Source organism: Ceratotherium simum, chromosome 33 (assembly GCF_057802395.1).
Source record: "Ceratotherium simum simum isolate JZ-2026a chromosome 33, ASM5780239v1, whole genome shotgun sequence".
Lineage (NCBI taxonomy): Eukaryota > Metazoa > Chordata > Mammalia > Perissodactyla > Rhinocerotidae > Ceratotherium > Ceratotherium simum.
In genome coordinates, this window is record NC_141932.1 from 15,593,246 (window position 1) to 15,664,034 (window position 70,789).

At 46.3% G+C, this 70,789-nt stretch overlaps 2 protein-coding genes and 1 non-coding gene across 9 annotated transcripts in view; 2 read left to right on the forward strand and 1 right to left on the reverse strand.

Moving 5' to 3' along the window:
- Window positions 1–12,037: 12,037 nt before the first annotated feature.
- Window positions 12,038–38,990, forward strand: LOC147912843 (MHC class I-like protein MILL1). Of its 4 annotated transcripts, none has more exons than XM_087421492.1 (6): window positions 12,038–12,295; window positions 34,120–34,383; window positions 34,628–34,909; window positions 36,263–36,541; window positions 36,660–36,796; window positions 37,762–38,990. In XM_087421492.1, exons 1-5 carry the CDS (start codon window positions 12,202–12,204, stop codon window positions 36,761–36,763), a joined length of 1,023 nt encoding a protein of 340 aa, XP_087277618.1. In that variant the 5' UTR covers window positions 12,038–12,201; the 3' UTR covers window positions 36,764–36,796; window positions 37,762–38,990. The 4 variants fall into 4 exon arrangements, with proteins under 4 accessions (XP_087277618.1, XP_087277619.1, XP_087277617.1 ...); XM_087421493.1 differs by lacking the exon at window positions 12,038–12,295 and adding an exon at window positions 24,070–24,535; XM_087421491.1 differs by lacking the exon at window positions 12,038–12,295 and adding an exon at window positions 30,530–31,043.
- On the forward strand, window positions 33,798–33,904 carry LOC147912844 (U6 spliceosomal RNA). The gene has a single exon (XR_015549657.1). It is a non-coding gene; the product is annotated as a U6 spliceosomal RNA (small nuclear RNA).
- A 26,110-nt stretch (window positions 38,991–65,100) lies between the features above and the next one.
- The window catches only part of LOC147912845 (MHC class I-like protein MILL1), an 8,958-nt gene continuing 3,269 nt past the window's right edge, over window positions 65,101–70,789 (reverse strand). For 2 of the 4 annotated variants that reach the window (XM_087421495.1, XM_087421496.1), the window contains 5 exons: window positions 68,689–68,952; window positions 68,175–68,447; window positions 66,776–67,054; window positions 66,521–66,657; window positions 65,101–66,040 (listed from right to left, as the gene is read on the reverse strand). In XM_087421495.1, coding sequence (XP_087277621.1) covers window positions 66,554–66,657; window positions 66,776–67,054; window positions 68,175–68,447; window positions 68,689–68,952 — 920 coding nt within the window. In that variant the 3' untranslated portion in view covers window positions 65,101–66,040; window positions 66,521–66,553. The remainder of the gene's footprint in view (window positions 66,041–66,520; window positions 66,658–66,775; window positions 67,055–68,174; window positions 68,448–68,688; window positions 68,953–70,789) is intronic. The other 2 variants (XM_087421497.1, XM_087421498.1) reach the window with 2 other exon arrangements.

The window sequence follows — 70,789 nt, forward strand, 5'->3', positions numbered from 1 at the left end:
TGCTGGAGAGTTTCCACTTGTATTTTTACTAAAAAATTTAAAGTTTCCAGTTCAGAGGTATTGTTACAGGTCTTTTCAGGGGCCCTGGCATGGATTCATCAATGCAGCCCTGCCAGGGAGTTGGTCAGACCCCAGTCACTGTACCTAATTTCCTTTTATTTATAGTAGTTCTTATGCTTTCTTTGATCTGAAGCTCTTGCTGCTGCTGCTGCAGAGCATGTGAAGCAGGAAGGGATTTGGCCTGACCATCCAGGGGTTGGCATGCACTGGCCTGTTGCTTGGAGCAGGAACCAGCCTGCAAACTTGAAGTCCACAGGTGGAGCAAAGAGCCCTACCCCACCCACTCAGATATTGGAGGAAGGCCCTCTGGCACTGGAGAGGCCCAGCCCCTCCTCCTCAGGGACACCCCACATACCTGACATTCTTTCTGAAAATGGGGGTTCCACCAAATTCCTGCCTGTTTCCTGGGAGGGGCTCCCGGAGGCTAGAGGGAAGTAACATCCCATGAACCCGGAGGAAGCTCAGCCTCTTTAGTAGCTGGTGCAAAGGGGAAGCCTGCGACATTCCACACTAGTGGTGTTTGTCTGCTTCACATTCCAGAAGCACAGACCTCCCCTCTGGAAGCTGTGGCAATGTCTTACTTGGGGTTTGTTCAGGGGCCTGAAATCAGGACCTACATGCCCTTTCCAGAGGGCCTGGGCCTGGGATTGATGGAGGCTCCCTGGCTGGGATTTGGGGAGTGTTGGTCCAGTCTAGACTGTGTCTGTGACCTGCAGAGGGGCCTGTGCCAGGGTCTTCCTTCATCCACGGAACTCAGCACACAGAATCCAACCCGTGGGGCTCCCAGTACACTCTTTTTACCAAGGAACCCTGAGAATCCTTTGCAGTGGGAGACAGAATCCTGAACAACCAGGAACATGGTGGTGACCAAGGCAGCCCTGGTCCCCGTCCTCATGGGGCTCTAGGTCCAGTAGAGATGCCAGACTCACCCCAGACAGAGACAACCCAGAATGGGCAACGCAGGATGGGGGATGGAGAGACAGCTTGTCTGGGGACTGTTTATATGCGCCTTCAGGGCCCTCTGCTGCCTACTGTGCAGATGCCCCCAGGAATTGTGACGGATGACAGAATGACACTCAACACCACTGTATATGAACTAATGCTTGTCTTTCACCCAGGCAACAGCAACAGGATTCCCCCAAGGAGAAGGGCTCAGGTTCAGTCCTGTGTGAAGCAAGTATTGACACTGAGCAATGGGCTCACTCTGGTCTCTGCGATCTGAGCCAATTAATAACAACGAGTTAGAGATCGACAAACGAAATTTACTTAGATTAGCCAGCAAATCGGAAGACAGGTGACCCATCTTCAAAGATTACAGAATCTTGAGGGAGTTATATAGGGAAGATGGGCAGTAAGGAGGGGGTCCAGGGATGTTGGGCTCCAGGCATGACGGGCTCCAGGCATCAAATTGTTCTGTTCTTCTGTCAGCTGTGATGGATACCTTGTAGGTGTGTTCCCTGCCTGTGGTCAGTCTGTTCCTGGATAGAAACTCACAGAACAACGTTTTAATTGATCAAGCTATTGGGGAGTACATACATAAGCAGAGGCCATAAATCAGGAGAGCATGTGAATTTTTCTGGAGTATGTGCAGAGCAGTGAGTAGTCACAGAGACGATGGGCTGGGGCCATTTGGGGTAATAAGACGGCCTCACTTATGCTCACTTACAGTTTGAAGTGGGAATGTTGACTTGGCTATCATTTTTTGTTTAGGACCTGAGACCAGGGTGAGGTTCCTGCATGTGGGCTGGGGTGGAGGATTTGAACCTCCTTTTGCTGCCAAGGGAGGGAGTGTGCAGTCTGTCCAGATGTGCAGTGGAAGTGAGTGAGGTGGGGCTTAAAAGCTGTCAGAGTCAAACATGAAAAATCAGATCTTCCTCTTATACAGAGAGGTGAATGGTGTTACCTGTAAATGGCCTATTTGGGTTTTGAGAAAGTATAAATATTTGAACTGTGGGAGATCAAGATTTGGCCACCCTGAAATATATCTCTTTACCTTGATTGTTTTCTCTGAGGGACATTTGACCTCCCCCACTAACTGCCTAAAGAATTTGACATGGTGGCTCCTTCCTGGAACAGATCTTCTATCATGATGGCTATAAAGATAATGTAGGAGAGAGGTTACAATAGCAAAGGCACCAAGCCTCTTTTATCAAAAACTCTGTCTCTCCCTGACCACATTATCTATAGATGACCCCGAAAAGAATTGTCCTCCTGCCCTCTGAAGTCCCAGGCCACTACCCACCCCCAACACGTTCCTCTCCTTTAGCTGCAATACTTAAGCAAGCAGCTTAGACAGAGGGACGAGTTGCTCATTTCTGAGTTTCTCCCATGTATACATGTTATTAAACTTGGTATTATTTTCTCCTGCTAACCTGTCTTGTTAATTATTTGGCCAGCCATAAGAACCTTAAGGAAAAGGGCAGAGGGAGATTCTTCCTCTTGCCCCGACAGAACCCAGGGCTGTTGGACCCCAAATCGTCATCACTGTCGGGTCAGAGGCTCTCAGTGTCCATGGAGCCCTGGCCTGGCCTTCAATGCCCTCCCACTAGCGCAGCCTCCGAGACCCCCTGCCCTGATCTCCCTCCACCTTTCCACCCGGGTCCTGACTCAGCCCCTGGAGAGACCAGGCTCCAGGCCCAGGATGGTGGGCTGGGCCCCTCCCTCCTCAGAGACACCAACACCAACCCTACCCCCAGGGGAAATGTGCTTTTCTCTGGAACTGGCTGGTGTCCAGGCCAACCTCATTCTCCTTTTGGCAGGGATGCTGGGCTGGGGGCTGAGACCACCTTCAGCCTCCTGGAAGCACCTGGGACAGAGGATGTGAGAGCTGAACCCATTTTTTGGAGGACGTGACAGGCCAGCTAAGTCAGCGGCTCTTAGGAGAGGAGAAGGCGAGCCTGTGCCTGGAGCCTTTCCAGTCCCCTGCTTATTAACCATTTGTATGTGACTCACTAGGAAAAATAGATATGACACCATCATGGGGCTTCCACACGGTCCAAAACAAAGTTTAATTACCCAGGAATGGTGGAGGTTCTATGCTGTGCACACTGTTCTCTTTTCAATCAATTCTCTTTGAATTTTAAAGTACCCATAATACAAACTTGTTGGTTTTACAACCTGAAAGAGCACTGATCCAGAGTTTGGAGAACATTTCTCTACCCTGCAGCTGAGGAGAGGGGAGGCCTGAGGAGCAGGGGAGGGATGGTTCTGGGAGGGAGCGTGCATCCTCCACCCCCTTGGGAGAGAGCAGACAGTCAGGACCCTGGTGATCCCACGATTATTTCTGCATGAGAAGCCTCCTCCCTGGTGTCCTGCCTCCCGTCTCAACCCTCCTGTGCAGCTCACAGCAGACAGACGCTGGGATCTTCCACAGACTCACATCTCCCCACGTCCATCCCCTGCTTAGGAGCCGTCCATGGCTCACAGGGCCCTCAGGTGAGTCCAGAATCCTCCCCGAGGCCCCCAGCATGACTGGCCCTGCCCTGCCCTCTGCCCTCTGCCCTCTGCCCTCTGCCCTCCCAGGACTGAGCTCTACTGAAATACTCCCAGTTCTTGCTCATTCTTAAAATCACAGCTCAGATGCCCCTCCTCCAGGAAGCCATCCCTGATGCCCTTGGCCCTCCTTCCCAGCCCTACTCACTCTGAGTCATGACTGTCTGGGATGGTCAGTGTCCCTCACTGGACATGAGAACAAGAAGCACAGAGCCTTGGACTAAGTCAGCACTGTGTCCCGAGCACCGACTAGCACAGGATTGGTGACAGAGCGGGTGCTCAGGGAATGTTGAATGAGTGAATGAATAAAATAATCAATGGGTGACTGCATGGCGGATGAATGAATGAAAGCACTGTGCTCAGGGTGTATCTAGTCAACATGACTGTCCTGAAAGAGTGACTTTCTGAGAATTGGTGCCTGAAGTTCAGACCTCTCCCTCTCCAGCAGCCCCCCATCCTCCCTGTCATGCTGTTGCTCAGCTGGGCCCTGTGGGGTGCCACGCCCTGGGGAAGGCCTAAGAACGTCCCTCCAGCCACCTCTACCCTGCCCCTCACCCCACACACATGGGACCCAACCTTGTGTCGGGGGTGGAAACCAGGCTGCAACAGCATCCGGGCCCTGCCAGGAGTGAGCAGGTTGGGCCGGGGCTCAGAGCCTGCCCTGTTCCTGATTTACTAATCCCTTGGCTGCATCTAGTAGGAAACATAGATGTTACATCATTGTGCACTTACACACAGCCTCAAAAGAAAGTGCAAAGACAAACAGGCAGTAAGTGCTCTGTCAGCCTCCCTCAGGGGAGTGGCTCCTTCTCCTTCTGACCCCAAGTGGCTTCTCTCAGAGGAGAAACTGCCCCCTCTCCCTCAGAGCGAGCGTATTCAAGCCCAAGGAGGATTAATTCCTGTGAAGGAGACAAGTGAAAACCTTTCATGGTCCTGTCGTCTTAACTCTGATGGGGTCGTGTTCTACTTGAGGGTCTCAAGACGGTTGTGGACATTTTCGCTCAGAACATCAATGAAACGAATAAGTGTGATAATGACATGGGTCACATCAGTCACCTCTAAGATCATCAATTGTTTACCCAGCACCAGGCACAGCCGCTGCATTCTCTCATTCATAATCTCCTCTCCTCTCCCCTCCCTTCCCCTCCTCCCCTCTCCTCTCGTCCCCTCTCCTCCTCCTTGAACCAAATGAAAACAGTGGCTTTTGCAGAGCAGCCTCAGCACTGACTCTCAGAGCCTGCCACAGTGCCTGGGATGTGCAAGTCATGTGTCCTTGAGTAAGTGACAACTATAAAGAAGAACAGAAATAGACACGTGTCCTTGTGACATTGGAGTTCCTGTCTTGGTTCCATGAGTGACCCCAGAAACCTGGGAAATCTCCCATTTTGCCTACTTATTCTAATTAGAGTTTCCAAATCCGTAAATAAAAGGTCACTGCCCATCACAGTCGCTGTCACCTGAATGACATGAGCCTTGGTTAGGTGAGTGGGTACTAGGCTCTGGTGTGAGGTCAGGGTGTTGAGGAGCCCCCTAAGGAGGGATCGAAATGTAGAAAAGAGCATGGGGTAAGTAGAAGACTTGTAGGGTCACGTGGATCAGATATTATTGGCTGTTTCAATTTGAGACAGTGGGGACGGCTCCAAGGTGTATCCTATGCCTTCCTTTTTGCTAAAGTGGCCTTGTTACTGGAGGATGAGAGGGATGCATGTGAGGGAAGGAAGGGGGATGGAGCATCTGTCCTCTCCTGGCTCTTAAAGGATCTGACATGAGGTTCCAAGGTGACAGATACTCTGTGTGATGCCTCCCCTGCTCCAGGACCAAGTAACTCCCCAGAGACCAGGGAAGACGACCTGAGATCCTCTGACATCCCCCGCTCCTCTCTAGAGGTAAGAAGACCTCGGAATCTGCTGCTTTCCCATCGACTGAACCAAAGCCAAATCCAGAGACATGATCCCCAATGTGGCCTCCAGAGAAAGGAGGACGGAACCCCATCTCCAGTCAAGCTGCAGCCCCACCCCCAAGGGAACCTCGCCTCCATCCCATCCCTTTCCTCTCCTGCCCTCCTCTCCTTCCATAGCAATGTCCCAACCACATCCCCAGATCAGTTCCATTTACATTGTTAAGATGATTACTTCCCAAAGCAATCTGCAGATTCAATGCAATCACTAGAAAAAACTCAATGGCCTTTTTTTTCTTCTTCTTCCAGAAATGTAAAACTTCAGTGTCAAGTTCATATGGAATTGCAAGGGACTCTGAATAGTGAAAAGAATCTTGAAAAAGAAGGACAAAGTTGGAAGTCTCACCCTTCCTGATTTTATTTATTTTTTTATTTTATTGTTTTTGTGTGTAGGGAGATCAGCCCTGAGCTAACATCTGATGCCAATCCTCCTCTTTTTTGCTGAGGAAGATTGGCCCTGGGCTAACATCCGTGCCCATCTTCCTCTACTTTATATGGGACGCCGCCACGGCGTGGCTTGACAAGCGGTGCATCAGTGCGCACCTGGGATCTAAATCCCGGGCCACCAGCATCGGAGCACATGCACTTACCCGCTACACCACCCAGCTGGCCCGTCACACTTCCTGATTTTAAACTTACTACAAAGTTGCAGTAATCAAAACAGTGTGGTACTGGCATAAGGATGGACATACAGATCAATGTGATGGAATTGAGGTTCCAGAAATAAGTCCACAGATTTATAGCCCATTGATTTTTTGATGAGGATGCCAAGAGCATTCAATGTGGAAAGAAGTTTTCTGCGTGTGGCACTGGGTCGAATGGACATCCACAGGCAGAAGAACGAAGCTGGATCTCTGCCTCACAACATATACAAAAACTAACTCAAGTGGATGAAAGGCCTAAATGTAGGAGGTAAAGCCATAAAAGTCTTAGAAGAAAACATAGGAGTAATTCTTCATGACCTTGGATTTGAAAATGTTTTCTTAGATATGACACCAAAAGCACAGAGAAAAAAGAAGAAATAAAGGATAAATTGGAATTAATCAAAATTTAAAAGTTTTGTGTATCAAAGAACACTATCAAGATAGTGAAAATACAACCCACTATTGGGAATGGGAGAAAATATTTGCAAATCGTATATCTAACAATGATCTAGAATATAGTGTTCAGAATATATAAAGAATTCTTACAACTCAATAAGAAAAAGACAAACGATGCAATTTAAAGCAAAGGATTTGAATAGATATTTCTCCAGAGTAGATATCCAAATGTCCAACAAGTGCATGAAAAGATGCTCAAAGTCATTTTTTAAGGGAAATTCAAATCAAAACTACTAAGAATGACCACTTCACATCCACTAGAATGGTGATAATTTTTTAAAATGGAAAAAATTACTGTTAGCGAGGGTGTGGGGGAAACTGCAACCCTCACACTTTGCTAATGAGAATGTAAAATGGTGCAACCACTGTGGAAAACTGTTCGTCTCTTCCTCAATAAGTGAAACATAAGATTACCATGTGCTACAGCAACTAGAAGGATGTGCAGCTACGACACACAACTATCCACTGGGGCTTTGGGGGGAAAAAATAAAAATAAATAAAATCTTTAAAAAAAAAGATTACCATGTGCACAAGCAATTCTACTCCTGGTATATTCTCAAAAGAATTGAAAGAGTTGTTCAATAACTTGTATATAAACATTCATTGCAGCATTATTCACAAGAGTCAAAAGGTGGAGACATCACAAAAGTCCATCCATTGATTCATGGCTGAACTAAATGTGGTATATCCATATAATGAAACACTATTTCTTATGAGAAATGAAGTACAGATACATTACAACATGGATGAAGGTTGAGAACATTGTGACATGCGAAAGAAGCCAGACACAAAGAACGCATACTGTATCATTCTATTCATATGAAAGACCCAAATCGGTAAATGCATTGAGACAAAGCAGATTAGTGGTTTCTAGGGGCTGGGAGGAGGGTGGAATGGTCAGGGATTGCTTAATGAGTATGGAGTTGTCTTTAGGGGTGATGAAAATATTCTGGTGATAGTTATACAACATCTTGAATGTACTAAACGCCACTGAACCTTACAATTTACAATGGCTAAAATGATAAATTTTATGTTATGTGTATTTAACCACAAACATATAAAAGAAAAGTAAAAACATCTGAATGGGGGGCAGTGGTGTCCAGAGAGCAAAAGGAACTATCCACACCACTGGTGCTGACCCACTCGGTCTGTTTCTTTACTTCTGTTGCCGGAATGACACTTTCCCTGAGCATCTTCACTTTCTAGTGGGATTCTGACTCCCATCTGCTTGTACAGAGTGGAGGCTGGTCTGGTTCAAGTAAATCTGAAACCCTTGATCTATTCAGTCCTGAAACAACTCGTTCCCTTCTCATCGGTGATCAAAAACCACACTGAACTTGATTCTCAAGTGTCTTTCTTGACACTTGTGCTCAGCAGAAGACGTCTAAGGTGCTGTCAGAATGTAAAGGGGGAACTGACCTCAGCCTCGGGGGTCAGAGACATTCCAGAGAGGGTGATATTTAAACTGAAAGCTGGAGAGTGAATAGAATGCACGTAAAGAGAGTGGGGAGAGAGTCAGACAAGAACCGTCATGCGTGAACCCTGGAACATGTGGCTGTGGGGGGACCACAGACCCTGAAGTTGAGGTGCAGAAAGTGAGGGGAGTGTGGGGCCTGCAGCTGGGGGACATGGGGGTTGAGCCATGGGAGACATCTTGGGTTGTAATAAGGAGTTGCAATAAGTTGAGGGTGATGGGGAGCCATGAAGGGTATACAGGACACTTGGCAGCCATCCCACCCACTCAGGGCCTGCCTGTCTGTAGAGGCTGGGCAGCGTCAGACGGCCTTTCCCAGAAGGCCTTGCAGCTGGGGTTCCAGAGGCCTTTGAAGCTCTGAGCAGCACAGCCATGGAGTCACCAGGTGTTTCCCCAGCAGCAACCACATGTCGAGGCAATAGCTTTGAGGTGTAAAGAGGCTGCTTGGGTTGCAGCAGTGATGTTCAGATCCCTGAGTCACACAGCGGTGCTGTCTGGGCATCATCCCTGGAGGCCAAGTCTAGAGCCTGCTCCTCCAGCGCCTCCTCTGACAAGTTGGCTCTTAACTTATTGCCAAATTGACCTCACTCCGGTGGGACTCCAATGCACACTCAGAGGAGCTCCAAGAAGGAACCCACAGGTGGGCCTCATACCCACAATCTGTCCCCTCCCTTAGGGTTCTATTCTGTTCAGAGTCATGCATTTGAAATGAAATCAAAGCTGAGCGGTCAATGGCACAAGCTTTTATTCAATGGCCAAGGGATGGAGAAGTGGCTACTAGGTTCACAAATCAACTTCTCAGCTCATGGGGTGCGTAAGCAGCTGTTATAAGGGGTCCAGTTAATGAAGGGGAGGAAAATTCATAGCTTTCAGAGAAATGGGTAAACTTTTCTGGGGATCAAGGGTGCCACCTCTTTTATTTCTGTGTTTGGTCATATTCTGCCATTGCCATGGCAATTGTAAACTGTCATGGCGCTGGTGGGTGTGTGATGTAGTACGGTAATGCATTACAATAAGCATATAATGACCTGCAGGGTCTATGTCAGGTGAAGTCAGATGGCCATGTTGCCTTCAACTGGTGTTAACTGGTTTAGACTATATGTCTCGGTCATCTCCTCCTTTCTCTCATTGTGCTTTCCTGTCAACTAACGAGAACATGTCAGGTGTGGTCTGAGCAGGGCTGCGGTTACTGGCTTATGGGGTTGGTGGGCTGGGTAACAAACTCACTGTTTTACTTGGGGGATCCAATCAGAGCTGGGATCAGGCCAGACCACCTATCCTTTGGTCACCGGAAGTCCATTTACAGGGAGCAGGGGTCAGTTCCTGAAACTCTGATAATGTGATTGGAGAAGAAGGGTGACATGTCCTCCTCCTCAGCTAGTGGAGGAGGACCTTCTGGCTCTGGGGAGCCCCAGCCCCTCCTCCTGCATACCTGACATTCTCTCTGTACACCTGAAAGTCCACTGCATTCCTGCCTGTCTCCTGGGAGGGGCTCCCTGAGGCCAGAAGGAAGCAACACCCAGATGCTGACAGGAGGGATATTCAGCCAATTTATTCCTGGGGAAAAGGGGAATCCAGTGGGGAATCTGGCAAGAGCAGGAAATGCCAGCGTCCTCAGGGGTTCACATCCAGGAGCCCAGCTCTGCCAGCCCTGACCAGGAGGCATGGGAACATCGACCCAGCTCTTGTCAAGGAGAGTCTGAGAGCAGAGCCTGCCTGTCCTTCCTGGAGGGGCTGGGCAGGGGGTTGGAGGCCCCTGGACTGGGATTCAGGAGTCCTGGGCTCTGCTCCAGCCTGTGTCACTGACCCACAGGAGAACGTTGGGTCAGTGTCCTGCTTGGATCCAGGGAACAAGATGAGAGAATAAAACAAATGGCTGTTGGGGATCTTACACTTACTGCCAAGAGAGCCAGAACCTTCTTTAGCCATCAAGAGAAGCAGAGTCCCAACACCGAATGACGGCTTCAACCCGAACAGGACAGGTCCTGCCTCACAGACCCAGGCTCTCATGTAGAAGACAGAGCTGTCCCCAGACAGTGAGGTCCCACGGTGGACACAACAGGGTGGGGGTCTCTGAGGGAGCTGGTGGGGGGATTAGACGGCACTGTGTGCAAAGGCTTTCGTGACATCTTGAGAAGGGGCAGAAGCAGGATGCAAACCCAAAAGGCTTTGTCTGACCCCAAGGCCTCAGTGCTGTTGAGCAGTGGCTCTCAGTGTCCACACATCTCAGGACCAGCCACTGCCCTCCAGCACAGCCTCTGAGCCCCTGCCCTGTCCTGTCTCCCTCCACATTGCTGCCTCACAGCCTGACTCAGCCACCCTGAGACCAGGCTCCAGGCTCCAGCTGGGCTCCTCCTTCCCCAGAGACACCAACCCCAACCCTGCCCTGGGCAGTGTGCTCCTCTCTCTCACCCTGGCTCCAGGCTCCACCTCACCCTCTTCAGGGCAGAGACAACCAGGCTGGGTGCCGAGCCCGCCTGCAGCCTCCCCAGGAAACACCTGGAACCCAGGAAATGACAGCTGGACCCCTTCCTGGATGACGTGACGGGTAGTTTAAGGCAGCGGCTTTTGGGAAAGGAGGAGGTGAGCTCGTACCGGAGCCGTCTCCATCCCTCTGCTTGCTAACTGTTTGGCCTCCAGTCCCCAGGAAGAACTGATGTCACAGCATTCTGTGGGGCACACAGTCCAAAAGAAAGTTTCCTGAAACAATAATCGATAAGCTTCTCTCTAGTGCACGCTCTTCTATTTTCTAATCTGTTTTTGTTTCAAATTATGAAAACCTAACAGCTATGAACTATTCAATTTTTTTTACAACCTAACAGAGGTCTGGAAACCACTGCTCTACCTGCAGCTGTAGGGACAGGAGGCTAAAAGAGCAGAGAGAGATGGGGCTGGGCGGGGCGAGTGCTGCCCCCACTCCCCATGGAGAGAACTCAGACATTCAGGACTCTGGCAATTGCACAATTATTTCTGCTACAGCAGCCTCCTGCCTGGTCCCCTGTCTCCTGTCCCCACCCTCCCGTCAACCCTCCTCCCAGCAGACAGACACGGGGACGTTCCACAAATCCGACCACTTCCATCTCCTGCTTATGACCCATCCGTGGCTCCCGGTGCACTGAGGATAAAATCCACAGTCCTCACGGAGGCCTGCAAGGTGACCACCCCTGCCGCCCCTCTCCCTGCCCGCCCTCTGCCCTCCCAGTGCTCACCCTCTCTGAAATAGTCACAGTTCTCTCCCATTCTTAAAATCTGACCTCACAAGTCCCCTCCTCCAGCTAGACACCCCTGACCCCTGTGCATCCCATCCAGCCCTGCTCACTCTAGGTCATCAGTGTCTGTGGTGGCCTGTGCTCTCCACTGTACGGTAAGACTCAAAAGGACAGGTTCTGGGCCTAAGTCACCATGTGACCCCAGCATCATCTAGCTCAGGGCTAGGCACAGAGCAGGTGCTCAGGGAATACTGAATGAATAAATGGATGGACGGATGGAAGGATGGATGGATGGATGGATGGATGGATGGAAGGATGGATGGAAGGAACATACTTGGGGTCCTGGGCAGAGCTGATGGAGAGTTTGGGTCCTTGGGAGGCTCTGGGGCCTGCCAGACCCGCAGAGTAAGGTGGGCTGGGCCTTAGGCTTCAATATGCAAAATGAAAGTAGACGCTGGAAATGACGGGCATGCAATTTGTGCATCCAGACTGTGACAGACCAGGCCCCAAGGGGCTCTAGGGTGGGTTTGGAAGCGTTTGACTGTTTTTATGTTAATTAGACACAACCAGCAACCACCCTGAAGCTAACCAAGCCTCCCTACACCAGCTCCATCCATGATCTTGCCTTAATTTTCATAGCAAGATCTCTTCAGGAGGAGATTAAGCCTCATTAGGGTAATCTGCAGTGTATGCGGAAGCACTTTTTCCAACTGAGCCTGCGCAAGCCAATACCCGCCTCTCTTTTTTGAATATTCGTTCCCCAACCAACATAAAAGTTCCTGCTTCCTTTGGAAAATATTCCTCACTGCCCTCTACTTGCTGCAAATACACTTTACTTTGTGAGACAACTTCTACTGGTGTAGAGTGGAGCGAGCCCACTTGGTTTGGCATCAAGACCTCTGAACAGAGATGGGGATAGGGTCCCCTGGGGACCCCAGAGCCCTGAGCCACCTGCTGCTCCTGTTGCTGCTACTGCAGGAGGAGTCCCTGGAGTCCGGCACTGGTGAGCATCTGAGCCGCTATGGGCGAAGGGGTGGGGGGGGAGTCTGGGTGCGGAGTCTGGGTGCGGATGGGGGACTGTGCGTTGTGTGGGGCTGGCGGGAGGAGAGGGGATGTTAGGACTTGCAGAGGGCGCGCTTGCAGGGGGCTCTACCCAAGTGGGCAGGAGCGTTTGAGGGGCATGGCAGCAGGGAGAGGGGGATGTGGGTGTCCTCAGGGTGCTGGTGTGGGCTCAGTGTTTCCTGGGATGGAGGGTCCGCAGGGGGCACGTGAGTGTCTGGGGGCCTGGGAGGCGCGGGCAGGGAGGACGGTGAGGGTTCCCTGGAGACACGTGGAGAGGGGGGCGGTGAGTGTCCGGATCACTCCGTGGGGGCGATGTCTGTATGGGGTGTCCGCAGGCAGCCAGAGGAGTACCTGGGGCGGTGGTGGGGACGGTGAGGGTCTCTGGGGATGGCAGGGAGGCAGGTGAGGATCTGCAGGGGGCAGTGTGGGGGCAGAAAGTGTGGGAGGGGGGCTGCGAGCAAAATAGCAGTGAGTGAGGGAAGTAGCCAGGAGCATGTGGGCGGCCACGGAAGGGAATGGCGATTGTGTGTGTGTGTGTGTGTGTGTGTGTGTGTGTGTGTGGTCCTTTTGAAGGGGGAGGAGATCAGCAGGGAAGCTGGTATTTGGGAGCCGTGGGGGAGGATGGTGAGTATCTGGAGTCCTTGAAAGGGGGCTGGTGTCTGAGGGGCTGCAGTATGGGGGTGGTAACGGTCTGGGGAGGCAGGCTAGCAGGGAGGCAGGTGAGGGTCTTGGGGGTCATCAGGTTTGTGCCGGCTTTATGAAACATATCTGGGGTGCTCTTGTTAGCTAACCAAGTGGGCTCACCTCCTGGTGAGTTAAATAAGACTCTACACCAGTGGAAGTTGTCTCACAAAGTACAGTGTATTTGCAGCAAATAGGAGGCCATGATGAATCATTTCCAAAGTCATGGTATCCCTGAACAAAGGGGTAAAAGCAGGAACTTTTTAAAACTAAAAGCAGGAACTTTTATTTCAGTTGGGAAATGAACATTCAAAAGGGAGAGGTGGGTATTTGCTTGTGCAGGCTCAATTGGAAAACGTGCTTCCTCATAATGAGGCATAAGCTCTTCCTGGAGAGATCTTTGCATTAAAAATAAGGCAAAGATCATGTGTGTAGCTCTGTGGTGAGGATTCCTCAGCTTCAGGATGGTTGGTGGGTACATGTCCACCAGCGTTTAAGTGCGTCAGCTCCACTTCAGCGGCCCGGTGTTCGCAGGTTCAGACCCAGGGGCCTGGACTGCCTGCATTTGCTTCTTTCAGTCTGGGATAACATCTGCTCTGCCTGAAGAGCTCCCATTGGCTTTTCCTTTAGTGCAGACCTGATAGCAGCGACTGTGCACATTTTTTTTCTTAAACCATCTTTGTTCTGACTTCCTTCCACTATAGTATTTTTTCTGGCTATAGATTTGTAAGTTGGTAATGATTTTATTTCAGCACTTGGAAGATGTCGTTTCACTGTGTTCTGCTTTCCATCATTTCTGTTGAGGAGTCAGCTCTGACGGCCTTATAAAATGCTCCCTAAAAGTAACATGTCTTATTTTCTCTGGGTGTTTTGATTTGCAATGTTTCTCTCTGTCTCGACTGTTCAATATTTTGGCCATGATGTTCTCAGGGGGCTTTGTTTCTGTTTATCCTGCTTAAAGCTGAGAGCTTCCTGAACCTCGTTTTGATGTCTTTCATTTGTTCTGGACAATTCTTGGCTATTATGTCCTTGAATAATGCCAGTGTTGCATTTTCTCTCTTCTCTCCTGAAACTCCAGTTGAAGGAAGTAAAAATTGTATTAAAAATTAAAAAGTTACTACCTTAGAGACAGGCACCTCCACGCCCTAAGGATTCCTGGTATAGGGGGGAACGTTTATCGATCCTGACTGACTCTATTCATGAAAGACCCACCCTAAACTGTTCGGGGAAGAATTGAGAACAAGAGAGTGCTCCAGAGGGATAAGTTTGGGAGGGTCGGGGTGGAGGGGGTCCAGATGGGGACGCCTGTGTGTAACCTGATAATCGCTTCGCGCCATAGCAATTCGCGCCATAAAATGTAACTGTTTAAATGTTTTAAATTAGCCAATCATGTAAGACCGCGCCAACCTTTTCCCGCTTTGTGCTTCTAAGCCCTATATAAGAGTTTGCCCTTTAAGGTCCGGGGTTGACTCCTCTGTCTCCTGCGAGAGATACGTGTCGACCCGGAGCTCCGCTTAATAAACCTCTTGCGTTTGCATCAAGCTCGGTCTTCTGTGTCTGTGGGTCCGCGCCTTCCCGAGACTGGAGTTGGGGTTTCCTTTTTGGGATCCTACATTTGGGGGCTCGTCCGGGATCTGCGCGGTCACCCCAGACTCCGAAGACCTCTTGGAGGTAAGCCTGAGTGACTGGGTGTGTGAGTGTGTGCGGCGCCGCGAAGCATTGTTTTGGTTTCGGTATCTGGGCAGCCGCCGCTTCGGGCCGTGAAGACCGAGTGGCTGCAGTGGCAGACGTGCTGGGAACTGCAGGCTGCCACCCTGGGGGACGCCCCAAGGGACAAGGGGAGTCAGGAAAGCCTGACCACCCCCCCCTTCAGGTGGAAAAAGAAACGGCACTCTTTTTCCCAGGGAGGACACGAAAACCCCTCCCGTCTGAAGCCGCCTTCGGTTGGCTTGTAGAGACGCCAACCGGGCGAGGTTGTTTATGTTTTGGTGTGTCTTTGGTGTTCGTTGTTCTGTTTTTGTTCGTCACGTGGACCTCATTTGACGGGATGAGATCCTACAGCTGGAGGATCTGCCTTCTCCCTGGACTACTGCAGATGGTGAGATACAGGAACGCCTGACAAAAGCCGGCAAAAAGGTAAGACTTCTTACCACGTCAGCCTCCTGGAATCTCTATCTGTGGAGTCCGGCGGAAAGAAATGGTGAGAATTTTTTCTCTTTCTAAATTTAGATTGGCAGGAAAAAATAATTGGGAAACTAGTTTCTTGGGCTTTTAGTGACTCTTGGTTTAAATTTGGTAGAGTACTCTTGGTTTTTGATCTTGATCCCTTTTCCTCCCAAAGGTAGTCTCTGTTTTTCTCTTTTGTCTGTGTCTTTTGTCATAAGAAGGAAATACCATAGGGTAGGATGCAGGCATAGGCCCTATTAGCCTGCTGTCCGGGCCGGCCCCACAGACTGGTGAGTTTGCGGGTCTCACCAGACCGGCGTCTACAAACTTTGCTGTGGGTTATTATGCACATGAAGTGAAGGTCATTGCCGAAGGCATCTTGGAAGCCAAAAAGGCCGCAAATTTAAGTGGGCGCGGGTCGAGCAGTTAAGAGCCATTAGGGCGCTCGCCACTTTCAGAAGACTCCCGTGACAGGATAAGTTGGGTCATGGAACGGGGTAGATGACACAGGTCCCCCGCCAACTGCAAAAAAATGTCCGTGCAATGACGAGGTACTCTGTAAAGCACACAGTCCCCGACCCCGCGGCACCTCCCCCCCAGGTATTATTCTGGCTCCAAGAGACCTAAGGCGTGGCGTGGTTAAAGCTGTCATTGTGCACATAAGAAAAAAAAAAAAAAAACCGGATGAGGTTTTTCCTTCTGTCTTGTTCTGTGTCCTGAGAAAACTTGGCTTTGTGACCAGTGAGAATATTCTCCTTGGTCTCCACCATACGGAAGGTGCATTTACCGGGGTGCACCTTGATGGCCAGTCGAGTACACTGGGGTTCCGAACTGTCTCTGTCCGGCTGGGCCAAGCTCTCAGGGGAGTCTGAATATCTTTGGGAGTAAGTTCTGTAGATCATGGGGGCTACATCATCTGCGCCCTCACCAGGGACGCCTCTTGCATCCATGGGAAAGATTTATTCTAAGCGTAAAAAGTTACCTCCGGGTCTTTCCTTAAAAAGGCTTATTGGTTCGAGTCACTATTAGAATAAATATACAAGTGAAGATCCTACTCGTCAATGGCCAGACGACGGAACCTTTGAATTGAAAAAACTTCTAAATTGGGAAAAAAAAATGTTTTGAGAGCTCTCACATAATTGCTTAATTGGTACCTAAGAATTAAGGCTAAAAAAAAAAAGGGAAAAATTTGACTAGTCTTAAGACCTTGACTCAGGTTACAATTAAATTGAAAACATGTAAAAGTGTAAATGTTGATAAGATTATAAAGGTTAGAATGTTTGAGCTAATTTTATATAAAGAGGTTACATCAACCTTGCCTGAGTATGTTTTAAAATGTCTGACTGGGAATGCTCCCCTGGTCCAAAATTATAAGACCAAGACCTATTGATAAAAATCTTAATGATAACTATGTTTAAAGATATAAAAAGTGATAAAAACTGCATAAAATTTTGTAAAAAAAAAACTGATGTTATTTCTATTACAAAACTGGTTAACAAAAATAATAATTTAAATGATGGTTAATTTTATCTGAAGTCTTATAAAGTCTTGTAGGCAATCTAAATAATTATTGAAAATAAGTAACTAAATAGTTGTGAAAAAGATAAACGTTAGATAAACTTTACACAATAATTATGTGTTATGGTGGTTACAGCTTCCAAGCTCTTTCTGGTAACTTAAAACTTTAGAGTTTTGCTAAATTTTATGATAAAAATTCTCTAAATATCATCATTTCCAAATAAGATAGGATATTAGACATTGATTGCTAAATGTACATTTGTCTACTTTTGGCTTTTCATTACAGAAAAACTAAAAGGTGTTTTAGGTCTATTGGTAAACATGTGTTTTATTAAAAGATTATACTATAAAGTAACATATTTCTAAAAGTTATAAAGTGTTCATAAATTTTCCAATCCACAAAATGCTAATGTAAAAAAGTTTATAACTGCTTACTTAGTTTTTACTTAGAAGTCAAAGTCTATAAGGGTTAAAATTTCTAATTAATATATGTGATTAAAGCTACTAAAAAATTAAAAAAAAATATGTCTGTATACAAAAAAAATAAGATATATAAAAAAAAACAAAAAATAAAAATGTTTTGTTTAGTCGATTAAAAAAGATAAATTTGTCCTCAAGTACTAAAAAGAAAAAAAAAGACATGAGACAAATTCTAAATATAAAAAAAAAGTTATAAGTTTGTAAAAAAAAAATTCTAAAAAAAGAGTTTTTACATGGTCAAGTTGGCTAAGATTAAAATAAATTTAATTAAATAAATGAGTTTTAATATCAAAAATAAGCTGGTACAAAATTATAATTTAGTCTTATTTCTCTTAAAAAGATAATTTTCTTAAACTTGATAAAGAGGTTACAAAAGATTTTTCTTTACCTTTGAATAAGTCTACCTAAAAGACAAAAAATCTATGTTTTGTTAAAATAATTTCCTGTGTTCAAAAGACTGAGGTCTCTCTATTAAGGCTTTTAGACTGTTAATGCTATGTTTGCTTTGACTGTTTATATTTTTGACAAGCTCCCCAAAATTCATATCTTAAAGTCTTTTTTTACTTTTTCTTTAAAAATTTTCAAAGGGCCCTGGAACTTCTCAAAAAAATTTGCTCTCTTCCTATAAAGAGAAAGATACTAAACTTATTAGGCTGATTCAGTATGTTAAATTACATAGAAAAGATTGTCAGACAAGTGATGATAAGTCTGCTTAGGTGCTATTATGTGGGTAAATGTTATTAATATAAATGTTTTAAAATTGTACAACATTACTGAAATACTGATCTGTCCTGATTATCAGTCATAATTCTGGTTATTATTATTTTAAAGTGTTATATGTCACAAAATTAACCAAATTTCTCTGTCAATTGCCATTTTGAGGTCTTGTTCTTTACAGACTTATTTCTTTGCTCTAATGCTTTTGCAAAATGTTTCAACTTCAGAAAAATTCATAAAAAAAGACTCTGACATTTACACTGAAGTACAGGCTTCTGATAAACTTTCTGATCATAAAACTGAACTTGATAAAAAATTACAGAAATCTGTTAGAGAGACTGATAACTTCATGAAACTGCTAACAAAAAGATTGGGATCAAGAATAGATTACACAGGACTAAATGAACTGATTATAATTTTTATGATTTTTCATTTAAAATATTGCTGAATTTTTAATGTTTTGTTTTTCAGATTTAAAAAAACTTTTTCTTTTCTCCTGAGCTAGTTATGACTTATAGCAATTTGATAAATAATACTTTTGTAAGTAAAATTAAAATATTTATCTTTTTCTCTCTATCTGATCCCTCAAATTTAGAAACTCTTAGTGAATATTATTGTTTTCATGACAATATAGTTATTTGCATAAGTTCAATAAAAATCTGTTCTCCTTGTAACAGGACACAATTAAAAACACTGGTTATATTACCAAGGTTATGACTGGAACATCATATTTGCGATATAACCATACAGCTTTGAAAAATAAAGATTAGACTTTATAAAATAAAGCCACGTAAAAATATTGGCCTGGTACCTTGTGTTCCAAGCAGCACTTACCAAGATAAATAAAAAATGTCACTTATCTGGCAGGTACAAGGAACCTTAAAATATTTTGGAAAAACCTCAAAATAAAAAAATTCACCCAGGGCCGGCCCTGTGGCTTGGTGGTTAAGTGCGTGCGCTGCAATGCTGGTGGCCCGGTTCGATCCCGGAGTGCGCATCGAGGCACCACTTCTCCGTCCATCCTGAGGCCAAGTCCCACATACAGCAACTAGAAGGATGTGCAGCTATGACATACAACTATCTACTGGGGCTTTGGGGGGAAAAAAATAAAATAAATAAAATCTTTAAAAAAAAAAAAAAAAAAAAAAATTCACCCAAATTTATAGGTATTGCAGGCAAAGTCTGGTGACAAAATCCTTGGCTTGGCTTTCCTGGCCTCGAGAGGCCTTTGAAGTTCAATGTGAGATTCCTTATAAAAAGTTCCAGCAAAGCAGATTTAAAAGAGCCTATGTGATCAATTGCTATTCTTGCTGTACTTATGTTAATAATTGGGCCAACTCTATCTTAATAAAAATGAGGGTGATTTTAAAAAAAAATTATATTTCAGTAAAAACTATAATATACATTTGCAGACATTAGATCCTAGTTTTGTTAATTGTCTTTTGAGGTTTTTATTTTATATCTGTTGACTAGACTGGATCCTGATTTCTTCCAGTCTCCTGAAATATCTGGCTACAGATCTCCAAACTAACGCTTTTGATTTTTTCCTTCATTTTCATTTGAATTCACTGAAAACTGAACCTGCCCTTTTTCCTGAAGCCTTACAAACTAAAGCTGATGGACTTGATACCATAATATAGGCGTAACCTTAAGAGCCCACCTACATCACCACCTTCCAAAAAAAACTCAATTGAACTGATCTATCATCAGGACTATAAAATGTGTTCAGTGAGATAAAACAATCTACCAACTCAGCTTCTGGACTATGAGACTTCTTTAAGGTTGAAGAAGACTGTGAACGTTTTAGTTTCAAAGGCGGGACTGTGAGAGATCAAGATTTGGCCACCCTAAAATATATCTCTTTACCTTGATTGTTTTCTCTGAAGGACATTTGACCTCCTGCAGTACCTACTAGACAAAGATGGCACAGACTGTTTAACTTAGTACGGAGAGCTTACTACGCCTTAAATGGCTCCAACCCTGAAATGACTGAAGCATGCTGGCTATGCCTAGCGGTCAGCCCCCCCCTTATTATAAAAAAATTGCCACCATGGGGGTCTATAATAACACCACGGACCACACGACTTGTCTTTGGGGCAAAAAAGGGCGGCTAACCCTAACGGATATATCGGGGACCGGTTCAAGACTATGCTTAAAAAAAATTCCCCCGGGCTACCAGGCTCTATGTAATAAGACTGAAGTCAGCCTTCCGACCACTCCTGGTTATTTTTTGATACCAGGGCCCAATAGGTGATGGGCTTGCTCCACAGGCCTGACCCCCTGCATCTCAACTGGCGTATTCAATTCGTCACAAGATTTTTGCGTGCTTGTGCAGTTGGTGCCTAAAATTTATTATCATACTGCCAATAGTTTCGAAGATAAATTTAACCAGAGATCCAGATTATAAAAAAGAAAACCAGTATCCCTCACCCTGGCTGTACTCCTGAGACTGAGAGTTGCCGCGGGCATAGAGACTGACACTACGGCCTTAGTCACAGGAAAAAAGAGATTAACTGCCTTGAGCAATGCTATAGATGAAGACCTCAGGACCTTAAAACAGTCCATCTCTAAACTAAAAGAGTCCTCACCTCCCTGTCTGAAGTAGTGCTCCAGAATAAAAAAAGATTAGACCTGCTGTTTTTAAGAGAGAGAAGACCTTGTGCGGTCCTTAAAGAAGACTGCTGTTTCTATGCAGATCACACAGGGGTAGTCCGAGATTCAATGCAAAGATTAAAGAAAAGATTAGACATGAGGCAGCGAAGCAGAGAGGCGCAACAGAGCTGGTTTGAATCCTGGTTCACTAAGTCCCCTGGATGACGACCTTACTATCCTCCCTAGCAGGACCCTTGCTGATTTTTTTTCTACTTTTAGTTTTTGGACCGTGTGTTTTCAATAGAATTACTGCTTTCATAAGAAAAAGAGTCAATGCAGTGCATGCTATGACGCTCCAACGCCATTACCAAGCTCTCCCACGCAATGAGCCACTGATAGTAGACACCGAAAACTAAGTTCTAAGATTAGAACTAGAGACAAAAGAAGAAGTGGGGAATGAAGGAAGTAAAACTTGTATTAAAAATTAAAAAGTTACTACCTTAGAGACAGGCACCTCCACGCCCTAAGGATTCCTGGTATAGGGGGGAACGTTTATCGATCCTGACTGACTCTATTCATGAAAGACCCACCCTAAACTGTTCGGGAAAAAATTGAAAACAAGAGAGTGCTCCAGAGGGATAAGTTTGGGAGGGTCGGGGTGGAGGGGGTCCAGATGGGGACGCGTGTGTGTAACCTGATAATCGCTTCGCGCCATAGCAATTCGCGCCATAAAATGTAACTGTTTAAATGTTTTAAATTAGCCAATCATGTAAGACCGCGCCAACCTTTTTCCGCTTTGTGCTTCCAAACCCTATATAAGAGTTTGCCCTTTAAGGTCCGGGGTCGACTTCTCTGTCTCCTGCGAGAGATACGTGTCGACCCAGAGCTCCGCTTAATAAAACCTCTTGCGTTTGCATCAAGCTCGGTCTTCTGTGTCTGTGGGTCCGCGCCTTCCCGAGACTAGAGTTGGGGTTTCCTTTTTGGGATCCTACACAAATACACTTTACTTTGTGAGACAACTTCTACTGGTGTAGAGTGGAGCGAGCCCACTTGGTTTGGCATCAAGACCTCTGAACAGAGATGGGGATAGTGTCCCCTGGGGACCCCAGAGCCCTCAGCCACCTGCTGCTCCTGTTGCTGCTACTGCAGGAGGAGTCCCTGGAGTCCCGCACTGGTGAGCATCTGAGCCGCTATGGGCGAAGGGGTGGGGGGGGAGTCTGGGTGCGGATGGGGGACTGTGCGTTGTGTGGGGCTGGCGGGAGGAGAGGGGATGTTAGGACTTGCAGAGGGCGCGCTTGCAGGGGGCTCTACCCAAGTGGACAGGAGCGTTTGAGGGGCATGGCAGCAGGGAGAGGGGGATGTGGGTGTCCTCAGGGTGGTGGTGTGGGCTCAGTGTTTCCTGGGATGGAGGGTCCGCAGGGGGCACGTGAGTGTCTGGGGGCCTGGGAGGCGCGGGCAGGGAGGACGGTGAGGGTTCCCCGGAGACACGTGGAGAGGGGGGCGGTGAGTGTCCGGATCACTCCGTGGGGGGCGATGTCTGTATGGGGTGTCCGCAGGCAGCCAGAGGAGTACCTGGGGGCGGTGGTGGGGGACGGTGAGGGTCTCTGGGGATGGCAGGGAGGCAGGTGAGGATCTGCAGGGGGCAGTGTGGGGGCAGAAAGTGTGGGAGGGGGCTGCGAGCAAAATAGCAGTGAGTGAGGGAAGTAGCCAGGAGCATGTGGGCGGCCACGGAAGGGAATGGCGATTGTGTGTGTGTGTGTGTGTGTGTGTGTGTGTGTGGTCCTTTTGAAGGGGAGGAGATCAGCAGGGAAGCTGGTATTTGGGAGCCGTGGGGAGGATGGTGAGTATCTGGAGTCCTTGAAAGGGGGCTGGTGTCTGAGGGGCTGCAGTATGGGGGTGGTAACGGTCTGGGGAGGGAGGCTAGCAGGGGGGCAGGGGAGGGTCTTGGGGTCATCAGGTTTGTGCCGGCTTTATGAAACATATCTGGGGTGCTCTTGTTAGCTAACCAAGTGGGCTCACCTCCTGGTGAGTTAAATAAGACTCTACACCAGTGGAAGTTGTCTCACAAAGTACAGTGTATTTGCAGCAAATAGGAGGCCATGATGAATCATTTCCAAAGTCATGGTATCCCTGAACAAAGGGGTAAAAGCAGGAACTTTTTAAAACTAAAAGCAGGAACTTTTATTTCAGTTGGGAAATGAACATTCAAAAGGGAGAGGTGGGTATTTGCTTGTGCAGGCTCAATTGGAAAACGTGCTTCCTCATAATGAGGCATAAGCTCTTGCTGGAGAGATCTTTGCATTAAAAATAAGGCAAAGATCATGTGTGTAGCTCTGTGGTGAGGATTCCTCAGCTTCAGGATGGTTGGTGGGTACATGTCCACCAGCGTTTAAGTGCGTCAGCTCCACTTCAGCGGCCCGGTGTTCGCAGGTTCAGACCCAGGGGCCTGGACTGCCTGCATTTGCTTCTTTCAGTCTGGGATAACATCTGCTCTGCCTGAAGAGCTCCCATTGGCTTTTCCTTTAGTGCAGACCTGATAGCAGCGACTGTGCACATTTTTCTTAAACCATCTTTGTTCTGACTTCCTTCCACTATAGTATTTTTTCTGGCTATAGATTTGTAAGTTGGTAATGATTTTATTTCAGCACTTGGAAGATGTCGTTTCACTGTGTTCTGCTTTCCATCATTTCTGTTGAGGAGTCAGCTCTGACGGCCTTATAAAATGCTCCCTAAAAGTAACATGTCTTATTTTCTCTGGGTGTTTTGATTTGCAATGTTTCTCTCTGTCTCGACTGTTCAATATTTTGGCCATGATGTTCTCAGGGGGCTTTGTTTCTGTTTATCCTGCTTAAAGCTGAGAGCTTCCTGAACCTCGTTTTGATGTCTTTCATTTGTTCTGGACAATTCTTGGCTATTATGTCCTTGAATAATGCCAGTGTTGCATTTTCTCTCTTCTCTCCTGAAACTCCAGTTGAAGGAAGTAAAATTGTATTAAAAATTAAAAGTTACTACCTTAGAGACAGGCACCTCCACGCCCTAAGGATTCCTGGTATAGGGGGGAACGTTTATCGATCCTGACTGACTCTATTCATGAAAGACCCACCCTAAACTGTTCGGGGAAGAATTGAGAACAAGAGAGTGCTCCAGAGGGATAAGTTTGGGAGGGTCGGGGTGGAGGGGGTCCAGATGGGGACGCCTGTGTGTAACCTGATAATCGCTTCGCGCCATAGCAATTCGCGCCATAAAATGTAACTGTTTAAATGTTTTAAATTAGCCAATCATGTAAGACCGCGCCAACCTTTTCCCGCTTTGTGCTTCTAAGCCCTATATAAGAGTTTGCCCTTTAAGGTCCGGGGTTGACTCCTCTGTCTCCTGCGAGAGATACGTGTCGACCCGGAGCTCCGCTTAATAAACCTCTTGCGTTTGCATCAAGCTCGGTCTTCTGTGTCTGTGGGTCCGCGCCTTCCCGAGACTGGAGTTGGGGTTTCCTCTTTGGGATCCTCCATTTGGGGGCTCGTCCGGGATCTGCGCGGTCACCCCAGACTCCGAAGACCTCTTGGAGGTAAGCCTGAGTGACTGGGTGTGTGAGTGTGTGCGGCGCCGCGAAGCATTGTTTTGGTTTCGGTATCTGGGCAGCCGCCGCTTCGGGCCGTGAAGACCGAGTGGCTGCAGTGGCAGACGTGCTGGGAACTGCAGGCTGCCACCCTGGGGGACGCCCCAAGGGACAAGGGGAGTCAGGAAAGCCTGACCACCCCCCCCTTCAGGTGGAAAAAGAAACGGCACTCTTTTTCCCAGGGAGGACACGAAAACCCCTCCCGTCTGAAGCCGCCTTCGGTTGGCTTGTAGAGACGCCAACCGGGCGAGGTTGTTTATGTTTTGGTGTGTCTTTGGTGTTCGTTGTTCTGTTTTTGTTCGTCACGTGGACCTCATTTGACGGGATGAGATCCTACAGCTGGAGGATCTGCCTTCTCCCTGGACTACTGCAGATGGTGAGATACAGGAACGCCTGACAAAAGCCGGCAAAAAGGTAAGACTTCTTACCACGTCAGCCTCCTGGAATCTCTATCTGTGGAGTCCGGCGGAAAGAAATGGTGAGAATTTTTTCTCTTTCTAAATTTAGATTGGCAGGAAAAAATAATTGGGAAACTAGTTTCTTGGGCTTTTAGTGACTCTTGGTTTAAATTTGGTAGAGTACTCTTGGTTTTGATCTTGATCCCTTTTCCTCCCAAAGGTAGTCTCTGTTTTTCTCTTTTGTCTGTGTCTTTTGTCATAAGAAGGAAATACCATAGGGTAGGATGCAGGCATAGGCCCTATTAGCCTGCTGTCCGGGCCGGCCCCACAGACTGGTGAGTTTGCGGGTCTCACCAGACCGGCGTCTACAAACTTTGCTGTGGGTTATTATGCACATGAAGTGAAGGTCATTGCCGAAGGCATCTTGGAAGCCAAAAAGGCCGCAAATTTAAGTGGGCGCGGGTCGAGCAGTTAAGAGCCATTAGGGCGCTCGCCACTTTCAGAAGACTCCCGTGACAGGATAAGTTGGGTCATGGAACGGGGTAGATGACACAGGTCCCCCGCCAACTGCAAAAAAATGTCCGTGCAATGACGAGGTACTCTGTAAAGCACACAGTCCCCGACCCCGCGGCACCTCCCCCCCAGGTATTATTCTGGCTCCAAGAGACCTAAGGCGTGGCGTGGTTAAAGCTGTCATTGTGCACATAAGAAAAAAAAAAAAAAAAACCGGATGAGGTTTTTCCTTCTGTCTTGTTCTGTGTCCTGAGAAAACTTGGCTTTGTGACCAGTGAGAATATTCTCCTTGGTCTCCACCATACGGAAGGTGCATTTACCGGGGTGCACCTTGATGGCCAGTCGAGTACACTGGGGTTCCGAACTGTCTCTGTCCGGCTGGGCCAAGCTCTCAGGGGAGTCTGAATATCTTTGGGAGTAAGTTCTGTAGATCATGGGGGCTACATCATCTGCGCCCTCACCAGGGACGCCTCTTGCATCCATGGGAAAGATTTATTCTAAGCGTAAAAAGTTACCTCCGGGTCTTTCCTTAAAAAGGCTTATTGGTTCGAGTCACTATTAGAATAAATATACAAGTGAAGATCCTACTCGTCAATGGCCAGACGACGGAACCTTTGAATTGAAAAAACTTCTAAATTGGGAAAAAAAAATGTTTTGAGAGCTCTCACATAATTGCTTAATTGGTACCTAAGAATTAAGGCTAAAAAAAAAAAGGGAAAAATTTGACTAGTCTTAAGACCTTGACTCAGGTTACAATTAAATTGAAAACATGTAAAAATGTAAATGTTGATAAGATTATAAAGGTTAGAATGTTTGAGCTAATTTTATATAAAGAGGTTACATCAACCTTGCCTGAGTATGTTTTAAAATGTCTGACTGGGAATGCTCCCCTGGTCCAAAATTATAAGACCAAGACCTATTGATAAAAATCTTAATGATAACTATGTTTAAAGATATAAAAAGTGATAAAAACTGCATAAAATTTTGTAAAAAAAAAACTGATGTTATTTCTATTACAAAACTGGTTAACAAAAATAATAATTTAAATGATGGTTAATTTTATCTGAAGTCTTATAAAGTCTTGTAGGCAATCTAAATAATTATTGAAAATAAGTAACTAAATAGTTGTGAAAAAGATAAACGTTAGATAAACTTTACACAATAATTATGTGTTATGGTGGTTACAGCTTCCAAGCTCTTTCTGGTAACTTAAAACTTTAGAGTTTTGCTAAATTTTATGATAAAAATTCTCTAAATATCATCATTTCCAAATAAGATAGGATATTAGACATTGATTGCTAAATGTACATTTGTCTACTTTTGGCTTTTCATTACAGAAAAACTAAAAGGTGTTTTAGGTCTATTGGTAAACATGTGTTTTATTAAAAGATTATACTATAAAGTAACATATTTCTAAAAGTTATAAAGTGTTCATAAATTTTCCAATCCACAAAATGCTAATGTAAAAGTTTATAACTGCTTACTTAGTTTTTACTTAGAAGTCAAAGTCTATAAGGGTTAAAATTTCTAATTAATATATGTGATTAAAGCTACTAAAAATTAAAAAATATGTCTGTATACAAAAAAAATAAGATATATAAAAAAAAACAAAAAATAAAAATGTTTTGTTTAGTCGATTAAAAAAGATAAATTTGTCCTCAAGTACTAAAAAGAAAAAAAAAGACATGAGACAAATTCTAAATATAAAAAAAGTTATAAGTTTGTAAAAAAATTCTAAAAAGAGTTTTTACATGGTCAAGTTGGCTAAGATTAAAATAAATTTAATTAAATAAATGAGTTTTAATATCAAAAATAAGCTGGTACAAAATTATAATTTAGTCTTATTTCTCTTAAAAAGATAATTTTCTTAAACTTGATAAAGAGGTTACAAAAGATTTTTCTTTACCTTTGAATAAGTCTACCTAAAAGACAAAAAATCTATGTTTTGTTAAAATAATTTCCTGTGTTCAAAAGACTGAGGTCTCTCTATTAAGGCTTTTTAGACTGTTAATGCTATGTTTGCTTTGACTGTTTATATTTTTGACAAGCTCCCCCAAAATTCATATCTTAAAGTCTTTTTTTTACTTTTTTCTTTAAAAATTTTCAAAGGGCCCTGGAACTTCTCAAAAAAATTTGCTCTCTTCCTATAAAGAGAAAGATACTAAACTTATTAGGCTGATTCAGTATGTTAAATTACATAGAAAAGATTGTCAGACAAGTGATGATAAGTCTGCTTAGGTGCTATTATGTGGGTAAATGTTATTAATATAAATGTTTTAAAATTGTACAACATTACTGAAATACTGATCTGTCCTGATTATCAGTCATAATTCTGGTTATTATTATTTTAAAGTGTTATATGTCACAAAATTAACCAAATTTCTCTGTCAATTGCCATTTTGAGGTCTTGTTCTTTACAGACTTATTTCTTTGCTCTAATGCTTTTGCAAAATGTTTCAACTTCAGAAAAATTCATAAAAAAAGACTCTGACATTTACACTGAAGTACAGGCTTCTGATAAACTTTCTGATCATAAAACTGAACTTGATAAAAAATTACAGAAATCTGTTAGAGAGACTGATAACTTCATGAAACTGCTAACAAAAAGATTGGGATCAAGAATAGATTACACAGGACTAAATGAACTGATTATAATTTTTATGATTTTTCATTTAAAATATTGCTGAATTTTTAATGTTTTGTTTTTTCAGATTTAAAAAAAACTTTTTCTCTTTTCTCCTGAGCTAGCTATGACTTATAGCAATTTGATAAATAATACTTTTGTAAGTAAAATTAAAATATTTATCTTTTTCTCTCTATCTGATCCCTCAAATTTAGAAACTCTTAGTGAATATTGTTGTTTTCATGGCAATATAGTTATTTACATAAGTTCAATAAAAATCTGTTCTCCTTGTAACAGGACACAATTAAAAACACTGGTTATATTACCAAGGTTATGACTGGAACATCATATTTGCGATATAACCATACAGCTTTTGAAAAATAAAGATTAGACTTTATAAAATAAAGCCACGTAAAAATATTGGCCTGGTACCTTGTGTTCCAAGCAGCACTTACCAAGATAAATAAAAAATGTCACTTATCTGGCAGGTACAAGGAACCTTAAAATATTTTGGAAAAACCTCAAAATAAAAAAATTCACCCAGGGCCGGCCCTGTGGCTTGGTGGTTAAGTGCGTGCGCTGCAATGCTGGTGGCCCGGGTTCGGATCCCGGGTGCGCATCGAGGCACCACTTCTCCGTCCATCCTGAGGCCAAGTCCCACATACAGCAACTAGAAGGATGTGCAGCTATGACATACAACTATCTACTGGGGCTTTGGGGGGAAAAAAATAAAATAAATAAAATCTTTAAAAAAAAAAAAAAAAAAAAATTCACCCAAATTTATAGGTATTGCAGGCAAAGTCTGGTGACAAAATCCTTGGCTTGGCTTTCCTGGCCTCGAGAGGCCTTTGAAGTTCAATGTGAGATTCCTTATAAAAAGTTCCAGCAAAGCAGATTTAAAAGAGCCTATGTGATCAATTGCTATTCTTGCTGTACTTATGTTAATAATTGGGCCAACTCTATCTTAATAAAAATGAGGGTGATTTTAAAAAAAAATTATATTTCAGTAAAAACTATAATATACATTTGCAGACATTAGATCCTAGTTTTGTTAATTGTCTTTTGAGGTTTTTATTTTATATCTGTTGACTAGACTGGATCCTGATTTCTTCCAGTCTCCTGAAATATCTGGCTACAGATCTCCAAACTAACGTTTTTGATTTTTTCCATCATTTTCATTTGAAATCACTGAAAACTGAACCTGCCCTTTTTCCTGAAGCCTTACAAACTAAAGCTGATGGACTTGATACCATAATATAGGCGTAACCTTAAGAGCCCACCTACATCACCACCTTCCAAAAAAAACTCAATTGAACTGATCTATCATCAGGACTATAAAATGTGTTCAGTGAGATAAAACAATCTACCAACTCAGCTTCTGGACTATGAAACTTCTTTAAGTTTCAAAAAGACTGTGAAACTTTTAGTTTCAAAGGCGGGACTGTGAGAGATCAAGATTTGGCCACCCTAAAATATATCTCTTTACCTTGATTGTTTTCTCTGAAGGACATTTGACCTCCTGCAGTACCTACTAGACAAAGATGGCACAGACTGTTTAACTTAGTACGGAGAGCTTACTACGCCTTAAATGGCTCCAACCCTGAAATGACTGAAGCATGCTGGCTATGCCTAGCGGTCAGCCCCCCCCTTATTATAAAAAAATTGCCACCATGGGGGTCTATAATAACACCACGGACCACACGACTTGTCTTTGGGGCAAAAAAGGGCGGCTAACCCTAACGGATATATCGGGGACCGGTTCAAGACTATGCTTAAAAAAAATTCCCCCGGGCTACCAGGCTCTATGTAATAAGACTGAAGTCAGCCTTCCGACCACTCCTGGTTATTTTTTGATACCAGGGCCCAATAGGTGATGGGCTTGCTCCACAGGCCTGACCCCCTGCATCTCAACTGGCGTATTCAATTCGTCACAAGATTTTTGCGTGCTTGTGCAGTTGGTGCCTAAAATTTATTATCATACTGCCAATAGTTTCGAAGATAAATTTAACCAGAGATCCAGATTATAAAAAAGAAAACCAGTATCCCTCACCCTGGCTGTACTCCTGAGACTGAGAGTTGCCGCGGGCATAGAGACTGACACTACGGCCTTAGTCACAGGAAAAAAGAGATTAACTGCCTTGAGCAATGCTATAGATGAAGACCTCAGGACCTTAAAACAGTCCATCTCTAAACTAAAAGAGTCCCTCACCTCCCTGTCTGAAGTAGTGCTCCAGAATAAAAAAAGATTAGACCTGCTGTTTTTAAGAGAGAGAAGACCTTGTGCGGTCCTTAAAGAAGACTGCTGTTTCTATGCAGATCACACAGGGGTAGTCCGAGATTCAATGCAAAGATTAAAGAAAAGATTAGACATGAGGCAGCGAAGCAGAGAGGCGCAACAGAGCTGGTTTGAATCCTGGTTCACTAAGTCCCCCTGGATGACGACCTTACTATCCTCCCTAGCAGGACCCTTGCTGATTTTTTTTCTACTTTTAGTTTTTGGACCGTGTGTTTTCAATAGAATTACTGCTTTCATAAGAAAAAGAGTCAATGCAGTGCATGCTATGACGCTCCAACGCCATTACCAAGCTCTCCCACGCAATGAGCCACTGATAGTAGACACCGAAAACTAAGTTCTAAGATTAGAACTAGAGACAAAAGAAGAAGTGGGGAATGAAGGAAGTAAAACTTGTATTAAAAATTAAAAAGTTACTACCTTAGAGACAGGCACCTCCACGCCCTAAGGATTCCTGGTATAGGGGGGAACGTTTATCGATCCTGACTGACTCTATTCATGAAAGACCCACCCTAAACTGTTCGGGAAAAAATTGAAAACAAGAGAGTGCTCCAGAGGGATAAGTTTGGGAGGGTCGGGGTGGAGGGGGTCCAGATGGGGACGCGTGTGTGTAACCTGATAATCGCTTCGCGCCATAGCAATTCGCGCCATAAAATGTAACTGTTTAAATGTTTTAAATTAGCCAATCATGTAAGACCGCGCCAACCTTTTTCCGCTTTGTGCTTCCAAACCCTATATAAGAGTTTGCCCTTTAAGGTCCGGGGTCGACTTCTCTGTCTCCTGCGAGAGATACGTGTCGACCCAGAGCTCCGCTTAATAAAACCTCTTGCGTTTGCATCAAGCTCGGTCTTCTGTGTCTGTGGGTCCGCGCCTTCCCGAGACTAGAGTTGGGGTTTCCTTTTTGGGATCCTACACAAATACACTTTACTTTGTGAGACAACTTCTACTGGTGTAGAGTGGAGCGAGCCCACTTGGTTTGGCATCAAGACCTCTGAACAGAGATGGGGATAGTGTCCCCTGGGGACCCCAGAGCCCTCAGCCACCTGCTGCTCCTGTTGCTGCTACTGCAGGAGGAGTCCCTGGAGTCCCGCACTGGTGAGCATCTGAGCCGCTATGGGCGAAGGGGTGGGGGGGGAGTCTGGGTGCGGATGGGGGACTGTGCGTTGTGTGGGGCTGGCGGGAGGAGAGGGGATGTTAGGACTTGCAGAGGGCGCGCTTGCAGGGGGCTCTACCCAAGTGGACAGGAGCGTTTGAGGGGCATGGCAGCAGGGAGAGGGGGATGTGGGTGTCCTCAGGGTGGTGGTGTGGGCTCAGTGTTTCCTGGGATGGAGGGTCTGCAGGGGGCACGTGAGTGTCTGGGGGCCTGGGAGGCGCGGGCAGGGAGGACGGTGGGGGGTGCCCGGAGGCACGTGGAGAGGGGGGGGGGGGGTGTCGGGGTCACTCCGGGGGGGGCGATGTCTGTAGGGGGTGGCCGCAGGCAGCCGGAGGAGTACGTGGGGGCGGGGGTGGGGGACGGTGAGGGTCTCTGGGGATGGCAGGGAGGCAGGTGAGGATCTGCAGGGGGCAGTGTGGGGGCAGAAAGTGTGGGAGGGGGCTGCGAGCAAAATAGCAGTGAGTGAGGGAAGTAGCCAGGAGCATGTGGGCGGCCACGGAAGGGAATGGCGATTGTGTGTGTGTGTGTGTGTGTGTGTGTGTGTGGTCCTTTTGAAGGGGGAGGAGATCAGCAGGGAAGCTGGTATTTGGGAGCCGTGGGGGAGGATGGTGAGTATCTGGAGTCCTTGAAAGGGGGCTGGTGTCTGAGGGGCTGCAGTATGGGGGTGGTAACGGTCTGGGGAGGCAGGCTAGCAGGGAGGCAGGTGAGGGTCTTGGGGGTCATCAGGTTTGTGCCGGCTTTATGAAACATATCTGGGGTGCTCTTGTTAGCTAACCAAGTGGGCTCACCTCCTGGTGAGTTAAATAAGACTCTACACCAGTGGAAGTTGTCTCACAAAGTACAGTGTATTTGCAGCAAATAGGAGGCCATGATGAATCATTTCCAAAGTCATGGTATCCCTGAACAAAGGGGTAAAAGCAGGAACTTTTTAAAACTAAAAGCAGGAACTTTTATTTCAGTTGGGAAATGAACATTCAAAAGGGAGAGGTGGGTATTTGCTTGTGCAGGCTCAATTGGAAAACGTGCTTCCTCATAATGAGGCATAAGCTCTTCCTGCAGAGATCTTTGCATTAAAAATAAGGCAAAGATCATGTGTGTAGCTCTGTGGTGAGGATTCCTCAGCTTCAGGATGGTTGGTGGGTACATGTCCACCAGCGTTTAAGTGCGTCAGCTCCACTTCAGCGGCCCGGTGTTCGCAGGTTCAGACCCAGGGGCCTGGACTGCCTGCATTTGCTTCTTTCAGTCTGGGATAACATCTGCTCTGCCTGAAGAGCTCCCATTGGCTTTTCCTTTAGTGCAGACCTGATAGCAGCGACTGTGCACATTTTTTTTCTTAAACCATCTTTGTTCTGACTTCCTTCCACTATAGTATTTTTTCTGGCTATAGATTTGTAAGTTGGTAATGATTTTATTTCAGCACTTGGAAGATGTCGTTTCACTGTGTTCTGCTTTCCATCATTTCTGTTGAGGAGTCAGCTCTGACGGCCTTATAAAATGCTCCCTAAAAGTAACATGTCTTATTTTCTCTGGGTGTTTTGAATTGCAATGTTTCTCTCTGTCTCGACTGTTCAATATTTTGGCCATGATGTTCTCAGGTGGCTTTGTTTCTGTTTATCCTGCTTAAAGCTGAGAGCTTCCTGAACCTCGTTTTGATGTCTTTCATTTGTTCTGGACAATTCTTGGCTATTATGTCCTTGAATAATGCCAGTGTTGCATTTTCTCTCTTCTCTCCTGAAACTCCAGTGATACAGATGAGAGGGTCGCACATGTCACTTATGCTTAACTTTCCCTTTTTCTCCATTCATATTTCTCTAAGCTTCTGTTTTGTATATTCCATTTTCCCATCCTCCAGCTCACTAACCCTGTTTTTCTCTGTCTCATCTGCTGCAGATCCCATCCAGTGAGTTCAAAACTTCAGATATCGTGTATTTCATTCCTAGAATTCCCATTTTATTTTTATACATTTCAGTTCTCTGGTGAAATCCTCTTTCCTTTCAAATACTTTGCCCATTTTCTTAAACATATTAATATTAAAATTTTTTCTGCTAATAGCAACATCGGGATCATTTGAAAGTCGGCTCCAATTCTCTGGGATCTTCTCCATTTCTTGATTACCAGTCTTGTATCCCCTCATCTTTGGAGGTCAACAAATTCACGTTGAATCCTGGACGTTACATACAATACACCCGTCTTGGCTTCAGTTGATGTCATTTTCTGCCCAGGAAAAGTTTATTCTTTTCCTTGGTTCGGTAGAATATATAAGGGCCTTATGGCCTCAATTGAATCAGGATGGACCTGGGTCAGCACAAGGTCACAGTTCTAGGAGGATTCCGAAACTGGCGCTGTGGCCTTCAGAGGTTTCAGCTGAGAGCCTGGCAGTTCTTCTCTTCTGGGTCTAGAAGGCCATGGGAAATTTCCCACGGAGGCTCGGAGTTTCCTGCCCTGTGCAGCTGTGATCTCTCAGTCGTGTCTGCTTCTCTCTCTGCCCAAATATACTTCTGCTTTCTCTTCCACGTCTTAACGGCTCTCTTATCTCTTTCCACCCTAGTCTTTTTGCCTGACCCTCTCTTCCTCTCATCCTGTCCACCACAAAGCACTCTGCTTGGTTCCTTGCACTCCCCTCTGGGATGGGTCAGGACAGAGTAGCCTGATTTAAATAACTCAAGACAGAGGCAGCTGTTAGAAACCTTGAATTGGTGCTCGCTTCGGCAGCACATATACTAAAATTGGAACGATACAGAGAAGATTAGCATGGCCCCTGCGCAAGGATGACATGCAAATTCGTGAAGCGTTCCATATTTTTCGGTACATGTGTGTGGTGATGGGTTGTAATTAGTATTTTGGTGGTGAACATGATGTAATCTATGCAGAAATAGAAGTACAATGATGTACACCTGAAATTTTTACTATGTTATAAACCAATGTTACTGCAATAAACAAAAAATTAAAAAAAAAAAAAAAAAAAGAAAAGAAACCTTGAATTGGTCTGCGAATCACCCACGTGTCCTCCTCCCTCAGGAACCCACACTCTCCGCTACGACCTCATGGCCCTGTCCCTGGACAGGCCTGGGAAGCCCCAGTTGCTGGCCCTGGGGTACTTTGATGATGAGCTCTTCCTGTGCTATGATGGCGAGAGCCAGAGGGCAGAGCCCCGGGGTCTAGGGATCAAGATGGACCTGGGAGCTGAGACCTGGGAGAGAGAGACCAAGGACCTGAAGGAGAAGGAGCGGCAGCTCAGACAGATGCTGACAGAGATCATAGGTCAGCAGGGCCAGGGCCCAGGTGAGTGTGGGTAGGGCCAGGGGCACGTGGGTCCGAGTCTGGTCCCTGCCCTGTTTATCCTGCAGCTGGGGGAGGGGAGGGCACAGCAAGGCTGGAATTGCACAGAGAGATGAGGGCCCCCTGAGACTGCACCAGGTTCCTCAGATGTGGGTGGAGGAGACGACATATCCCTCTGGGCGGGAGTCCTGTTGGGTGGAGAGGTTCTGGGACAGTGAGGTGACAGGTACTGCCTGGGGTGGGCCAGGCCTTCACTCCCTCCAGGCCACATTGGGCTGTGAGCTCCAGGGAGACCTCACTGTTAGAGGCTTATGGCGCTTGGGCTACAACGGGCAAGATCAGGACTTCCTCACCTTCGACTCAGAGACCCTCCCATGGACGGTGGCCACGCCCTCAGCCCAGCACATCAAGAAGCTCTGGGAGACCCAAGGCCCCAGGGCTGATCCCATTAAGATTTTCCTGAGTGTGACTTGTCCTGCCCAACTCTGGAGATACCTGGGCTCCTGGAGGGGCCTCCTGGAGAATAGAGGTACTGACCTGGTTGGGAGGGTCAACCCACTGAGTCTGCCCCTGGTTCCTACAAGGAAGAGAACTTTCCTGCTGTTCTCTGAGTGGCTGTCCTGCCCTGGCCTTAGGTTAGGTGCTGAGTTCTGACTAAATTGTCTGAGAGGCAAACCCATGTGGGTGGGTGAGGGGTCTCCTCTGGACGCATTGCTGGTCAATCAGCTGGAGAATTGGAGAGTCCCAGGATGTGGGCCCGGATCTCAGACCTCAGGCCCCAGGCAGTCAGGAAAAGGAAACCTTTTCTCTCCTTTTTTCTCCTCATTCTCTGGGATGTGGACTTTGAGTGGGGAGACATCTAGGTTTCAACTCCTTGGTGGAGGCCCTAAGATGAGGCCAACCTGGCTGGGAGCCAAGATAGAAAAGAAAATTCCAGCTCTGGAGCAAGGGTCACATATTCACATCCAAACCACCCAGAATCATATTACCAGGGTCATCCCACTTTTATTCTGCTTCCACTTTTAGAAAAGTCTAGTTTAAAGTTTCCTCCTGGGCCGGCCCCGTGGCTTGGTGGTTAAGTGAGCGCGCTCCACTGCTGGCGACCCGGGTTCGGATCCTGGGCTCGCACTGACGCGCTGCTTCTCTGGCCATGCTGAGGCCGCGTCCCACATACAGCAACTAGAAGGATGTGCAGCTGTGACACACAACTATCTACTGGGGCTTTGGGGGGAAAAAAATAAATAAATAAAATCTTTAAAGTTTCCTCCTCATCTACGTCTGTGACAGAAAATGAAAAGAAAGAGTAAATACTGGTATGTGTCTGTGTTTTGTGGGGTGGGTATGAAAATATCTATAATCATCCAGAAGTCTCCTTACATCCTGGAATGTAAGGCCCAGGATGAAAGAATCGGACTGCAGGGCCAGCTGGCCATCCTTGTGGACAGTCCCTCCATCGCCCCCTGGAGCATGTGGAGCTGATTCTGTTGGGGAGGAAGGAGGTACATCACTGAGGTCTGATTCTCACTCCCTGTAGAGCAGAGCAGCCCCTCTGTCCCATCAGTGCCTGAAAATTCTTCCAAACCGTGTGCTGAGCATCCTCAGGTGGATGCGATGGCCCCTGAGAGCAGGGAGTTTGTCTCCTTTCAGGCTCTCCAGGTGGGTGAGGGCCTGACACCCTTGGAGGGTCCTGGGGCTATTGGAGCAGCGTGGGGTCCTCCCACAGTCCTCTCTCCACTGGGGACGTAGCCCCCTTGGAGTGGTGGCTGGGGGCAAATGTGCAAGGGTCATTTCTAAGGGCTGGCTGGTTCCTGCTCTTGGTTTCCCTGCAGTGGAAGGAGGGAGCGTCCTTGGCCTCACTGACCAGTGCTTTGTCTCCCCCCAGATCCCCCGTCAGTGACTGTGACCCGCAGTAAGAACCTGGTGGGCCAGGTCCTCCTGAGGTGCTGGGCTTTTAGCTTCTATCCTCGGGGTGCCACACTGACCTGGCTTCGGGATGGGGAGCCCATGCACCAGGGCAGCTTTGGGCCTGGGGCCAACCTGCCCAGTGGGGACGGGACCTACCAGACCTGGGTGGCCACTTGGATCCCCCCTGGAGAGGAGCAGAGGTTCGCCTGCCACGTGGGACACTGCGGGCTGAACACCACGGTCCCTGCAGTCTCTGGTGAGGAACCAGGGGAGCCCTCGGGGTCCAGGGAGCTGGAGGCAGAGTTGGTATACGATTCTCATGTGCAAAAGGGCTCACTGGGTATAATCGAAGCCCATTTCATGGTGACCTCCAGGGCGTGAAGGTCAGAGGGCTTCCTGTGCGGCTGCTCCTGCTGCGGCTCCTCTCGCTGTGTCCACTGTCGCTGCTGTGTTGTATTTGGTGGTGGTCGAAGCCTAGACAAGGAAGCACACAGAGTATGTGAGAGCCCAGGTGAGAAACACATGGGAAATGGAGGAGAATGGGTCTGGTTCTTCTCTGGGTGGTGAGTGGAGACAGATCTCTCCTGTTAAAAACAAGGCAACAGGGGCTGGCCAGGTGGCGCAGTGGTTAAGTGCGCGTGCTCTGCTTTGGCGGCCCGGGGTTCACAGGTTCGGATCCTGGGCATGCTCCGATGCACCGCTTGTCAAGCCATGCTGTGGCAGCGTCCCATATAAAGTGGAGGAAGATGGGCATGGATGTTAGCCCAGGGCCAGTCTTCCTCAGCAAAAAGAGGAGGATTGGCAGATGTTAGCTCAGGGCCACTCTTCCTCACAAAAAAAAAAAAAAAAAAGAAATTTCCAAACTATTTTGGGGCCGGTCCCATGGCTTAGTGGAGAAGTTGACGCACTCTGCTGCTGGTGGCCCGGGTTCGGATCCCGGGCGTGCACCGAGGCACTGCTTCTCTGGCCATGCTGAGGCCGCGTCCCACATACAGCAACTAGAAGGATGTGCAACTATGACATACAACTATCTACTGTGGCTTTGGGAGAAAAATAAAATTAAATTAAATTAAAAAAAAATAAAAAGCCAACAGGCTCCAGAGTTCCTTATGCTAAGCCCCACGTCATCACCAATGCAAAATTTTATTCAGTGACCGTTTCAGCTCTCCCAGAAATGGATTTTAAACCCCTCAACCAGGAATCTGTTCAGCACTAGTCAGGTCATCTGCCTGATAGACCCCTGCCATCCCCCAAAGGAAGGTGACCTTGCAATAACCAAGCTGCCTTTTTGCCTAACATAACTTCCCTGTTCCTGCTCCCTTCTGCCTAAAAATCCCTTGCCTTGGACAGCTCTTCAGAGCTCCTTTCTATCTGCTAGACTGGTTGCTGCCCAGTTCATGAGTTGTTGAATGAAGCCGGTAAGATCTTTAAAATTTACTCACTTGGATTTTGTTCTTTAACATTTCTTTCCTCCAGGAACAGGAGAAGAATAGACAAGCTGAATGTTTTTTGTGTGTGTGTGTGAGGAAGATTAGCCCTGAGCTAACACTTGTGCCAGTCCTCCTCTTTTTACTCAGGAAGATTGGCCCTGGGCTAACATCCGTGCCCATCTTCCTCTACTTTGCATGTGGGACGCCTGCCACAGCATGGCTTGATGAGCAGTATGTAGGTCCCCGTTGGGACCTGAAACTGTGAACTCCAGGCCTCCGAACTGGGGCACTCGAACTTGACCTCTACGCCTCCAGGCCGCCACTGACAAGCCGTCTTCTTGTTTGCAGGATGAGCATACCAGATGTGTATTATGAAATTTGGCTAAAAAAAAGAAAAAAACAGAAAGACTCAACCATTTATCCTGCCTTTCAAATTCACATAAGACCGGGACCTCATGATATTCACTTAGTTGGGAAAGAGAGGTGTTTTTTGTGCAGAAGTAGTCCAAATAATAAAGATAGAAAAACAAAGGCAGAATTACATTATCACCGCTTTGTGACCCTAATGAATGAATGGATCTCAGCAGTAACCATCAAGGGCCACTGCATGGCCACAGGGAGACAGCTGGATGTTGTGCGCCTCCTGGTGGAAGTACAGAGTGCTACCCCTGATGTCCCTCCAACATCAATTTACTGTAAAGAGAAAGCAATTGACTGGGAACAAAGAATCATATTCAACCACATGGTGGACAGGTCCTCGGCAAAGGCACAGTCTTTCTGGAAAACTACAGGAGAAACCACTTTGTTTCTTTACCAAATAAACTGCCAGAAAACACACAAATAATAAAGATGGAGAGGGAATCAATATGAAGCCGGGTACCTGCGGGTTACTGTAAATATTCAATATGATTTACCTTTCCACCTTCTTATGAAAAGAAGTTCATCTTGTCAATTTGCTGTTTTCTTGTTTAACCTGAGGGGTGACTCAAAGGTCACAAGGATTTATGAGCTTGTTTTACAGAAGGAGAATGCCTTCAAGGAAGTTACCACCACCAGATAACCAACCCCCAGCTGCCCTTGATGTCCAGAAGTTAGATAGCCCAGGGGTTCATTGGGAGTGACCCCTTCATTTCTCTGAAACTCCTCCTGCCAAGCCCCTTAGCTCCTTAAAACCCCCTGCTGCTTTCTTCTCTTGTTAAGGCAGATTTGAGAGAACCTATCCTCCCACCTTCTAGTTTTGGCCAATTCGAATAAAGCTTTGTCCATCTCCAAGCACTGATGTCTCCATGATTGGCTTACTGCACACCAGGCACAAAAACTGGTGATTAAGAGGTTCAGTATCAATTTTGGTGAGCCAGCCCAGATTCTTGTGCCTGTGGCTGGTTGGCTTTGGTTAGGGTTTCAGTGATCAGTAGCCCCCCAGCAACTTCCCAGGCTTGTTTACCCCGGGGCCTTCCCCTGCTGCTCCCTCCTTCCCGCTGGTGTCAGGCACCCTCAGCAATATGCTTGCTTGGAGTGCAGAAACGCACTGGACTTGGGTCTACTTTTGGTTTTGCATTTGTCAAGAGTCAGATTCTATCTTTGTGTGAGTGCATTTATCTTGTGTGTAGTCAGCTATGGGGAACACTAAATCGATCCCCACCTCTAGCCCCACGGGTTACATTCTCCAAAATTGGGTGACTTTTAGCTATGAGCCCATGAAAAAGGAAAATGGTGATATTCTTTTATAACATCACATGGCCACAATATCCTTTAGACTCCAGAGAACACTGCCAGATGATGGATCCTTAAATTGGAAAAACTTCTAAATTGGAAAAATCTTTAGAGAGCTCTCGTCATAATTCTTTTATTGGTACCTATGAAAAGACCAAACTAAAAAGGAAATACAAAAAAATAATGACTAGCCTTAAGACTCTGACTCAGGCTACAATTAAATTGAAAAAAATGTAAAAGTATAAGTGTTGATAAGAGTATAAAGGTTGGAATGTTTGAGCTAATTTTTTATAAAGAGAGTATATCAACTTTGCCTGAGTGTGTTATGAAAATGGACACTATGTGCTGGTGGGAATGCTCCTCCGACCCAATATTATAAGCCCAACATGTTTCGATGAAGTGCTAATGAAAGCTATGAATGGAGGTAGAAGAGTTGATGGAATTAAGTGACTACAGCTCTTTTGCATAATTGTATTATAAATTGTACTGTGGGGATAGACATTGTGTCTCACTGGGGGAACATTCCCCCAGTATTGATAGGGTAAAACAGCATATAAATCTGCCCTTCGGATAATGTTAATTAAGCGTACTAAAGGAAGTCAATAGGGTTGCCTGAGCCCATACAGTGTGAGATATTTTTCTACCTCCAGATGGTATGGCCTAAATTAAGAACTCTATTTCACTGGTTTAAAGTAAATGATCTTTGGTAAATGAAAGATTGTTTAAGTTTGTTGGTTTGATTGAAATAGGCATGTCCTCATTTTCAGAGAGATTCATGGAAAGGACTCTGACACTTACTCTAGAATACTGATTTCTGATGAACTTTTGGATCATAAAACTGAACTAAGTGGGAAATTATAGAACTCTAACAGAGAAACTGATGACTTCATGAAACCACTAACAAAAGATAAAGAGTTATGGGACTAAATGAACTGATGGGATGATTATAATTTTTATGACTTTTTATTTGAAACATTGCTGATTTTTTAATGTTTTGTTTTTTCAGATTTAAGAAAACCTTTTCCTCTTTTCTCTTAAGCTAACTATGGCTTATAGCAGTTTGCAAATTACATCTTTGTGAGCAGAATTGAAACATTTATCTTTTTCTCTCTACCTGATGCCTCCAGAAATTAGAAACTCGTAGTGAGTGACTATTCTTATACACATGGCAATATAGTTATTTGCATAAGATCAATAAGAATCTGTTCTCCTTATAATGAGACACAATTGGAAACACTGGTGATGTTACCAGAGCTTTGACTGCAATGTTACATTTGAGAGAAACATGCATAGACTCAGATATGACCAGATCACTAAGGGAGAAAGACTCACTTTATGAAATAAAGCCCCTTGAAAATATTGGCCTGGTACCTTGTTTACAGGGTTCCCAGAAGCCCTGCCAGGTGAGTAAAGAAGGTCACTTCCCTGACAAGTGCAAAGAACCTCAGGGTATTTTGGGGAATCTCAGAAGAATAGAAGAATTCACCCAAATCTTCTTCTCACCACATAAAAGGGCCCATCCACTTGGATGACAACTGGTTTTCGGGTCCCTGGTCTTTCCAAGTTTTCAGTAAAACATGATCACCAGATCAGAAGCCATGTGGAGGGACATCAGGTGGATATGCAGACCTACGAGGAGCAAACTCATGGACAGAAGTTAATACAGAGCTTAATGATTTATCATAATTCGTAATCATAACGTTCCTTAAAACGTCCAGAGATTCAATCCCAGGGAACATGGCTGAAGGATTTCCCATATAGAATTTTAAAAGGACTCAACTTAAGTCCACTTCAGGGAGCTACTCTAACCCTTAGCAGGGCAAGAGCCAGCACCTTACCCCAAGGGAGTTGTGTTCCTGACCGATTTTGGTTATTTTTTTTTATGGTGTGATTTTTCTTTGCATTTTTTTTCAGTTGACTGAAGTGTCCAAGCTGAGTGTAGTATTCATCAGATGTCTAAGCTTCTGGATACTTGTTGGGTTATTTGGGAGACAAACACTGGTCCACTAACATTCTGTAAGGTATTAGGCAGACCAAACCTACGGGAGATTTTTTTTTAGCAACATGGGAGTGACTTCTGATGTTTTCTCAGTCCTAGTGGGAAAGGCTTTTACCCACCCAGTGAAGGTGTCCACAAACACTAACAAAAACCTGAAAGTCCCTGTTGCCCATGCATCTGGGTAAAGTGTATTTGCCAGTCTTTAGTAGGCCAGTTTGCTTTATGCTGAGTGCCCAGATGTAGGGGAGTGGAAGTGGTCTTGGGGTTGTTCTTTGCAGAGGTGGCACAATTTTTAGTCACCTCTTGCATAGTCGTTTAGAGGTGTGGCCCTATGATGTATTTCTGGACCCAATAGATTCTCCCTCTGGGGGCCAGGGCAATGCATGCTAGCTCCATGGGCAGGCTCATTAATAGCACCAAGCAGTTTTAAGACTTTTAGGGCCATGTCTGATTTCCTTTTTTGCTCCTGTTAAGAGATCCCTTTCCTTCCAGATTGTCCCATGAGTATGCACTACAGCAAAGCCATAACAGGAAACTTTGTATATATTTACTTTTTTCCATTGAGCTAGATGTAGAGCTTGACTGAGGGTGATGATTTCTGCCTTTTGAGCCAAGCTTCCTGGGGGTAGGGTGTTAGCCTCTAAAGTCTCCTGTGAAGTTCTAACCTTATATCCCGTGCATCTCTTACCTTGATCCGTGAGGCTGTTGTGGTCTGTGGAGAGTTCCAAGTCCAGTTCTTCCAGCAGACAGTCCAACAAATCAGGTCACCTAGAGGACACTGTCCCCATAACTTGTAAGCAGTCATGTTCTAAGGCTTCTGATGTCTCATCAGGGAGTAAGGTGGCTGGGTTTAGGGAGGATGATACTTGCATCTATACATTTGGATTTTCCAAAAGGATGGCCTGGTATTTGTCCATCCATTCTGAAGTGAGCCAGAATCCCCCTTTTTACTCCAATAATGTGAGTACTTGATGTGGCACATATACGGTGGTGAGTTGGCCCAGGGTGAATTTTTCAGCTTCCTGCTGTATGTTGCAGGTAGCAGCCACTGCCCTGAGGCAGGGGGCTAGTCTTTGACAGTCTGATCTAATTACTTGGAAAAATAAGCCATTGGCCAGGGGGTCCTGCCCAGTTTTTGAACTAAAGCCCCCAAGTTTATTCTCTGCCTTTCATGTACATATAGACTGAAGGGCTTGTCCAAGTTGGGAAGTCCCAAAGCTGGGGCTGAAATTAACTTTGCCCTGATTGTATCAAAGTCTACCTGAGACTCCTTTGTCCATTCTGGTGGCTGCCAGTCCAGCCTTTTTAGAACCCTATAGAGGGGTTTTCAGAAACCAGCCATGCCCAAGAATCCTCGTCGCTGTTGCAGGGTGGTGGGAGGGTCAGGGATGCTCTAGCCCTTTATTGGTCTGGAAGCAGTTCCCTCTGGCCTTCTGATAATGTCAAACCTACGTATGTAAATTTTGTTTGCAGATCTGTGCTTTTTTTTTTTTTTGAGACCTTGTACCCACATTCAGCCAAATGATTGAAGGTCTTTCTTGTGTTGTCCAGACATTGCTCATAAGTGGGGCTCACTATCAGCAAGTCATCCACGTACTGTACCAACAATCCTCCTTGTTATTGTAAGTGGCTCTAGTCTTTAACTAGGGCTTCCCCACATAGCGTAGGAGAGTTTTTGAAGCCCTGGAGGAGCACTGTCCAGCAATATTTTTGAGTGGCCTGAGTGTCTGGGTCAGGCCACTCAAAGGCTAAGAGTTGTTGTGATTCTTTGAGCAGTATGCAGAAGAATGCATTCTTTACGTCCAAAACTGAAAACCAGCCGTATTCACCTGGAATGTTGGTTAGCAAGGAGTAAGGGCTGGGCGCCACAGGGTGCAGGCCCTGAACCACCTTATTTATGACACGAAGGTCCTAAACAAATGGATATTTCTCTGAATGTTTTTATTTATTTTTTGACCCGGAGAATAGGAGTATTATGTGGTGACTGGGCAGGTCTGATTAATTTTGCCGCCAGGAATTTCTGCAGCACTGGTTGAATGCCCTTTTAAGCCTCTTGTTTTAACAGATATGGTTTCAGGCTATATGTATTGGCTGGACATCCTTTGCTTTCCCAGGCTTCCCTTTTGCCCATAGGTCCTGTCTTACCTCCTTGAAGTTTTCGGGTGACAGCGGGTCTGGCAGTGGTGTCTGAACACTTGGCAGGGCCATCTGGAACCACAAGGATGATTGTTCCAGGGGCATCTGAACGTCTAGCTGGCCTGGAGCAAAAATCACTTGAACATTGAGTTTACACAGAAGGTTTGGTCCCAGGAGGAGAACAGGGCATTCAGGCATATACAAATTTTCCAGTTAAAAAGAACCAGGGTAGAGAAAGGAGACTGCATCCAAATGAAGCCAGCCAGTTGCCCTTGTCCATTTATGCCTATGGGATATTGTCACAGTGGAAATTGCCCCGCTCCGGGAAGGGCCCCCTGACCGAATTGCGTCCCTTGCTGGGTTCGAGAAGCAGAGTCCCTCTCTGAGACCTGGCAATCCTTCAGGCATTTCCCCCCAGACAAGCCAAGGGCCTGGCAAAGGGGAGGGGGAGGAGGAGGAGGCTGGGGACTGCTTGGTCCATTGTACCCTCTTCCCCGATCTAGACATAGCAGCATAAAGGCTTAAACATAAGAGATTTTGTCTTTCTTTCTTTCCTTCTTGCACAACAATGTTAGCTGCAAGATGGCATCATAATTGAGTGACCCATTTGGGAGCCACTTTTCTCCTGAGCCCAGTGTATACTGGGGCCAGGCTACATTATAGTAAAAGATCATCCTTTTCTTTCTTTTTTTTTTTGTGAGGAAGATCAGCCCTGAGCTAGCATCCACGCCAATCCTCCTCTTTTTGCTGAGGAAGACTGGCCCTGAGAAAACACCCATGCCCATCTTCCTCCAGTTTATATGGGGCGCCACCACAGCATGGCCTGACAAGTGGTGCGTTGGTGCATGCCTGGTATCCGAACCCAGGCCGCCAGCATCGGAGCACGCGCACTTAACCGTTACGCCCTGAGGCCAGCCCCAGATCATCCTTTTCTTTGTCATGGGCTCATAACTGAAATCAGCTCAATTAGCCAGCATGCACTGTGACGGGCCATTTTTTGGAACAGACGGAGTGGTGCCCATGGCGATAAAGTTTGTGTCAGACAATTAATGGACCCAGAGAAGGATGCAGGGCTTGACTCCGAGTGTCCAGATAACTATGGGACTTATCCAAATCCCATTCCACCCAAGCGTACAGTTCTCACACCACTGGTAAACAAGCCAAAGAGGCAAGAGGTAAGGTCTAAGTTCCCCACGCCAGTGTAGGACATCAGGTGCCTGGTGGAAAGTCTCTATTTTGCAGCAAGTCCAAGTCCAGCTTACTCTAAGTCCAAACCTAACTTCCCCACAATGACAGCAAAGAAGGTGCCAGACAAGACACACAAAGAAGGGGGAAACGATGGTCAGGCTGTGCTCTCTTGGCTTTTGTTAACATACAAACAGCAGAGCCTACACTGAGGGGTGCAATTCTGGCTTGACACTTGACAGAAAAGGGTGCAAACTTCACGTCCCCACAGATGACGTAAGAAGCACTGGAAGTGTGCTGAGGGATTCTGACACAGAGAGAAACTGGCACACAGACTAGTGGAACAACACACACCCTCAACAGGAGAACAGACCACACAGGCATGTGCACCACAGACAAACCAGAGACCAATATTCCAGATAATATACTAGGCAGTCTCTACCTTCCTCGATCCCTAAACAACGACACCTAAACCAGATGGACCTTGGCCTGCCCAAGGCCCCCAGACAAGGAAAAAGGAAGACAGTACCCAGGAGGTGCACTCTGGACGACTCACCTAGCTGCAGATGCAAGCTCGTCAGCTTAGGGTCCAGTCCTTCATTTCCGGATCACTGAAGCTTTAGAGGCAGTCGGCAAGTGAGGAAGCCACAAAGGGAATTCCCCAGGTGGGAAAACAAAAAAGGAAAAAAGCCGCCTGGCAGCTGCAGGGAAAAATCCCAAAACAGCTTCCTCCAAGTCAACTAGCCACGGGCAGAGGCTCGTCCCACCCGGGGTGCCGGAATTTAATACTGAGCAATGGGCCTGCTCTGCTCACCATGATCTGAGCCAATTAATTACAAGTTAGAGATCAAGAAATGAAGTTTAATTAGATTAGCCTGCAAATCAGAAGACAGGTGACTAATGTCTCAAAGACCCATCTTCAAAGATTACAGAATCTTCAGGCAGTTATATAGGGAAAATGGGAAGGAAAGAGGGGGTCCAGGGATGTTGGTCTCCAGGCACGACAGGCTCCAGGCATCACATTGTTCCATTCCCCTGTGATGGATACCTTGTAGGTGTGTTGCCCGCCAGTGGCCAGCCTGTTCCTGGAGAGACCCTCATAGAACAAAATTTTAATTTATCAGGCTATTGGGGAGTACATGCTGAAGTGGACACCATAAATCAGGAGAGCATGTGAATTTTTTAGAGTATGTGCAGAACAGTGAGTAGTCACACAGAGGAGGGGATGGGGCCATTTAGTGTAACAAGATGGCCTCACTTACAGGGGTATTAACAGTACCTCAGAAATTGCTGCAGTTGGGTCTCCATTCTTCACTGGGATTCTGGCTGCTGTCATAAATCCCCTCTGTTTCCATAATATACCCACATCGTGTACGACCCCAAAGCCATAGAGGCTGTCACTGTAGATGTTTACCTTCATTACTTCTGCTCTTTCACAAGCCAGAGTGAGAGTGAATTACTCAACCATTTCACCTCATTTATCATACGGCAGGGCTTAATATTCCAAAGGGTGTGTTGAGTAGTCATGGCACGTCAAGCCTGGAAGTTCCCATCCTCTCTCCAGAGGTAGTGATACTGGCCTGAAGCAATGTTGACATGAGGGAAGCCATGTTGTAACTTAGAATAACCTCTGACTAACTGACCCAGGCTGTATGTTTTACCTTGCACTTAGCCTAGGAGATAAATAGCTACCCTCTGGGAAATAATCTTAGCTGACATGTCTACCTCTGAATGATAGATGATGACTTTGTTCTTTTGAGTTTCTTAGGAACACAGCGACCTCCTCAGAGAAGAACATCTATTCTGGCACCCATCACCAATGACAACTGAAAGACCTGCTGTAGTTGAGAAAGGGGCAAATCATGAGGGAAATGATCAAAACCCAGCGCTGGTAACATCTGATGATGCCAAGGAAGGGTGCAGGAAACAAGGTGGTGTTCAGGGAGAATGTGTTGCCCAATGATTAGTAAGAAACATGGTGGGTGCCCTTCATCTTGTAGGGTTAAGTCCCCTTGTCAGTTTTGGGGCAGTTGAGGTCCTTGGACATTCACTTCCTGGGAGGAGAGTCAATGATTTTGCCCTGGGGTCGGGGGGCTTGGGTTTCTTCCCTCCTTCGAGGCTGGGGCAGTCACAGCCCAGTGCCCTTTCTCCTCACAACGTGGGCAAGTGTCCAGACCCACAGGAGCCCAGGAGTGGGGAGCTTGCCATGTATTAAATTTTTCAGTGTTTTCTCATTGTTTTAGTCACAGTGCCATAAGCATGCATTGTATATTTTCTAATTTATTGGAAATACTGTCTTCATGTCAGAGCATGTCTGGAGCTCAGACTTGTCTGTAATTTGCAAATTCATGTTATTTTTTTGGTAATGAGTCATGAAGCTCTGATCTGAAACCATTTCCAAAACTTGTGGCCAAGCAGAGGCTGTTGGGGGAGTCAGTTCTTGCCCTGAGAGCTCCTTCCACGTCGTCTCCGTCCATGGCCGTAGTTAGCCACGGTTTCATCCCCCTGCTGTTTACAATTTTAAAAATAAGACCAATTAATTTTTGTGGGATAGACTTAAGGGATGGCTGCCAGTAATTTTTCCCTTATGTCTCAGTCCCCAGTGGGAGTCAGGGGAGCCTGAGACCCTTGAAGTTCCTCAAGGATCATGGTTCCATGTTCACATTCGTACTTTTGTCCATTAGACGAGTTTTGCATTAAAACTTTTCACTAAACACTTAAAAAGTTTCCACAAAATATTCATTGAAAACATTTCACGTTAGAAATGTGATAGCAAATACTGACTGGAAACTGTGTGACTCTGTGATGTCAGGTTTACTTGCTGTCATTGGATAACTCCTTTTTTTCATAAAATAGGGGATTTTTCCATATTTTCATCCAAAGACTTCATTTTTATTTTGTAATCTGATTTCATGTTTTATATTTAGTTTTTGTATTTTTTATTCTTAGATTCTTTTTATCTTGGCATAGCTGAGGTTTTCTGTTGTTTTACATATGTTGCAAAGTGCTCTTTGTAAATCTAAATATCATAGAAAGAAATCCAATGGAAAGCAAAGCTCCTCTCCCAGTCTTAGCCTTTCTTTTCCTGCCCTCAGCAAGTACACTTTAACCTCTGTGATGACCTTCCAGAACTTTCTGTGTTTATGAAAGCATATCTGCATGGCCACAATGGAGGCAGAGGTGCAGGGGAGCAGGCCGTCTGCAGCTGAGGTGCCCGGTCGAGACCCTGACCTTGCCACTCACTGCGTGACCGTGGGTGAGGGATGCCCTCTGTGCCTCAGTTTCCTCATTTGCAAAATGGAGATGAAAACCACATCACATCAATCTTTATTTTTAAAAGATTATGAACAATGCCAGAAATATATTGAACATTAGGTAAGTACTTGTTGCAAAATGAACTTTTCGCTGTTTGTTTTAATATCCTCATATAAATACCTCATTCTTTTCCTTTTTTTCACATAATAATTTGAAATATTTTTGTGTGAAAACCCATAGAATCGTCTCAAACTTTCCGATGGCAGAGTATTATTGCAGGATCTGGACGTACCAAGATTTATTTAGCCAATGTCCTTATTTTTACTTTTTTTTGTAGATTTCAAAGATATTTTAATGAAAGGAAAAATGTCCATAATATAACATTTAGGAAAACAAACTAGATACAGAAGTGTGTATACACTGTGAACCAGGTTTTTAAAAATGTGCAGGTGTGCTCAAGTTGGTTCAGTTTTCCTTTGGGACCATTAAAGTGTAACTGCCTTGCCTCACTTTGAGAAACATTTTTATTTTCATAAATCAGATTTTTTAATTATTACTTTTATTGCTATAACATTCACATAACATACAATCTACCCCTTAAATCTTTTTAACATTTACAACTCAGTGCTTTGGTTTTTTTTTTTTTTTTTTAGCATATGTAGAATGTTGTGGAACCATCACCACTATCTAATTCCAGAAAATTCCCATCACCACAAAAAGAAATTCCATAACTGTTAGCAGTCACTACAAATTCTCCCCATCGACAATCCTCTGGCAACCATTAATCTACTTTCCCCCTCTGTCGATTTGTCTTTTCTGGAAATCACCAGTGAGTAGAATCATACAATGTTGGTCTTTTGTCTTATAAGCATAAAATATTCAAGTTTCTATTTAACTGTTATGGCCAGAAAGGTATAGTTATCTAACCCATTGGGGACATAAATTGGTAATGAATATTTTGTCGGAGATACTTGTGTCATTCTTTCTTTGGTGATCAACAATCTCTTCTTGACCTGAATGTTCACTCTAAGGGCATGAAGTTCTCCACGATGCCCCCGTCTGTCTCCCAGTGATAATCGTGGATCCAGCTGTTAGGTCGAGTTCTAGAAACTTGGCCATTCTTTGTCCTCATCTTGCCCAGGTTGCACGACGTCTCCCTCTAACGGGTTTGTTTAGGCCCAGTTTATTGGCATCCAGGCTGCCGGGTCAGCCGTGTCTCACCGGGTGCTGAGTCTCTTGACCACCAGCCCTGGCCTCTGCTTCTCTTGCTCTGTATCTACTGCATCCTCATTTGCCCCAGAGCCTCCCCTCCTGGAGGGACAGGGACCACACTGTTCCTGCTGGTCATTTTCAGGCCAGGGGAAACTTCCATGGACGTAACTTCCCAGGATGTCTGCCCTTTAAAAATTACTGAGCGTCTGTATTAGTAGTGTTCTGTCTCACAAAATATGCTATGTCCATGGGGTTGCCAGTGGAGTGCACTGAAATTCCAGTAGTGGGACTTAAGTTAACAAAGATCCAAGATTACCTAATGACTCAAGAGGATTTTTGGTGAAATCTTCTAGGTCATCATCTCCCTGTGTTCCTTAGCATTACAGTTCACTCCTCGTTGTATTTCTATGTCCCTCTGGGAGAGGGAGTTGGAACCTGTCTTTGCACAGACCACTTGGTGAGAGTGAAGGTCACCTGGACCTGTGCACAATGTGGCCACTGCAGAGATGTGTCCCCAAGGAAAGGGACACTCAGTCATCATAGCATCCACAAGTGGTGGATCTTCCACCTCAGTCTAGTATCTGATTGGAAATTCTCCATTCACATTCAGAGGCAAGACTACTCCTGTATGTGGGGTGCTTCTCTGTTGTGTGTGCTGGAGAGTTTCCACTTGTATTTTTTACTCAAAACAATTTAACTGGGGAGTGACATCAGCATCATGTTGGAGTGACCTTCCCCCTTGAATTCTCCCACTCTAAGACACAACAAAAAGGACATTCGTATTCCAACAGAAGCTATTCACACAACACAGGGGACACCTGAAGCACCCAGGCAGCCGTACACCTGAGGGCTGAGGTGCTGGAATCCCCAGAGGCAGTGGAAGGAGGTAAGAGGAGCTCCCTTCCTTCCCCAAAAACTGTCACCCTGAGACTGAGACCACGTGGCTCTCAGAGTGGGGGGAGGCGCAGCTCCCCGCATGAAAACCAGTGCTGTCCAAGACCCCTCATAGCCTGTGGGGAATCCCCATATGGAGGGAGCAAAACTGTTGCAAGGGTACTTTTGACAAGCTAGCCCCTCAGGAGAGCAGAGAGGGGCAGTGAGGAGAGAGACTTCTGAGACCTGGGAGGTGAAAGTAAGCTCCCCTCCCCCACCTGGCCCACCTGCCCTATGCTTCAGCACATCAGTGATTCAGCTCAGCCCCGCCCCAAGAGGCAGCGGCCCCCAGGCACCCGGGCCCCACAAGCAGTGGCAGCGTGATTGCACTCCACCCCCAGAGGCAGCAGCCCCCAGGCACCCTGGGCCCACCAGCCACATGGCATGCCCATGCCTCACCCCAGAGGCACCAGCCCCCAGGCACCCTGGCCCCACCAGTGGCACAGTGCGGCTGCGCCCCAACTCCTGAGGCAGCAGCAGCTCAGGTCCCAACACACCACAGCCCGAGCTGCCCTGGATCCTCTGCACCACAGCCCCAGCTCCTTTGGCTCGATTGTGCCTGGGCCCCAGCTGCATCCGCTTGACCACGCCCTGGTCCCAGCTCCTTTGGCTCATCTGCCACACACCCCCACCACCAGCTCCAGCTGCTTTGGCTTGGCTGCACTTAGGCTCTAGCTGACTTGTTCCCAGCAACTTCGGCCCAGAAACACTCCAGTTCCAGCTTCTTCAGCCCAGCCGTGCTTCAGCTGCAGCTGCTTCAACCTGCCCACACCCAAGCCACAGCTGCTTCGGCCTAGCTGCACTCTAGTCCCAGCTGTTCCCACATCCCAGCTCCAGCTGTTCCCACACTTCACACCCAGCAGCCTCCACTCAGCTGTGCTTCAGATCAGCCACGCCTCAGCTCAGCGGGGGTCCAAGTAGAGCACCCACCGATTGAGGCAGGCCAGAGTACACAGCCCTTGACCCCCATCCAGTGGTGGCAAAAGGAAACTGAAACCATATATTTTCACTAAGAGGAAAAATAAGCCAACACCAACAGGCACCATGCAAGAATATATTAAATATCCAGACCAAAAGGAAAATGACAAGTGCCCTGAAGTCCACCCGGAAAGCACAAAAATGTATAACCTTAGTGACAGGGAATTCAAAATAGCTATCATAAAAAATCTTAATGAAATACAAGAAAACACAGATAGACAATTATATGAAATCAAGTTTCTTCACAAAAGAGATTGAAACTATAAAGAAAAACCAATCAGAAATCTTAGACATGAAAAACACAATAGAGGAGAGAAAGGCAAATCTGGAAGCCTTAAGCATCAGGGCTGACAATATGGAGGAAAGAATTAGCAATATTGAGGACAGCAATGCAGAAATTCTCCAGATGGAGGAGGAAAGAGAACTAAGACTAAAAAGAAATGAAGAAACTCTCCGAGAAATATCTGACTCAACTAGGAAATCCAACATAAGGATTATAGGTATTCCAGAGGGAGAAGAGAGGCAAAAAGGAGCATAGAACTTTTTTAAAGAAATAAGAGCTGAGAATTCCCAAACCTGGGGAAGGAGAAATGTCCATCCATTGATGAAAGGATAAGTTAATCGTGGTATATCCATATAATGAAATACTATTTCTCATAAGAAATGAAGTACAGATACATTACAACATGGACGAATCTTGAAAATATCGTGATAAGTGAAAGAAGCCAGACACAAAGAACCACATATTCTATCATTCTGTGTATGTGAAAAATCCAAAATAGGTAAATACATTGAGCCAGAAAGCAGATTAGTGGTTTCCAGGGGCTGGGAGGAGGGTGGAATGGGCAGGGATTGCTTAATGAGTATGGGGTTTTCTTTAGGGGTGATGAGAATATTCTGGTGATGGTAACAGCATCTTGATTGTAATAAATGCCACTGAACTGTACAATTGACAATGGCTAAAATGATAAATTTTATGTTATGTGTATTTTACCACACACATGAAAAAGAGTATGAACGTTTGAGTGTCGGGGGGCGGGGGGTTGTCCAGAGAGTGGAAGGAACCGTCCACACCACTGGTGCTGACCCACTCAGTCTGTTTCATTACTTCTGTTGCTGGAATGGGACTTTCCCTGAGCGTCTTCACTTTCTAGTGGGATTCTGACTCCCATCTGCTTGTGCAGAGTGGAGGCTGGTCTGGTTCAAGTAAATCTAAAGCCCTTGATCTATTCGGTCCTTTCTCCTTGATGATCAAAAACCACACTGGCCCAGCTCTGTCAGCCCCAAGGGGAGTCTGAGAGCACAGCCTGCTGTCCTTCCTGGAGGCTTTGGACCAGGGGGTTTCGGAGGCCCCTGGACTGGGATTCAGGAGTCCTCGGCTCTGCTCCAGCCTGTGTCACTGACTGGCAGTAGAACCTTGGGTCAATGTCTTGCTTGGATCCAGGGAACAGGATGAGAGAATAAAACAAATGGCCATTGGGAATCTTAGACTTACTGCCAAGAGAGCCAGAACCTTCTTTAGCCATAAGGAGAAGCAGCATCCCAACACCTAATTATGGCTTCAGCCAGAAGAGGCCAGGTCCTCCCTCACAGATCCAGGCTCTCACACAGAAGACAGAGCTGTCCCCAGACAGTAAGGTCCTACAGTGTCTCTCAGTGGCTGGACAGTCCACTGGTCAGGATGTAGTGAGTTAGTGGCTCTGTGTCCACGCATCTCAGGAGCAGCCACTGCCCTCCCATCAGCACAGAACGCCCTGCCCTGTCCTGATCTCCCTCTACCTTCCTGCCCTTTGCTCACTCAGCTCCGTTGAGAGACATGGCTGCAACCCTGCCCTGGGGAATGTGCTTTCTCCCTCACCCTTGCTGCTGTCCAGGCATCTACTGCCCCACAGATTTCGGCAGAGGCAAGCAGGCCTGTGTCCTGGCCTGCCTGGGGCCATCCCAGAAAATGAACGGAATCAAAGTCGTGAGAGATGAGCCCTGAACTGGAAAACATGACGAGGCAGCTGAGTCTATAGCAGTCAACAAAGAGGGGACCAGCCCTTCCCTGGAGTGCCCACATTCATGAGTTTACTAAGCAATAGACAAGTATTACATGATTACGTGGCTTCCAACATTCTGGAAGGAAAGTTTCCGTAAGCAAGATTTGACAAGATTCTGCGCAGCATATACTAATCCCTTTCTTAATCTACATTTTTCAATTAAAAAATTAATATAGTTTATGACCAACTCGAGTGATTCTATAACCTGCTAAAATGGTGCAATCCACAGACTGGGAAACACTGCTCTGCTGTGCAACTGCAAGAAAAGGGAGGCCAGAACACAGGGGAGATGTGGGGCTGTGAGGGCAGCTGCTATCCCCCTGCCCCATGGGAGAAAGGGGACATTTGGGACTCTGGTAACTGCACAAAGATTTTTGCTATGGCAGGATCTTCTCTGGTCTGCTACTCCAGGCTCAACTCTCCTGTCCACACTCCTCACAGCTCACAGATGCAGGGATGTTCACAGACACAAATCTCAACTCTCCTCCCCTTGTCAGGACCCAGCCATGGTGCCCAGTGCACTGAGGATGAAGACCTGAGTCCTCCCCGAGGCTCACGAGGGACTGATCCTGTATCCCCCTCTAGCCCCTTCTCTCTGCCCTGCCTTCCACCCTCTCTTTGCTCAGCCTTGAAATCTTAGCTCAGACATTCCTTCCTGTAGGAAGCTCTCCCTGAACTCCCGAAACAAGTGATGACCCCTCTCTCAGGCTCCCACAGCTCTTGGGTTTTCTGAACCCAAACCTGACCTCTCTGAGCCATCATGGTCTGAGGACAGTCTGTGACCCCCAACGATGGGACAGGACCTGCTACTGAGTCATCACTGTGTCCTCAGGGTCATGTAGCAGAGGGCTGGGCACACAGCTCATCCTCAGCTACTATTTATTGACAGGCCCTTCACTGTGTCATCTCTGTTAGATCAAAAGACAACGGGTCAGCTGGGCCTGGTTGTCTCCATTTTAAAGGGAAGGAAACTGAGGCTTGGAGAGGCAAACTCACTTCCCCAGTTTCACTCTGGGAAACCCAGCATGTGGGCAGCAGCGCCAACTCTGACACAATCCCAGAGCTGGGCTGTGATGACACCCCTGTCCCCAACTGGGAGAGACCAGCGCTTGCACCGAGGACACACCCAGAGCTGACCTCGATGTTTCCCTGAATCCCCCACTTCTGCTGGGTCTAGACACTGATGCAGTTCCCCCCTATAGTGCAGGACACGCTCCATTCCTCTTTCACTGGGTCCTCGCCCCGGTTTCTGTCTGGAACGGGTGCATGTCATGGGGGAGCTGAGTCTGGGCCTGGGCTCCAGGTGGAGGGGAGTCTGGGGAGCGAGTGTGGAGGCTCCCTCAGGGGAGCAGAGACGCAGAAGGCAGGATCTTTCCAAACAGGGAGGGGGTAGAGGGACACAGCTGCTGACATGAGGGACAGGTCACCCTTTCCAGGCTCTGTGGAGAAACTTGTTCATGCCCAGGTGGTCTCTGTGACCCGGAGGGATGGAGTCCTGCAGGAGTTGGGCGAGGGGCCTCCCAGTCCTGACTGCACAGGGTGACCTGGACCCACAGAATTGACCCCACAGTGTCCCTCAGGGAAGGGGATCCTTCACCTTCTGTCTTCACATCCTGACCCCAAGACGGGTCTTCTCAGGAGAAATTCCTCCATCTCCCTCTGAACACCCATGGGAACGAGTAAAGCCTTTGGAATCCACCGATGGTGGTGAAATTTCTCCTGCAAAACTTCACAGACGAGTAATATTGACATTGACCTTGACCACAACAACCAAACTCAAATGGATTATCTTACCATTCTCTCTCTCTCTCATGAACTCAGTGAAAATTGTGACTTCTGAGTGTCCTGCTCCCCACTCCTTTCTCCATGTCTGACACAAAGCCTGGGCCACACGAGGTGCTAAGTGGACAGGTGCTCCTGAGGAAATGACCATTAGTGGAGAGACAGAGAAGGAGGTGGGGAGAGCGCCCTGGGTGCTGTGGGTCCCAGGGGTCCTCCAGGGCCCTTTTCCTGTTCATTCAGGAGCCACCTCAGCATCCTCCCCACATATTCCCCTGTTCCCCAATCTTGTTCAACTTGGAATTTTCAAATGTGTAAAAACTAGTCTCTCACCAGAATGCTGTGAGCTGCCATTTAGTGAGCCCTGGGCTGGGGCTGTGAGGTCAGGGAGCTGACAGGCCCCCTAGAATGATGTGAGGGGTTAGGATTCCAGGAGAGTGGGAATGAGGCCATCGTACTGGGCATGAGAGGGAGACATTTGGAGGAGAGGATGGTGGCGGGGCACCCTGCCCCAGGGCCCAGCATGTCTCTGCAGTCCAGGCTTGAATCCGATGACATCACCAGCTTTTCAGGAGGAATAAAAGCACCTGCCAAGATCAACTGATCCTCTCTCCACTCCACTGTAGCCACTCCAGAGCCATGGCTCCCCGATGCTGCATCCTGGGTAAGGAGGACCCACCCCAATTCCCACCACGCCCATCTCCAGTCTCAGCCACCACCCCATCCTTACCTCAGCCTAAACCTCCTCCCTGGCCCCATGCCCTACAAATTACTCCATCAGAGCCATACCCATTCCACATCCCAAGATCAGCCCCATCCACATTGCTGATTCAGTTTCCAAACTCACACCCAATACCATACATGTCCTGGGTTCCCACTCCAAATCTAATCTTCTAAATTATTTTTTAATCTATCTTTTTTTATTTTCTTGCTGGGAAAGATTCACCATGAGGTAACCTCTGTTGTCAATCTCCCTCTCTCTCAGTTTTCTCCTCCCCAAAGCCCCAGTACACAGTTGTATATTCTAGGTATAAGTCCTTCTAGCTCTTCTATGTGAGGTGCCTCCACAGCATGGCTACTGACAGAGGAGTGATGTGGTTCTGCGCCCAGGAACTGAACCCAAGCCACCGAAGCAGAGCACGCTGAACTTTAACTTCTAGGCCATCAGGGCTGGCTCGTAATCTTCTACATTTCAGTGTCGGTCAGATATGTAAGACAACACTAGTGTCAGCTCAGCTCCACTATGGCCTGACTGTATCTGAGCCTCCTGCTCAGAACTCCTCCCACTCAGGAAATATTCACACTTTTAAGAACCCTAAACCATTTCTTCCAAGAGTCCTGTCTGTATCCCCTCACCTTCCACAGGCCCATAATCCCAAGACACCTGGACACAGGTGACTGGATCCCACCCTGGACTGCTCCTAGCCTTTCCCTGTGCCTCATACAAGACAGACACTCCCTCAGACCTTCTCCTGCCCCAGGCTGAGCACCCCGAGGTGGACCCCTGGCTGCGCCAACAGCCCCACCTCATCCCTCTGCTCTCCTATAGCTGTCTGGGCCGCTCTCTGCATCCTCTGCTCACACGGAGCCCCAGGTGAGTCCAGGAGGGACACTCAGAGTTGGGGTGTGGCTCCCAGAGGGCCCCAAGCTGGGAGCCCCTGCCCTGCTGCCTGGTCACACCAGCTCCGTCTCTGCCGGTGTCCCCCACGGGAGCTCTCCTGATGCTGTGCCAGCCACACATGACCTGTGGGGACAAGTTCTACCACCACCTGCAGCACTGTTGCTATGACGACGCTGTGGTGCCTGTGGGCAGGACCGGGAAGTGTGGCAACTGCAGCTGCAGGGTCTGCTTTGAGCAGTGCTGCCCCCGGTCACTCAGACGCCAGGAGTCCTTCGTGGTGAAGCTGAAAGGTCAGAGTTGTTCCTGGGTCCCGTCCCCGGATGACAGGGTTTGTCGCAGGTGAGGTCCTGTCCCCTCCATGGGATTGGGGGCTGCAGGGGAGCGGGAGGGTCTGGATGCCTGTTCTGTCCCTAATGCCGCCCCCTGGCCCTGTCACCTGCTCCACTCCATCTACCTCTCCCTTTTCTCTCCTGGTTTCTCTCTCCCTCTGTGTTTATTTCTCTCAGCCTCTTTGCTGCCCTTCTGTGTCTCTCTTTTCCACTCCTCTGCCATGTTCTGTCCGTCCCTCCATCTCTGTCCACCTCTCACTTGCTCCCTCTCTCTCTCTGTCTCTCTCTTCAGTGTCAGCTGACAGAGGACCTGATGACCAGTTGACTGCTGGATTCTGCTTCCTGGATGAGCCCGGGGAGTTGGGCCTGGTGTGGACTTAGATCTGGGACGTGGAGTGGGTATTTGGGGACAGGAGACACTCAGACTCAGTCCTCCCTTCTCATTCTTTCTCCTCTTTAACACTCAGCCTGAATCTGTCCTAAGTAAAGTGACTGGTACCCTCTAGGATCTCTGAATAATAAATCTTGTTCCTCAGAGTTCCCTGATGGTTGTTGCTGAGGTGCGTCCTGTGATCATAATAAGAACCACAAGGGTTGGTCCTGCCACAGCATTCGCTGTAGTTGGGCAAATGTCTGTGGGACTCACCACAAGTAATATGGGCCCAGGGTTGTGTCTCAGGCATTCCCGCCCTGCAGCATCACTATCAATAGGCTGAGACCCACACAACACCTGTTCAGCAGTTGATAGGCATTTGGGTTGTTTCCTATTTGCGGCTATTATGAATAATTCTGCCACGAGTATTCTTGTACAAGAGGTGTCAAGAGGTATTTCATTATAGATTTGATTTGCATTTCCCTAATGACTAAATGTTGATTATCTTGTCATGGGTTTTTTGGCAATGTGTACATTATCTTTGGAGAAATGTCTTTAAATCCCTTATCCATCTTTTAATTGGTTATTTGGCTTTTTATCATTGACTGGTAAGAGTTTTTGTTTTGTTTTGTTTTTGATGAAGAAGATTCACCTTGAGCTAACATCTGTGCCAGTCTTCCTCTGTTTTATATGTGGGACGCCACCACAGCATGGCTGATGAGTGGAGTAGGTCTGTGTCCAGGATCCGAACACGCGATCCTGGGCCACTGAAGCAAAGTGCACAGAACATTATCCACTTGGCCACGAGGCCGGTCCCAGTAAGAGTTTTTATTATATTCTAGATACAGTTCCCTCATCAAGTACAGGATTTGCAAATATTTTCTTTCACTTTGATGACTTTTCACTCTCTTGATGGTGTTCTTTGAAGTACAAAGTTTTTAATTTTAATGAAGTCCAATTTATCTATTGCTCTATGGCTTTGGTATCTTCTAAGGTACCATTGCCTATCTCCAGGTCATGAAGATTTAATCCCATGGTTCTTCTATGAATTTTACTGTTTAAGCTCTTACATTTATTTCTTTGATCCATTTTGGGTTAATTTTTAACATGATGTGAGGTAAAAGTCCACCTCGTTGTTTTGCATGTGAATATCCAGTTGTAGAAAACACTATTCTTTCCTCTATTGAATTGTCTTGGCTCCCTGGAATCAATTAACCATAAAAGTAAGAGTTTATTCTTGGAGTCTCAATTATATTCCATGGAAATGTATGTCTATCCTTATGCCAGTGCCACAATGTCCTGGTTATTGTAGTGTTGGGGAAGAGGGAGACTCCCCCTCCGCCCTTTCCCTTCAGGATCTTATGGCTGGCCAAATGATTAAAAGATAGGTTATCAGGAGAAAATAATACCAAGTTTAATAACATGTATACATGGGAGAAACCAGGGAAACTGTGTTTCTCAACAAATGGCAGAGATTCTCATCTTAAATACTGTCTTCAGCTAAAGACAAAGGAGGATGTTGGGGGTGAGGGGTAGGCAGCTGGGGGGATTACTGGAAAGCACAACAATCAAGGGCATGCAGATTTAAGTCCACTCCTTCCGTACTGATAAGATTTTCCAGAGATAAGGTCATCTCCGCTCTTCCCAGTACAGAGAGGGAGATACCTTTACAAATGTAAATATTTGGTAAACAGAACTTTGACAATATGGGCTTAGTGAGGACCCTGCCAGTCTGTCCATACACAGAGTTAAATACATTTAATCAGTTAGTGGGGCAGGTCAAATGTCCGTCAGAGAAAATAATCAAGGTAAAGAGATATATTTCAGGATGGCCAGTTTTGATCTCCCACAGTAGTTTAGTCATGAGTTTGGAAACCAGGAGGTGCGAGTCCTCCGAGTATTTCCTTCTTTGTCAAGATTGTGTTGGCTGTTGCGGGCCCCTAGCCTATCATGAATTTTAGGTTCTGTTTGTCAATTTCTTCCAAAAGAGTGGTTGGGTTTTTATAAGGATAATGTTGAATCTTTAGATCCATTTGGGAGAGCATTGCCATCTAAAGAAGAACAAATTTTCTAAGGGAGGGAGCGTGTGGGCTGTCTTACAGGTCTGCCCATGTGGAGCAGAAATGGGAGGTGAGGGACTGAAGCCGTCAGTGTCTAGCATCAAAAATGGAGTCTTCCTCTTTATTACACGGAGATGGAAGGTAGTACTTGCAAATGGCTTCTTTTATTTATTTATTTATTTATTTATTTATTTATTTGTGTGTGAGGAAGATCAGCCCTGAGCTAACATCCGTGCTAATCCTTCTCTTTTTGCTGAGGAAGACCGGCTCTGAGCTAACATCTATTGCCAATCCTCCTCCTTTTCTTCCCCCCAAAGCCCCCCAGTAGATAGTTGTACGTCATAGTTGCACAGCCTCCTAGTTGCTGTATGTGGGACGTGGCCTCAGCATGGCCGGACAAGCAGTGCGTCGGTGCGTGCCCGGGATCCGAACCTGGGCCGCCAGTAGTGGAGCGCGCGCACTTAACAGCTAAGCCATGGGGCCGGCCCTACAAATGGCTTCTTGGAGCCTCGAGGAAGGTGCAGGGACAGGATTCGAACCCAGGACTGTTGACTCCAAGCTTCATTGACATCAGATTAGTGGCTCTCATCATTCATGGAGCCTGGCCTGGCCCCCGCTGCTCTCCCACCAGCACAGCCTCCTAGACGCCCATCCTGTCCTGATCTCCCTCCTCTTTCCTGCCCCAGGGCCTGACTTAGCTGCCCTGAGAGACCGGGCTCCTCCCACCTCAGAGCTGCCAACCCCAACCCCGCCCTGGGGAACATGCTTACCTCTTGCACCCTGACCTCACACCGCTTTTTGGCAGAACGATCACCCCTGGGGCCCAGCCCACCTGCAGCCTCCCCAGGAAATGCCTGGGATGGAGGTTGTAAGAGCTGAACTATTTTCTTGGGAAGACTTGACTGTACGTCAGTGGCTCTCAGCTAACGAGCCCATGAGCCCTGCCCAAAGCCTTCTCCATTCCCGAGTGCACTAACCATTTGTCTGTGACTCACTGGGAAACAACAAAGGGGTTGTTTGTTAGCACTAAGCGTGGGCTGGATTGTTATGCAGTAGGAGGTAAGTGAGACACCTTCCAGGTGTTATTATCAACGTCTCTTCAGCCCACTGCTCCTTCCCCAGGCTGGCCCCAAGGCCTGGCACACACCAGGGGCTCCATTGTGGTCTGTGTCAATGTGGCTTCCAACCGTGACAGTGCCCTTGCACCTGACGATTGTGGGAGGGTCTCATCTCTGGTCAGTTTTCAGGTGACGGTCTTCCTAAATTCTGAGCTGCCTGTCATCCTCCACCCTCTCAAGGGAGTGGAGATGTATCACATACATTTAGGGAGCAATTATGTGCTAAGTGCTGTTCAAAGCCCATTCACCTTGAATCCTTTAATTCTCACATCAGCCCTGTGAGGTAGGTACTACATGATTGTTTTATTTATTTATTTTTTTTTGAGGAAGATTGGCCCTGAGCTAACATCTGTGCCAATCTTCCTCTATTTTGTATGTGGGACACCGTTATGGCATGGCTTGACGAGCAGGGTGTAGGTCTGCACTGGGTAATCCAAATCCATGAACACCGGGCTGCCAAAGCAGAGCACGTGAACTCAACCACCATGCCACTGGGCTGGCCCCATGATCCCTGTTTTATAGAGGTGGAAATTGAGGCATGAGGAGGTCACTCACTCCTCTGGGATCCAGACGAGAGGCCTCTCTGCAAAGCCTGCTCTTCCCCAGGACGCTGCCCTCAGAGGGGTCCCACAGGTCTCCTGGGGGCTGAGGGACTCCGTGTCCTGTGGTATTTTGCCGAGTCTCAAGCCAGCCCCATTCCACATGAGACACTGTCATCTCCCTCAGTCTGCAGTGCTGGACCCAGACTCCTGCCCCCAGCCCTGTTCGTGGTTCCCCTTTCTCTTTTCCATTTTCCCATTTGTATAAGGTTGGTAGGGAAGCCATAACACAATACCACAGGCTGGGTGACTTAAACAACAGAAATTTATTTCCTTACAGTTCTGGAGGCTGCGAGTCCAAATTGAGTACCAACAGGGCTGGTTTATCCTAAAGCCTCTCTCCTTGGCACTGTATTCTTTGGAATCAATATCCACATTAGGTCCAGACAGGGGTGTGTGGGAATTGGATGGAGGTGGTCAATTCCAGTTATAAGATAGATAAGTCCTGGGGGTGTAACATACAACAGGATGACTACAGTGAACATGCTGGATGGGGTATTTGAAGGTTGGTAAGAGAGTAAGTAGATCCAAAGAGTTCTCATCATGAGGAAAAAAATGTTTTTCTTTTTTTGGTATCTATATGAGATTATGGATGTTAACCAAGCTTACTGTGGTAATCATTTCATGATATATCTAAGTAGAATCATTAGGCTGTACACCTTAAACTTATACAATGCTCTGGGTCAATTATATCTCAATAAAAGCAAAAAAATGAAAAAGAAAAAAACAAAAAACAAACAAAAAACCCAAATTAAATCCAGACATTCAATCAGTTGACATGTCTATTAAACACGTTTTAGTCTGTCTGATACCAAACTTCTTAATCTCACATTCGTGTGCCCGATGTGCAGTAAGCCAATCACTGAGACACTGGTGCTTGGAGATGGAGAAAGGTTTACTCGAATTGGCCAAAACGAGAAGGCGGGGAGGATAGGTTCTCTCAAATTCACCTGAACAAGAGAAGAAAGCAGGGGATTTTGTAGAGCTAAGGGGCTTGGCAGGAGGAGTTTCAGAGAAACAAAGGGGAATCCATGTTTCACTCCCAATAAGCCCTTGGACAATCTGACTTCTGGGCATCTGGGGGCTGGTTATCCGGTGAGCATAACTTCCTTGAAGGCATTCTCTGTCTTCTGTAAAACAAGCTCATAAATCCTTGTGACCCTTGAGTCACCCCTCAGGTTAAACAAGAAAACAGAAAATTGAGAAGATTAACTTCTTTTCATGACAAGGTGGAAAGGTAATCTTACTGATTATTTACAGTCACCCTCAGGTACCTGGCTTCAATCGCCATCGTCCTTTTTCCTTTCCTCATTCTTGTAGGAAGGGGGGTGTCAATCATTCTGGCTACTTCCTCTGGAAAGGGGGTTAAAATGGGGAAACTGAGGAATGAAAATTTTCAACCTTAGATTGAAAACACTTGGACATTGGATTATATTTTGCATTATTAAAATTTTTGCACCTTGTTCAACAGTTTTAGTACAACATTTGAAAGCACATTTTATCATCATATATCAAATCAGAAGAATAAGAACTGTAGACAACTCAAATTTTAATAGTTCCTGAAGAATAGATAGAATCCCTTGTGGAATCCAAGAAAACAGTCCTGAAAACCAGTCTAGACAATATAAACAAGAATTATCAAGGGGTCCTCATGGTCATGCACTGAATAAGTTTTGGGATGACATATCCAACTTCTGGAAAGATTACTTGCCTTTGCCAACATCTGAGAAATTCTAATAATCCAATTGTCTTTCTAGGCTTGGGAGTCAAAGTCAACGAGGAAGCATAATAGCCAGTTACAGAGAGAAAACAGAAACCTCAAAGACAATTTACAGAACTAGAATCTAATATCCACGAGTGTGTATTATCGTTTCTACTGAAACATAATTTTTCTCTTTGAAATCACCCTCTATTTTTTTTTACCAAAGATAACCAAATTAAGACTAATTGGTTAGTTTGGCCCAATTATTTACATAAGTACAGCAAGAATAGCAATTGATCATATAGATTCTTTTAAATCTACTTTGCTGGAACTTTTTATAAGGAATCTCAGAAAAAACTTTAAAGGCCTCTCAAGGCCAGGAAAGCCAATCCAAAGACTTGTTATCAGACTCTCTCTGCAAAACCCATAGAGTTGAGTGATTTCCTCTCTTCTCTTGTGATTCCCCAAAATATCCTGAAGTTCTTTGCACCTGCCAGGGAAGTGACCTTCTTTACTCACCTCGTAAGGTTGCTGGGAACCCTATAAGCGAGATACCAGATCAGTATTTCCAAGGGGCTTTATTTCATAAAGTCAATCTTTCTCCCTTAGCCATCTGGTCAAATCAGAGTCTATGCATGTTTCTCTCAAATGTGACATCCAGTCAAACCTTGGTAATATTACCAATGTTTCCAATTGCAACCCATTACAAGGAGAACAGATTCTTATTGAACTTATGCAAATAACTATATTGCCATGAGAATAAGAATATTCACTCACTAAGAATTTCTAAATTTGGGAGGGATCAGGTAGGGAGAAAAAGATAAATGTTTCAATTCTGCTTACAAAGATATAATTTGCAAACTGCTATAAGCCATACTTAGCTTAAGAGAAAAGAGAAAAAGGTTTCTTAAATCTGAAAAAACAAAACATTAAAAAATCGGCAATATTTCAAATGAAAGTCATAAAAATTATAGTCATCGTCATCAGTTCAGTTAGTCCCATAACTATCTTTTGTTAGCAGTTTCATGAAGTCATCAGTTTCTCCATTAGAGTTCTGTAATTTCTCACTCAGTTCAGTTTCATGATCTGAAACTTCATCAGAAACTTGTATTCTAGAGTGTCAGAGTCCTTTCCATGAATCTCTCTGAAAATGAGGACATGCCTATTTCAATCAAACCAACAAACTTAAACAAGCTTTAATTTGCCAAAGCTCAGTTACTTTAAACAGTTAAAAAGAGCTCTTAATGTTCGCTATAATCAGCAGGTAGAAAAACATCTCACACTGTATGGGTTCTGGCAACCCTATTGACTTCCTTTAGTACGGTTAATTAACATTGTCTGAAGGGCAGATTTACATGCTGTTTTACAATATCAATACTGGGGGAATGTTTCCCCCAGTGAGACACAATGTCTCTCCCCACAATACAATTTATAACACAATCATGCAAAAGAGCTGTAATCACTCAATTCCATCAACTCTTATACCTCCAATCATAGCTTTCATTAGGACTTCACCCACAGGTCTTATAATATTAGGTAGGGGAGGCATTCTCACCCAGACATAATGTCAATTTTCAAAACAGACTCAAGTAAAGTTGATATAATCTCTTTATATAAAATTATCTCAAACATTCCAACCTTTATAATCTTATCAATACTTATACGTTTACATTTTTTCAATTTAATTGCAGCCTGAGTCAGTCTTAAGGCTAGTCATTATTTTTTTTTTTTGTATTTCCTTTTTAATTTGGTCTTTTCATAGGTACCAATAAAACAATTATGATGAGAGCTCTCTAAAAATTTATCCAATTTAGAGGTTTTTCCAATTTAAGGATCCATGATCTGACAGTTTTCTCCAGAGTCTTAAGAACATTGTGGCCATGTGATGTTATAACAGAATATGTCCTTTTTCCTTTTCATGGGCTTGTAGCTAAAAGTCTCCAAATTTTGGAGAATGTAACCCAGGGGGCTAGAGGTAGGGGTCAATTTAGTGTTCTTCATGGCTGACTTGCACACAAGACCAATGCACCCACGCAAAGATAAAATCCGACACCTGACAAATGCAAAATCAAAAGTAGACCCAAGTCCAATGCATTTCTCCACTCCAAGTAAGCATTTTGCTGAGGCTGGCTGACACCAGCAGGAAGAATGGAGCAGCAGGGGAAGGCCCCTGGGCAAAGAAGCCCGGGCAGCTGCTGGGGGCCACTGATCACTTGAACCCTCACCAGGAGGCCAGCCAGCCACAGGCATGAGACTCCTGGTGGCTCACCAAAATTAATACCGAACCTCTTAATCTCAAGTTTGTGTGCCTGATGTGCAGTAAGCCAATCACTGAGACACTGAGACATCAGTGCTTGGAGGTGGGGAAAGGTTTATTCGAATTGGCCAAAACAAGAAGGTGGGAGGATAAGTTCTCTCAAATCTACCTTAACAAAAGAAGAAATCAGGGGGTTTTATAGAGCTAAGGGGCTTGGGAGGTGGAGTTTCAGAGAAACAAAGGGGTCACTCCTGATGAGCCCCTGGGAAATCTGACTTTTGGACATCAACGGCAGCTGGCGGCTGGTTATCTGGTGATGGTAACTTCCTTGAAGGCATTCTCCTTCTTCTGTAAAACAAGCTCATAAATCCTTGTGACCCTTGAGTTACCCCTCAGGTTAAACAAGAAAACAGGAAATTGACAAGATTAACTTCTTCTCATAACAAGGTAGAAAGGTAATCATATTAAATACATACAGTAACCCTCAGGTACCCTCTCCATGTATTTTTTGTTTGTTTGTTTCCTGACAGTTTATTTGGTGAAGGAATAAGGTAGTTTTTCCCGTAGTTTTCCACAAAAACTGTGCCTTCACCAACGACCTGTCCACCATGTGGTTGAACTTGATTCTCTGTTTCCAGTCAATTGCCTCCTGTTTCCAGTAAATCGATGATGGAGTGACATCAAGGGTCTTTCCAGCAGGAAGTGCACAACATCAAGCTGTCTCTCCAGTGGCCAGGCTGGCAGCCGTGGATGGTTACGGCTGAGATCCATTCATTCATTAGGCTCACAAAGTGGTAATAATGTCACTCTGCCTTTGCTTTTCTATCTTTATTATTTGGACTACTTCTATACCAAAAAGCCCTCTCTTTCTCAACTAAGTGAATATCTTGAGGTCCAGTTCTTATGTGAATTGGAAAGGCAGGATAAATGGTTGGGTCTTTATCTTTTTTGTTTTTCAGCCAGTTTTCATAATACACACCTCGTCTCCCTCATCCAGTGAGCAGGAAAATGTCTTGTCTATTCTTTTCCTATTCCTGGGTAAGAAATGTTAAAAAACAAAATCCAACTGAGTAAATTTTAAAGATCTTACTGGCCTCATTCAAAGATTCATGAACCGGGCAGTATCCTGTCTAGCATATAGAAAGGATCTCCAAAGAGCTGTCCAAGGCAAGAGATTTTTAGGCATAAGGGAGCAGGAACAGGGAAGTTATGTTAGGCAAAAAGGCAGCTTGGCTATTGTAAGCTCACCTTCCTTTAGGTGATGGCTGGGGTCTATCAGGCAGATGACCTGACTAGTGCTGAGCAGATTCCTGGTTGAGGGGTTTAAGATTCCATTTCTGGGAGAGCTGAAACTGTCACTGAGTGAAATCTTGCTTTGGTGATGACGTGGGACTTAGCATAAGTGACTCCGTTTAGGGCCTGTTGCCTTGTTTTTAGCAGGAAGAGAGCTGTCTCCACTCACCACCCAGGAAAGAATCAGATCTGTCCTCCTCACTGTCCCATGTGCTTCTCACCTGGGCTCTCACATCCTCTGTGTGCTTCCTCGTCTAGACTTCGACCACCACCAAATACAGCACAGCAGCGACAGTGGACACAGCGAGAGGAGCCGCAGCAGGAGGAGCCGCACAGGAAGCGCTCTGACCTTGAGTGCCTGGAGGTCACCATGAAATGGGCTTCAATTATACCCAGTGGGCCCTTCTTCACATGAGGATCCTATACCAACTCTGCCTCCAGCTCTCTGGACCCCGAGGGCTCCCCCAGCTCCTCACCAGAGACTGCAGGAACCGTGGTGTTCAGCCCGCAGTGTCCCACGTGGCAGGTGAACACCTGCTCCTCTTCAGGCAGGATCCGAGTGTCCACCCACGTCTGGTAGGTCCCGGCCCCACTGGGCAGGCTGACCCCAGGCCCAAAGGTGCCTTGCTGCATGGGCTCCCCATCCCGAAGCCAGGTCAGGGTGGCACCCCGAGGATAGAAGCTAAAAGCCCAGCACCTCAGGAGGACCTTGCCCAGCAGGTTCTTACTGCGGGTCACAGTCACTGACGGGGGATCTGGGGGGAGACAAAGCAGAGTTGAGCAAGGCCAAGGAGGCTCCCTCCTTCCACTGCAGGGAACCAAGAGCAGGAACCAGGCAGCCCTTAGAAATGACCCGTGCACATTCACCCCCAGCCACCCCTCAAGGGGGGCTACGTCCCCAGTGGAGAGAGGACTGTGGGAGGCCCCCATGCTGCTCCAACAGTCCCAGGACCCTCCAAGGGGGTCCGGCCCTTGCCCACCTGGAGAGCCTGAGAGAAGACGAACTCCCTGCTCTCAGGGGCCATCGGATCCACTGAGGATGCTCAGCATACAGTTTTGAAGAATTTGTAGGTACTGATGGGACAAAGGGGCTGCACTGGTCTATAGGGAGTGAGAATCCTGCCTTGGTAATGTACCTCCTTCCTTCCCAACAGAATCAGTTCCACATGCTCCGGGGGGATGGAGGGACTGTCCACAAGGACGGCCAGCTGGCGCAGCCCGATTCTTTCGTACTGGGCCTCACCTTCCTCTGGAGACCTCTGGTTGATTATAGGTATTTTCATCCACACACCCCCCCGCCCACACACACACAGTATCAACTCTTTCGTTTTATTTTATGTCACAAGACTTAGATGAGGAGGAAACTTTAAAGTGGACTTTTCTAAAAGTGAAAGCAGAACAGAAGTAGGATGACCCTGGTAATATGATTGTGGGTGGTTTGCCTTTGAACATGTGACCCTTGCTCCAGAGCTGGAATATTTTGTTCCATCTTGGCTTCCAACAAGGTTGGCTTCATCCTAGGGCCTCTGCCAGGCAGTTCAAACCTAGATGTCTCTCCCCGTCAAGTCAACATCCCAGAGAATGAGGGTCTTGGAGAGAAAAGGTTTCCCTCTCCTGCCTGCCTGGGGCTTGAGGTCTGAGATCTGGGCCCACATTTGAGGGCACTGCACTTCTCCAGCTGATTGACCAGCCATGCGTCCAGAGGAGACCCCTCACCCACCCACATGGGTGTGCCTCTCCGACAATTCAGTCAGAACTCAGCACCTAACCTAAGGCCAGGGAAGGACAGCCACTCAGAGAACAAGAGGAAAGTTCTCTTCCTTGTAGGAACCAGGGGTAGACTCAGTGGGTGGACCCTCCCGCCCAGGTCAGTACCTGTATTCTCCAGGAGGCCCCTCCAGGAGGCCAGGTATCTCCAGAGTTGGGCCGGACAAGTCACACACAGGAAATCCTTAACCAGATCAGCCCTGGGGCCTTGGGTCTTCCAGAGCTTCTTGATGTGCTGGGCTGAGGGCATGGCCAATGTCCAAGTGAGGGTCTGTGAGTCGAAGGTGAGGAAGTCCTGCCCTCTGTAGCCCAAGCGCCAGAAGCCTCTAGTGCTGTCTCCCTGGAGCTCACAGCCCAGTGTGGCCTGGAGGAAGTGAAGGCCTGGCCCACCCCAGGCAGTGACCCGTCACCTCACTGCCCCAGAACCTCTACACCCAACAGGACTCCAGCCTACAGGGGTATGTCGTCTCCTCCATCCAAATGTGAGGAACCTGGTGCAGTCTCAGGGGGGGCGTCACCTTTCTGTGCAAGCCTTGCTGTGCCCTCCCCTCCCCCAGCTGCAAGATAAACAGAGCAGGGACCAGACGCAGACCCACGTGCCCCTGCCTCTGCCCCCACTCACCTGGGCCCTGGCCCTGCTGGCCCATGATCTCTGTCAGCGTCTGCCTGAGTTGCAGCTCCTTCTCCTTCAGGTCCCTGGTCTCTCTCTCCCAGGTCTCAGTTCCCAAGTCCGTTTGGATCCCTAGACCCCGGGGCTCTGCCTTGTGGCTCTCGCCGTCATATCGCAAGAAAAGCTCATCATCAAAGTACCCCAGGGCCAGGAACTGGGGCTTCCCAGGCCTGTCCAGGGACAGGGCCATGAGGTCGTAGCGGAGAGTGTGGGTTCCTGAGGGAGGAGGACATGTGGATGATTCACATGGCCAAGTTCCATGTTTCTAACACTGCCTCTGTCTTGAGTTACTTAAATCAGGCTATTGTGTCCTGACCCATCCCAGAGGGGAGTGTAAGGAACCAAGCAGAGTGTTTTGTGATGGACAGGATGAGAGCAATAGATGGTCCGGCAAAAAGATTAGGGTGGAAAGAGATTAGAGAGGCATTAAGACGTGGAAGAGAAAGCAGGAGTATATTTGGGCAGAGAGAGAAGCAGAAATGACTGAGATCACAGCTGCACAGGGCAGGAGACTGGGAGCCTCCGACAGGCAGAACGGAAATCTCCCACAGTCTTCTACACCCAGAAGAGAAGAACTGCCAGGCTCTCAGCTGAAACCTCTGAAGGCCACAGCACCAGTTACGGAATCCTCCTAGAACTGTGACCTTGTGCTGACCCAGGTCGATCCAGAGTGAATTGAGGTCATAAGGCCCTTGTATCTACTGAAGTGAGGGAAAGAATAAACCTTTCCTGGGTGGCAAATAACATCAACTGAAGCCAAGACGGGTGTAATGTAGGTAACGGCCAGGAGTCAATGTGAATTTGTTGACCTCTAAAGAGTCAGGAATACAATACTGGTAATCAAGAAATGGAGAAGATCCCAGAGAATTGGAGCCGACCTGCAATGATCCCAATGTTGGCATTAGCAGAAAAACATTTTAATATTAACATGTTTAAGAAAATAGAAGAAAATGGACAAAATATTTGGAAGTAAAGAGTATTTCACCAGAGAACTGAAATATATAAAAATAAAATGTTAATTCTAGAAATGAAATACACAATATCTGAAGTTCTGAACTCATTGGAAGGGATCTGCAGCAGATTAGACAGAGAAAAACAGGATTAGTGAGCTGGACCACGGGAAAATGGAATATACAAAAACAGAAGCTTAGAGAAATATGAGTGGAGAAAAGGGGAAAGCTAAGCATAAGTGACATGTGTGACCCTCTCATCTGTATCACTGGAGTTTCAGGAGAGAAGAGAGAAAATGCAACCCTGGCATTATTCAAAGAGATAATACCCAAGAATTGTCCAGAACAGATGAAAGGTAAACACCAGGTTCAGGAAGCTCTCAGCTTTAAGCAGGATAAACAGAAACAAAGCCACCTGAGAACATCAAGGTCAAAATATTTAACAGTCGAGACAGAGATAAACATTGAAAATAAAAAGACCCAGAGAAAATAAGACATATTACTTTTAGGGAGCATTTTATAAGACCATCAGAGCTGACTTCTGGACAGAAATGATGGAAAGCAGAACACAATTAAACATCTTCCAAGTGCTGAAATAAAATCATTACCAACTTACAAATCCATACCAGGAAAAATACTATACTGGAAGGAAGTCAAAATAAAGATGGTTTAAGAAAAAAAAATGTGCACAGTCACTGATATCAGATCTGCACTAAAGGAAAATCCAATGGGAGCTCCTCAGGCAGAGGAGATATTATCCCAGAACAAAAGAAGCAAACGCAGGCAGGAAGCCCAATGACCAACTCTGTGAGTAGATCCAAGGAATACTGAAGGAACAGAAGCATCATTTTCATGTTCTGTGGAATTTAAAGTGTATGTACAACTAAAGTTTATGACAACAATAATGTGAGAGTTTGGGGGGCTGGGAAATGGAGTTTAAAGGTCTAGCAATATCTGGGAATTGTTAAAAGTCATAATTAGTACTTGACTACAATACTAATACATATTATAATCTCTACAATGACCACTGTGAGAAGAGTAAGAGATGTACAATTAACAAATTAATAGAAGAAAAAAATGGAGTATTGAGAAAGCTAGATATC

Bases quoted from the DNA above. Each gene is read 5' to 3' on its own strand.
- LOC147912843 (XM_087421492.1), top strand. From the start codon at position 12,202: ATGGGGATAGGGTCCCCTGGGGACCCCAGAGCCCTGAGCCACCTGCTG. The intron at 34,910-36,262 runs GTACTGACCTGG...GTCTCCCCCCAG, and splicing joins GGGCCTCCTGGAGAATAGAG to ATCCCCCGTCAGTGACTGTG. The intron at 36,542-36,659 runs GTGAGGAACCAG...GGTGACCTCCAG, and splicing joins CACGGTCCCTGCAGTCTCTG to GGCGTGAAGGTCAGAGGGCT.